The sequence below is a fragment of the Phaseolus vulgaris genome, chromosome 11 (assembly GCF_051622355.1).
Source record: "Phaseolus vulgaris cultivar YP4 chromosome 11, ASM5162235v1, whole genome shotgun sequence".
Taxonomy (NCBI): domain Eukaryota; kingdom Viridiplantae; phylum Streptophyta; class Magnoliopsida; order Fabales; family Fabaceae; genus Phaseolus; species Phaseolus vulgaris.
In genome coordinates, this window is record NC_143508.1 from 28,506,891 (window position 1) to 28,578,979 (window position 72,089).

Below are 72,089 nucleotides of genomic sequence, written 5' to 3' on the forward strand. Positions count from 1 at the left end.
GGTTAAAGGATGTTTGGCTTCATCGTCAGTATCTGTGTTGGTTAATGGGAGCCCTACGGAGGAATTCAAACCTTCTAGGGGGTTGAGACAGGGCGATCCAATGGCTCCATTCCTTTTCTTAGTGGTTGCTGAAGGTTTAGCAGGTTTGGTGCGCTGAGAACGAATGTCCTTAGGGGGCTCAAGGTGGGAAGAAATAATGTTGAGTGCTGTTTGTTACAGTTCGTAGATGACACACTTTTTTTGTGTGAGGATTCCTTTGATAGCATTTTTGCAATTAAGGCTATCCTTCGGTGCTATGAGATTGCATCGGGTGTGAAAGTCAACTTCCATAAGTCCAAGTTGTCCGGTATTAAAGTGGACGGGTTTGCCATGAGCACGTATGCTAAAACTCTGAATTGTAATACGATGAAGCTTCCGTTCCAATATCTGGGGGTTGAGGTGGGTGGTAACCCGAGGAAGATACAGTTCTGGGATCCGGTAGTTAAAAAGGTCGAAGCCAAACTTAGCTCTTGGAAGGGGAGATTTCTTTCAATGGCAGGACGAATCTGTTTATAGAAATCAATGTTCACAGCCATTCCTCTGTTCTATCTCTCCATTTTCAAAGCTCCTGTAGCAGTGTACAATAAAATCAATAGCATTCAGCGGAAGTTCCTATGGGCGTGGAGAAAACAGAGTAAGTCGATATCCTGGGTAAGCTGGGATAATGTGTGTAAGCCTCTAGAGTTAGGAGGCTTGGGGGTGAAGGATATGAAGAACTTTAATGTGGCCCTCCTAGCTAAATGGAGATGGAGGCTCATGAGTAGTGAAGGAGGTAAGTGGAAAGAGATTATATCATCTAAATACGGTACAGGAGCAGAAAATATGAACCTGAGGTCGAAGTACCAATCATGGTGGTGGAAGGATCTCACTAAAATCTGCAGTGAAGGTGTCGAAGACGGTTGGTTCCAAAAGGCCATTGGGTGGAAAGTAGGTAACGGAGCCAGAGTGAGATTCTGGGAGGATGTGTGGCTTGGGAATGAATGTCTTAGATCGGTTTATCCTAGACTTTTTTCCTTGTCTCTTGATCAAGGTAAAAGGGTGGGGGAGGTAGGAGTATGGGAAGAGACTACATGGCAGTGGAATCTGAACTGGAGGAGGGGCAGGTTCCAGTGGGAGACGGATATGGAGGAAGATCTCTTGTCCAGACTTAGTACGGGCGCTGTGTGGAAGGATTCCCTTGACCAACTCCTATAGAAGGGGGACCAGAAGGGTATGTTCTCTGTTAAGTCAGCGTACTCTATGTTGGATAATCACCAATGCTCAGCTGCAAGAGAAGGTGTGTTCAGTCTCCTATGGCAAGCTAAAGCCATGCCCAAGGTACTTACGACAGCCTGGAGAATTCTCATCGATAGGATTCCTAATAGAGTTAATTTGTTGAGAAGAGGTGTGCAGGTGACATCAACTCGTTGTGTTCTTTGCAACCTGTCGGAGGAATCCTCTCAACACCTTTTTCTAGAATGCGGTTTTGCTCAACAAGTGTGGTCTCGATGTTATAGGTGGATTGGTATTCTAGGTGTCCAAAATAAAGATCTCATGAACCACTTTATGAATTTTCATCTAACTCATTTGTCCAGTCAACAGAATCAAGTATGGCTAGGTTTTTGGGTGGCCGTTGTTAGCTGTATTTGGGAGCACAGGAACATAGTGGCTTTTAGACAAGGGGTGCCTGACTCCGATGAGATTTTCCAGAACGCTCAGCTGCAGTCCTGGTGGTGGTTAAAGCACAAAACATCAGATTTTTCGTACGCTTTCTCGGACTGGCTTTTGTATCCGAACCAGTGCCTCCTCTTGGTTCGCTGAGTGGTTGAAGCAAGGGCTGGAACAGGTATGGCGTAGTAAGGAAGTGAGGGTGGTTTTTTAGTAGGTATAAGGTGTTCGCGTCTTTGCTGTTGGTAGTAGCCGGTTTCGGGAGTTTATCCCTGAAAGTGGACATGGAACCCCCCTGGGTCAGGCCTGTGTTGTTCTTGTTTATTTCTAAATGGATCTTTTTTGCTGTGTTTGTTATTGCGGTAGAGTAAATCTGAGAGATAGGTGGGGGTGTGGAAGGAGTGTGTGTTATAATTTTCTGAATTTTGCAGCCTTCAATGGGGATCCATAGTTTTTTGGTGTTCCTTGGAAGAAATATGTCAGAAGCAGAGCTTGTTTAGTATCAGGGCGGTACAGAATGGGGTATTCTTATAGTGTTGACAAAATTCCATGTTCAAAAACCACTAAAGGCAAAAACCCCACAATCTTTGGTGGACCATGCTAAAAAACTCCATGACTTAGTTGGAAATGCAATCACTGAAGGTAATTTCTTTGTTTTGGAAGTGGCCTATTTAATTGTTGTAGTTTATGTCGTGCCTCTCGGTAGATCTGTACTATCACCAGCAATAGAACTAGCTCTATGTTAGAAGTTTAGTTCTGAAGGCAGCTGATTCTCACGGATTAATAAGGCCGTTAGTTAATCCACTTTCATTGAGTTTTGCTTCACCAAGCAATACTGATGGAAAGTTGGCAAAGGGAGCTCTTGGAGCTCGTAGGTCATGCTGGGAGCCGATGTGGACGAGCATCTTCTTAGGTTGTAATAATATATGAAAAGGAGCTGATATATCTCGATACGAACACCATGTGTGTACCGTGGGGTTCAGCTGAGAGCTTTTACGCTTCTAGAAGGTGTTTGTGATGGACATGATGGACAACAGATCTCCTTTTTTGCATCTTTAACTTTGAGGCATCGTTGGAGCAAGGAACCATTCCCATTTTTGCAAGGCTCTCCTTTGTAGAAACTGATTTATCAACACTGAACTATCAGTTAATGCATGGCTGAAGCGGGAGAGAGCAGAAGACAAGAATTGCTATGCAGCCTTTGAAGCAGCGGGCACCAATGGTTGTATAGGAAGTATATATTTTGATGCTAGCCTTTATGTGCGTCTTAATTTGCTTAGATGCTAGGATGAATGCCAGCCCCGGGAAGCCGCTTTTGGCCACACTTCTGCAATGGTGAGTCAATACAGATGAATAGCAAAAACAAGGGATTGACTGGTGGAGATTGCTCAAATAACACAAATCTCTGACTTATGCAGCATTAGCCTATGTTCTCTGTTGCTAGGCTATATAGAATGAGAGGAGGAAGGAGGTGCTGTGGTATGTGGGGATGCATGATGACGTTGTTGCTTCTGTGTGTTCTTGTTTTCTTAGTGTTATTAGAGGTAGGGTGTTGTTTTAATGCTAGCTTTTGCAGTGTTTTATTGCAAACAGTTCAACCTCTTTTTTCTATGAGGGCGTTTTTATGTAAAAGGGTTGAGATACTCCTTTGTATCTCTTCTAATTTTAATTCCATTCTTTGCTGATAAAAAAAAAATATATAAAAAAGACTAATGAAAAATATAATCTTATGTTTAAGTTGTACGATATGAAAAATTCTTCTAAATTTCTACTATGTTGAGACACCTCACAGCACTGCATAATGCACTGTGCAAGTTAATTAACTTCAAGCATAAACATGATTTTTTAATACATATTTTACTGTCACCTAAAATTAATTCAAATTTATATCACAAAACTCCTTTCTTATTAATTACTCATTCTTAATCTCTTAATATCTTTAGTATATGATTAATAATATTATAAAAAAAATTATTAAATTAAAATTAATTTTAGACATAATAAATATAGTTATTAGACTAAATTAGATATTATTTTATAAACTAAAAACTTATTGATATTTAAAGTAATTTTTATTATTAATAAAAAATTATAAATTAATTATAAATTTGTATCGAATTAACTAGGAAGTCTAAGTCTTTAATTATAACTACTCATATATTAAAGTTGATAGCTAAAATTTTGGTAACTAATTAAATATAAATTTAGAAATTAATTTATAAATTTTTATCAATAATAAAAATAATTTTAAATATTAATAATTTTTTAATATATAAAATAATATCTAATTTAGTTAAATAACTAATTTTTTTTTTCTAAAATTATTTTTTATTTAATAATTTTTTAATAATAAAAAAATAATAAAGAAATGTAAAATATTTTGGAAATGTTTCAACTTTATATTATTTTTTTCAGTTGTGTTTGCCTTCATTTAAACTGATAAACCCTCATGGTACAATGGTGAACCACCTTATGTTCTTTTATTATGAAAAAAAGTGTTATTTGGTGGTGAAAAGATGATGATTAAATGAGTATATGATGCAGATAGCAACAGAAGGAGACCCAGTTCAGAGAATGGTGTTTGTAGTAAGGGGGCCACCTTAAAAGCAGCCAAGTTCCAAGGGATGGTGTGAAGAGTTGCTGCATGTTAGGGCCAGGAAACTTCAGTGGTGATGAGCTTCTTTCATGGTGTTTGAGGAGACCCTTCACAGAAAGTCTTCCACCATCTTCATCCACACTCATCACATTGGAAACCACAGAGGCTTTTGGCCTTGAAGCCGAGGATGTGAAGTACGTGACACAACATTTCAGGTACACATTTGTTAAGGAAAAGGTGAAGAGAAGTGCAAGGTATTACTCACCAGGGTGGAGAACTTGGGCTGCAGTGGCCATTCAATTGGCTTGGAGGAGGTACAAGCATAGGTTGACTTTGACCTCTCTGTCCTTTATAAGGCCTAGGAGACCCTTGTCAAGGTCCTCTTCCATGGGAGAAGATAGGCTTCGCCTCTACACTGCTTTGTTGACCTCACCAAAGACTAATCAAGATGATTTTATGTGTGGGTGTGGAGTTTTATTTGTTTTTGTTTGAACTAACTTATATTTTTAATATCATTTCTTTTAGAAATGAATTGTTTTTACCAAATTCAAGTTTAGTTATTAGATTTTACTTTTAATGAGTTTAATGATTTCGAAAATAAACCAATTTTTTCTCAACTAAAAAAATATATTATTTAAATATACATAATAAAGACGTTAAATAAAATTGAATTCTTTTTTTTTATAAAGTTTTGTGTCACGCGCTAATACTGTTGTTAATTGTCTAGATCTTCATTTTATTTGTTGTAGCAAAAATATTATTTTTAATTACAAAAATTTATATAATTATTTTTAATATTTACTTAAATATTTGTGGTTTATGTTTGATTGTCTTGTGTTGCAGAAAGGTAAATTGTGTTGCAGAAAGGTAAATGAAGGTAAAGTTTTCCTCCTTATGCACTTCTACCGTAACCTCCTCAACTGCAAGAGAAAACCTAAATAGAGTCCTCATAATTTTTTTCCAATTTTCCTTTAACATCCTTATTATTGCATTTGAAATAATATTCAGTACTTTTTCAAAAAAAAAAAACATTAAATTCATAAAAGTCATAGTTTAATAAGAATTTTTTTGCATCGTGTAACTTTATAAATATTACACAGATTATATAACTTTATATTTTCACATTATAATAACTCTAAAATAAACTTTTTTTTTTCCATTATGTCTCTAACACTCCTACTTTTCATTTACTAGTGCAAAATACGTAATTAACGACTCCTTATAAAGACGGTTCATAAAGAGAAGTCGTTATGGGTACACATCCTTGTCCACCGAAGGACGATCCTACTTTCCTAGCTTGAGGAGGGGGGGTGATAAAATTATTCTGGGCCCAAATCTTTTTCTTTTTGGCACTGACTGTTTGTTGCATAAGCCCATTTACTACAAGAAAAACGTGAATTATATACGGATTATTACATACGGATCAAAATCCGTATGTAAAATCAACATTACGTACATATTCAATTCCATATGTAAATAGATATACATACGGATTTTTTTCGTATGTAATTACATACGAATACCGAAATTGGATCCGCGATAGCTGGAGACAAGAGGTTTGTATGAGAAAACATAAGTTCTGCTTGAGCTTCTAAAGATAAAAGCACATGAACAACCATTTGATCGCCATCAAAGTCTGCATTGAATCCCTTACAAATTAATGGATGCAAACAAATAGCACGCCCTTCTACTAAAATGGAATGCCTGTATACCTAATCTATGCAGAATAGGTGCTCTATTTAGCAATACGGGATGTCCCTGCATAACTTCTTGAAGTATTTCTCATACAATCGGTTCTTTTTGTCGAATTTTACTCTTAGCAATTCCTATGTTCGAATCAGAATGTTTTCGAATTAGACCACGAATTAGAAATGTCAATCCACATCTATGTAATGAAAGTGATGGACCTACAATAATGACACAACAACCCGAATAATCAACTCGTTTCCCAAGTAGGGTCTCGCGAAATCTTCCCTCTTTACTCTCGATTATATCATTGGCACCACAAAATAAAAATTGCAGTTGATGGAATTCGAAACCAGGTCCATTCAACAACCAAAGAAAATTGAACCACTACACCAGACAAAATCTTTAGTATTATTATGATTATTATTATTATTAATAATATGAGTAATATTAATAATATGAGTAATATAACAATATGAATAATAATAATAATATTAATAATATGAGTAATATAACAATATTAATAATATTAATAATATTAATAATATTAATAATATTAATAATATTAATAATATTAATAATATTAATAATATTAATAATATTAATAATATTAATAATTTTAATAATATGAATAATATTTATAATATGAATAATATTTATAGTATGAATAAATATTAATAATATAAAAATATTAATAATATGAATAATATTAATAATATGAATAATATTAATAATATGAATAATATGAATAATATGAATAATATTAATAATATGAATAATATTAATAATGTGAATAATGTATCGTACGGTCCTCGGGCGTTGACTGGGTTCGGGCATTGACCAAAGTCAACATGATAGGACCCTTGGAAAGCGTAGCCAGTCAGAGAAGTGTCTCCTTATATCACGGGTAGAGGCGACCGTGGAGAAGGCAACACAGAGGTAGGGCGTGGAGGCCTCGGGCCTCGGCACCTCCAACAGAGAAGACAGATAAAGAAAAGTGGTTTCTAAGCCACACCCCAAGTTACTAGTAGGGAGAGACCCAACTCACCAGGGATCTGTGCATGAGGTGTAGGGACGCGACAGTACGTGTCGTCGTTGGGGAGCCACTAGGACAGGGACGACCCATGAGAGGGTCACGTCCCAGAGGTTGAGTCGCATGCACGACACGTGAGGAAGGCGAGAAGTCCCCGGGCGAATGACTCAGAAATTGGGCGCATGAGTTGGCACACAAGTAGTCACCCCCTTGCCACTTGCACTTCGACAGGGCAATCTTACGCACTGAGATGACCCTAAGACTGGGTGACAGTGTCGCTAAGGTATGCTCACAAAATTCTTAAGTCTCAGGATTGACACGTGGACATAAATACCGGAAAGGTATATAAAGCCCTACACTCAACAGAATAAGATACGTTTTCACACACTCTAATACACTTGAATGAAGTGAAGATTTTTAGTTACGATTCAGTTGTTTTTCACAATCCATAGACACAAACACAATTGTTATTAAAAAATCTTCATGTTCCAATAGTTTCCAAAAACCTTATTATTGTGTCAATGTTTTGATAAAGAAAATAATTTTTGTTTTGAGTTTCATTATAATCTTTGCTATGTTAAAAATCAGGAGACAAAGTAGATTTGTTTTAAGAAACTCTTAAAAGATGATTTTACGTTTTTTCAGCATTTTCAGCAACCTACTGTTTTCAATGTTAATAATAATACATCTCTTACTTTTTGTTTTGTCTCTATGACATTCTTGTCTTGGACATGCACATAACAAACTATTAAAAATAATTTATCGAATATCAATATTTAATTTAGTAAAGAAGATCTCATCTTTGATATTTGGTATATTGTTTGTGTTAGAGTCAAGATGCACCAACTATATTTTAAAAACTCTCTTACAGTTTATCAGAGTCCCTTAGAATTTATTTACATTGACATAATTAGTGCAAGAAGAAATCACGGGGGTGCAGAAAGAAATTACCTTCATTTTATTGAGGTTTGGGCTGACGTCCGATTTGGCCCCATATCTGATTTCGGCCGTGTCGATCATACAAGAGATAGGGTTTTAGACTTCCAAAAACCCTTCGCCAATCTCAAACGATTCCGACCACGAAAATGTCATCCGCCGCCGCCAGATTTATATTCCGATCATGCTCCGCCGGCCGCTCGGCGTTTCGAGTCGCGTCAGAAGCCAAAACGGTTCGTTCTCCGTTTCGCATCGCGTCCAATAAACCTCTCTCGCAATCCACTATCAGGTAATAACGAACACGTTCATTTCGCGGAAGCTTCTTTGTCGTTTTACTTTGTTAGTAGCTAATACCATTGTGTTGCGTTTGTGTGATAAGGTTGCCTGTGGAGTTGAGTTCGTGTGTGGAATCGATGATGCCGTACCACACGGCCACTGCTTCTGCGCTCATGAATTCCATGCTTTCAATTTCAAGCCGTACCTGCGGTTGGATCCCTGAAGGTATCATCAATTGCACTAACACTTTTTGAAATGTTCAATGTATTGGTATGAAATTTTGAACGCCTTTGACTTAGTTAGTGACATTGTTGACTCTACACATATTAGAAATGATTCACAACGAGTTATCCTTTATAATTCGGGTCCTATACATGGGAGGTGCACTTTAGAAGAAGAAATTGGAAAATTAGGCTGTTTTGGGTTGTAAGAATTATGGATTACTTCCGGGATGTAGGGGTTGTTACTTGAACCTTGGCTCGAGGCTCGCGTTATTATCCTGAAAAAGCAGTTTGAACAGATAATCATTTATTTGGTGCTGTACATACGTCTGTGTATTTTATTATAATCATGGTGGTTGGTGTTTCTTCTAATCAACGGACATAACTCCGAACAATTTCCTCTAAAATTCACTTTGAAGAGGATCACAATCTCAGGTCATCAATGGGAAAATTAACTGTTAATATTATGTGTACATGCTTTACAAAATTAAGTCTGTGTTTGGATAACTAGCAGAACTGATTCTGACTTCATCACATTTAGAAATTGAAAAAGTGGAGACAACTATTTGTTGCTTTAGCGTTTTAATATATAATCAAAACATGCACTAATAATTTCGAATTTTAAACCTTTTGTTTCTCTATCAATGGCTAACATTACTTTACCCTCTCTTTAGAAGAGCCAAATCCCAAATAATCTTACTATTTTTCAAGCTGTTTGGTATATTCAATGTGTATCAGATATTTAATTTAGAAGGGATTCAGAAGATATGTACATTTTTTCTTTAGGTAAAAAATATTAGAATGAGATAGGGAATATTTGGCTATATGGTCCATCTGTTTAGGTTAACTAGTTTGCATTCATTGTGATTTCCTGACAATTGAATTTTTCTTCTGAATTAGGTAGCTAGCATCTCTAGGATTCCATGATGTTCTTTCTACAATTAATTTTCGGGTATGTTTTCTATCAATTCTTGTACGAGATTTAATATTTGACAAAGCGTGCCAAGATACACGTGTAATCTAATGTCACCCTATTCATTGACACCAGGCATTTTGTCTGTCTGATGCTTGACCATGTGTTGCTATAACTACTAATCTTGTATGTAAGATTGGTGGATTGGTTTCTTCCCTGCTTCATTTGTTTGCCCGCACCCATTTAACTAAATCATTTAGTGAAGCCATACCTACTCCTTTTGGTTGTAGGCCAAAAGCAGACTACTTGAAGATCAGGAAGCGTAGATGGGATTGCGGGGACTTTCTATGATTTGATGTTCAGCTTGAAACAAGATTTTGTTTTTATTAGTAATAAATTCTAGGCATCTATAACTAACTATTTAACATTATTTAGAGCACATTTGTGTGCTTCTGGATTTGCGTGTCGTGTTGGAACACTTTTTTGTTTATGTTGAAGACTTTTGTTACCTTTATCGATGAACCATTTTGAGCATCTTTTACGTCTTTATTCTTATAAAAAATCTCAATGCACGAAAAGTTACTGATGAAAAGATTGAGATAAAGTAAGTCCACACTAGAGATTTTGTAGAAATGAGTGTGTTAGCCCATGCCTTCTACAATTACTTAATCCACACTTGGGAGTATTTTGTATATCTGTCTTATTTGATAGTGCTGCTGCTGACTTTGTTTAATTACCATATGCTACATTTCAATTTCCTCTTTGATTTTCTTGCCTTTTGTGGTCATGCATTGTAGGGACCATGGGTAATTAAGGTATAATATTCTGATCTTTCTTTTTTAATCAGATTGCAATGATGATGTTTGATATCATTCGGGTTAAGAAGATTGAAGCAAGCTTTTGCGTAAAAATTTGCAACGTATGAAATGTGTAGTTGAAAAGAAATATTGGGAAATTTGACTTGGCCATTGTAGGAGAAAGTTGATTCCCGAAAGGGAACTTTAAAACTTAGACCACCTGTACTTTATTTCCTTCCAATTTTTTCAGATGCACTAAAAAGGCTTGCTATATTTTATCCATATGAACTTTAGTGCCTAAAGGCAAAATAAGTTAGAAATGCAGCAAAGTGCCAATAAAGTTTCCTTTTGTTTGTCCATATTAATTAGAATGTTCACTGTGGTGGCATCGAAACTTCTCTAGACTGTTATCTTTCCGCGTATAAGGGGTCAGGATACCCAACATTGTAGTGGTTTCCAAAGTTGGATTCTCTTTGCTACTTCAAAATTTAATGTAATTTGAGCTCTGAATACCTGAACTCTTAAATTCTAGGTTTCTGCCAAAACCCTCTATCCCTCTCTCATTAAAGTTCTGATTCAATGTTTTGCTTGTATAGGTCTGTGAATTCCCCTAAAAGCAAACCTGCCTTGCTGAATCATGCTTGTCACTTTCGTTGCCTTCCATATTAGAAGGGATTTGCCACCAGTTGTCCTCATAATAGTGATTATTTTTCTCATAAAGGTTTTAGTATCTTCACAAGATTACCTGATTAGTATAATTTTACATCGTATTTGATTGTTATATGTATCATGTATGTTAAGCTAATCTTTCGCTTTTCTGTTGTGGTGGCATATAAATTTTAATTTTCAGCCAATATTTTCAATAAATCAGATTAATTTGTATCCTCACAAAATAAGAACATTTTGAACTGTTATCGAAACCACGATTGATTGGTATAGTTAGTGTTTCTTACAAATACTCCGATTTTATAAGATCAATCCGTCAATAAATTGTTCAACTCTATTTTGCAAAATATGTACGTTGGCAGTGCACACATGAATTTCACGGGACAAAGCAAAGTCGAAACTCAGCTTATTTCGTAACATGCTTCCAAAACAAGACTCTTTCTTCCTGCACCTCCATAAGGTGTGGGAATTGCCAAAAACACCTTTCCATGCAATTTTATTGAAAACAACTTCAGATTGAGTAATTCCTAGAGTTTTTGGATTATATAATTTAGAAGTTAAAATTTTGTGTTACATATTGGATTGTATAATTTAGTATTATTTATTTTCAAGGTTATTTAACATTTTTAATTGGGTAATCTAAAATGTATTTTTGAATAATGTATAAAATATTAAATAATATTAAATTATGTAATCCAAATGATACATCAAAATTTTAAACTTTTTTGTGAAATTTAAAATTAAGTTTTTTCAATTTAGAATAGTTAACCAGAAAGTTAATGATCTATTTTGACCAAAACCATACACAGGTACTGACACCAAAGATTGACAGGAATCCAGCATATATCATATAAAAGGTTCCTCTCGGCTGCCTCAAATTTCATTTAGTACAAACACTCACTCCCAATGGCCACACTCAAAATTTTTGGAATGAAAATACTAGTAACAGATTATAAAGCACTCGTTTCTTTTTTATATAGAAAACAAAGTTTCAGGTCGACTAATCTTGAGTTAAAAAAACTTAAATTTTGTACATAATTTTGAAGTTAAAATTTTTGGTGTTACCTTCTTGATTGTAAAATCTGTTATTATTCATTTTGTATTATGTAATCTAAAATGTTAAATAACATTCAAAATAAATAATATCATGCAATCTATAATACATCAAAATCTAGAATACATCAAAAGTTTTAACTTTATATAATCCAAATAACTCAATCTAGAGTTTTTCAACAAAATTGAACAGAGGGATGCTTTTGACATTTCTCATACCTTATGCAGGTGTGGGACGAAACCATGGGGTGCAGGAAGAAAGAGGGGTTCAGAAAAATATTTGCATGGCCCAATTCCAAATGATCTGTAGCAAGACCACTGGATTAATGTTTAATATTGAGTAAATAACAGATGGCGTTGTTTACTTTGCATGTCAGCATGGCTGCTTCTTTTTGGGACTAAGTGATGCGGAACTCATTTCTAACTCCATATTAATATTAATCGTAAGATAACTAAATATTCTGATTAGATAGTTCCAAAGGTTAATTGAGATTTGAAAACAAGTTTGGACTTACTTAATCCAAAATAAAATTACTAATTCTATTAAACTTACAAATTAGATAATCCTAGATACAATGGATAATTCAATCTTTAAATTTTAGGGGGTGCCCGAAGATTACATTGGGCTGCAGGAAGAAGCAGCCGTCAGCATAAGCAAAGCACATCAAAGACTTTTTTATATTTGCAGTCTTGAATATTTTTTTCTGCCATTTTGCCAACAAAATGAAGACTCTTTCTTCCTACACCCCATACTAATTATGAAAATACCATTTTATCCTTTTTATTTCATCTCCTTGAATATATAAATTGTAAAATTTATTATAAAATAGCTTTGAATATATAAAATTTACCATGAACAGTTAAAAGGTATTATAAAGTTATTTTTAACTAAGAAATTTTTAAAAAAATCATAAAAGTTGATTTAGAAATAAAGATAAAAGAAATAGGTGATTGAGATAGTCCAGGTTGATTTTTTTTACTAGTTAGAATAGTAGAGTATAAAATACAATTCAAAAGAGGAAATGTAAATTTATCGAGTGTCACCGAGAGCTTCTTTTTTCTAAATTATAATACAATATTAGATATTTAGTCACAATTTTTTTTTTTTATATTTCGAAAGTGGCACAAGAAAAAAAGTAGTAGTTTCTGTTTAGTTGATAATTCCCATATTTTTGTATTGGAAAAGAGTACTCTAACAAACAGATGCAGGCACAGGTCTAAAGAAAAGCTTCAACCCTATGTCCTTCTCTTACATCTCTATATATACTAAATGCTTCTTCCATTATCTTAGCTTGGGCCAGCAATTCTGCTCTTTGTATACCAGAAGGGTGAGTAGAAAGATAATCCATAAGGGTAGAACCACCAGCAATTTTTTCCAACTTTTCATACACTCTAGGTGCCACCCGGGGATCATAGCCTGCTGATGCAATTAGCAGCAACCCAATGTAATCAGCTTCTATTTCCATCCTAAAAATAGTGAATAAATTAGGCTATATTACAAAATTTGTACTCCAAAAAAACTAGCATTAGAGATATATTTGCACTTTGATCCCTAGATAACAAGCATTGCACCAGAAATGGCTTTTATAATTACACTAATCTTAAAAGCTTTACCCCGATGGGAATCCTATAAGCATGGAATTAATGCATTGAAGAATCGTGTACAAAGTTATGTCACGCTCATCTCCAGCACTCAGACCATTTATCACTCTTTCATTCGCTAAGTCATTCACATGTTTGTTATGCATTGTATATACCAATGGTGAATGGTATTTTTTTTTTCAATTAATCTCCGGACTAGTTGGAGTCATAGCATAGCAATCAACTGGATTTAGAGATACTTTCACGAATACTATGTAGGTTGTTCCAGAAATCAATGGTATGTTCTTATACTCTATTGTGATCAGGAATCTCACTGGAAAGGAAAATTATTGATTGTAGTTGTCCAACAGCAACCAATATCAACAGTGCCATTCAACTTGTATCTGTATCAGCTGATTCATCTTAGCAAGGTACAAAACACTATACATCAGGATACTATTTATTTAAGTTACACTAAAACTAATAGTAAGCATGCAATTTGCATATAGATTCCTAGCAGTAATTAAGCTTGAATTGGTTCTGTTTTTCTGTAACCCTTCTCCTGTCATGTAATAGAATCTTAATCGATTTATAGAAAATTAATTGCTATCAGAAGTTCAAATTATGTTAACATGTAAGAAAAAATTAAGTATAAGGTTCAACAGGCAAATTGTTATAAACTATTAGTTGTGTTTAGTCTAGCAAAACAATTTATTGGAAGGCAAAGAAAGCAGCAGCAGCATTGCTCCACAACTTAACATATATCAACAAACCGTACAGAAAATAATTTGGTTTGAAAGAGAGATTGAACAAAGCATACCTCCTGGAGAAAGGTAGGTGCAAGAAAAGGGATGACAGTATGTTGACAATATCAGGTATGACAAGGTGATAAAGTATCAATTGTAGAATAGCAAACCATAGGTTCTTTGTAATCCCCTCTGCACTGTGTCTTGCCACAGCATGTCCAACCTAATTAACAACAAAATCTGTGTAAACTGACATGTCTGCATATCATATGTGCAAATAACAAATTTGTAAGTTGTACGGTGTAAGGTATAGATTTCCTACGCTAGGCATATTAAACTGCAAAAACAAGGAGTTAAACTTAAACCAAGCACAAGTATAATACCTCGTGCCCAATAATAGTTGCTATCTCCGCATCACTTTTAAAATGCTCAAACAAACCAGAGAACACAACTATCTTCCCGCCAGGTAAGCAGAAGGCATTAACAACTGGCTCATTTACGACCAAAATTTCCCAATTCAATCCATCCAAATGTGATGTAGTAGCTGTTGACCCTCTTTCCTGATCATTTTTCCAGCTTTTTTTCTCATCAAGAATCTTACCCCCCTCGTGCCAACTCCTTTCAACCTTCTCTTCACTCCCAACCAATGCATTCAATGTCTCCCTTCCATCTCCTTCAACCAGCACAGTATGCTCTGATGTATACCCCAAATCATTCAACATCTTATCCTTTCTCAACCCTCTTTGTAATGCATCAATTATTTCCTTAGCTATCATTGTCACCCTCACACTTTCAGGATGTATAGGAGGCAATATCTTACCCTTAAAAGTTGCTTTCATTTGCTCAAACTCGTTCTCCCCCAGCCTCCTCTCCATGGCTTTTGACAACAGAATCAAATGGGTTCGCTTGGTATAAGGAACCATTTCCAAATTCCCAAAATACACAGTGATTAAAACCCCCGAACCAACCATCACAACAAAAACATGTCTGGAATTCTTAAACCAATGCCGTAGCCCCCTTGGCTTGAAATGTTCCACATTATAGGGATCAATATAATAAAATCTCTTAGCCCCCAAAGGAAAGAGATTGTGAAAGTTCCCATTAATTCCAACAACACCTTGTGTCCCCAGTCTCTGAGGAATAGAACACCATGAAGAGAACCCATTAACGCTAGCTCCTTTTGAACCTGAATCAAAATACCAAGATTGGCAACTAAAACTATGCCGAAAAGTTGGATTTTGAGGCATAAATCTTGAAGCCAAGATGCGAAAGTGATCAAGAGCTCCCCTTCTGTACCACCCCATGATTTAGAAAAGAACCAAATCTAAACCAGAAAAAGGGGAAAGGGAGATTCGAAGTTTTAGAGAAATTCAAAATTCAAGGTCTGTGCTGAATCGAAGCCTGACATAGATGAATGAGTGGCAAAACATTTAAAGTTCAAAAAGAAATGAGTACACGGCACTGTTAAGAAAGCAAAGAATCTAGATAGAGAGAATACTGAAACATACGTCACGTGGCCTGTTTAGTGTTTCGGAACTACAACCATGAAAGCAAAACTACACACTCCTAGAATCATGTCGATAAAAACAAAACCTCAAAACTTACACATTCCACTAAATTTTTGAACCAATTACACTATTTTGGATAAAAATGGTCTAATAATAAATCATCCTCTAATTACAATACGATATAACACAGTCAGAAAGCGGCTGTTTTGCCTCTTGATTACACAACAATTGAGTTACCACACGTAAAGGACCAAAGATTCGACAGATCAGCAACTTTGGGTATTCATGGTTTTAAACTGTGGTTCACAATCCCAGTTGCATCATCCACAATCTTCCCGCAAGGTCAACAATCCAGCAAAGCCACAACCGCAATTTAAAACCATGACAGTAGTATAACTAAATCAAACGGTAGAAATTTATTTATTATGTTTTTTTCTAAGAAGAAATGAAAAGCCAATTCATTTTGTGCAGGGACTAACATAAAAAATAGCCCCAACTTCTTGAGTAGCCAATTTTTTATTTTTGACCTAATATATTGGAGAAGATGAAGTTAAAGAAGAAAAAATTAGCTAAAGTTTTGAAGATGATTATCGATTGGGAATGAAGAAAATGCAATGAGTAGAGAAGTACTGCGTTGATCGCTAGCGGTGACTCGAAGGGAGGAGCGATGGATTGAATCGGGACATTGATCTTCACTTCACCTCACCTTACATTAACTTTTTCTTACTTAATTTATTGCATTTTTAATTCATAAAATAATAATTTAAGATTTAATTATAATAATTTAATTTATTATAGTAAGCATATAGTTTGTTTCAATGAATCAATTAAACCTTAAACAACTTCTAATTTTATACGGTAAGTAATCATTTTTTTTAATGTTTTATAATCTCATGACTTTTTTATAATAACAATATTAATTTTTTTTATATTAGTTTAAACACTAAAGTCATGAATAATTGAACTAATAATAGTAATCATAAAATTAGTATAAATTTTATTTATTAACACTATTTTAATGATATTTTTTTTATATGTATTATATATTTATTTATACATGTATCTTTCATGACTCTTGAGATCGGTCTTTTGGCATGGTCAAAGTCATGGTCGATCGTTTTATGGACGTTGTGTCTTTATTGCAATAATTGTTGAGTGACTGGAGCAAATAGATTTTTAGAAGACCTCACTTAGTCTCTGTTTGTTTTCACTTTCAGGCAGATGGAAAGGCGAGTGAACTTTATGTTTGTTTTCGGTGAATGTTGTTGATTTGTGAGCGTGGAACAATGAGTTGGTGTTTTTTTTCTTTCCCCCTCAAGTGTAGAGAAAGCATGGGAAAGTCACGTTGGCACATGTTCATTCTTCATAATGCCTTTTGCTTTGAGATGCAGTGAGATGTTTTGGACAAAAAACGTTTGAAGGAACCAAAACCGATTATCTGTTTAAGATAATTGATGTTCCATTGTCTTTGAATACTCACAACATTGATTATCCATGCATTTTTCAGTGAACATTGATGTTCTTGTACCCATAATTGATGTTGATTTTTTTTTTCACACAAATCGATGTTGTGGTGCCTTTATAGAGGTAGATAATGTGCATTATCCATGTTTTTCTCAATGAACATCTATTTTCTGGTACCCATAATCAATATTTTTTTTTCACTCACATAATTGATGTTGTGATGCATTTATAGAGGTAGATAATTGATTATTCATACTCTTTTAAGTAAAATTGAATAATTTAATTTTATCTATTTCATATTTTTTTAAATAGAAAAATTAAATAATTTAGATTTGTATTTATTTAAAATTTTGTAAAGTTTAGGTATTTTATTTTTCAGATTTTATTTAAATAAAAAATTAAATAATTTAGGGTTGTGTTTATTTAAGATTTTGAATAATTTAGGAATTTTATTTATTTCAATTTTTTTTAAATATGATATTAAATAATTTAAATTGTATTTATTTAAAATTTTGAATAGTTTAAGAATTTTATTTATTTCAATTTTTTTTTAAATAAGACATTAAATAATTTAAGATTTGTATTTATTTTAGACTAATTTAGGAATTTTATTTACTAATTACTTTTATTTAAGTAAAATGATCCTGCCGGTTGACCAGAACGCAAGAGTCTTGTCACGTCAAAGGTATCTTCCTCTGGATCAACTTTGCACCACGCTAGCTTCCGTCCTTCACACCTCGATTCTCCTCAAGAACCTGAAAAAGACAGAGTGGCGCCGCTGCGGCCGATCGCGCTCCGACGCTCAAGTCAGTGACGGAATCACCAAAAATCTAAGAGAGAAAGCTAAAAACTCAAGGAACCGTGCAAAAACTCTCTCAGCGTACTCAAGTATTCTCAAAGCGTAAAGAAGTGTTCTAAACGCGCGTACCTCAGAATCTGTTAAGAGTTCCTTATATACCTATGCATTTTCTCTCTCCTGACGGTTACACCTCTGGACACGTGGCTCGCATCCAGCTGTACACGTGTCACCATCTGGAGCGTCTTCTCCTTGAGTGTCACTTCTACTCTTCAGGCTGTTCGACTAAGTTACTCAGGTGAGGAGCAACTCGGTGCATAGCTGCCTTGGAGCGCGATCTTCTTCTAGTGGCGAGCACGGGGTGTCACCATGCGCACCTTCTCTGTGGTCTCGCCTGCCGCTATCACGATCTGCATTACTTGCCCATCGTGCATGTTCTGGTAAACTGTTCCCTGGCCTCAACCTCTGGCTAGGGAATGATCATCTGATAACTTCATCCTTCGTACTCGTGCCCTTTGAAAGCCTTGAACAAGCTTTCCTGATCTTTCGGCGATGTCCCCCTCTCGGCGATCTCTGATCACTTGGTCGCCTAAGCTCGCATACGGCGACTACAACACAAGCCTGGTGACCGCCAGTTTAGATATGCTAGAGATCGGAGCACGCCAACTTAACGATTGACGACTACACGAACTTCCTGATGTCTTTCCCTTCCGTCAGCCAGGTGTTCCGTTCAACACGCCTATATTACCACTTGCTGCCACGCCATCACTCCCGACTACCTGGTCGGTACATAAAACATTAAATAATTTAAGATTTGTATTTATTTAGAATTTTAAATAATTTAGGAATTTTATTTATTTCCGATTTTTATTCAAATATGACACTAAATAAATTACATTTTGTATTTATTTAGAATTTTGAATAATTTTAAAATTTTATTTATTTAAATATGACATTAAATGATTTAGATTTGTATTTATTTAAATAATATTTTAATTAAAAACAATTATAATCACAAATAAATAAGTCAAATTATTTTTTCAACAACTTTTAAATAAAAAGGAAAATTTGTAAACTTATATTTTTATCAAATAAAAAAATACAATTTCAATCACACCTATCATATAACTCACACAAATTTTCACAAATTTTCTCTACATTCTCCACTCTATTTACTTAATCGAAATAACCTCACTTTCTTCATACTTTTCCTTCAAAAAATCTCAAATTCCTTTCTTCAAATCCACTCCCTAATCCAAACAAAACATTAATTTCAGCGATATTTGCGGAAATAACAACTCACTATTACCGAAATTTTAACAAGATTTATAACTTACTCCCAAAATTCAGCTATTTGCTTTTATTATTACACGAAAATTTTTGGTATCTCCAAAAGGGATTCTAAGCACCAACCAACTATAGATTTTTTTTACAAAAATGTTTATTTTGACACTCATACTCCACCTTACAATCCAATAAATATTAATATTTTAATTATTTATAAAAATTTATAATTTCTTTTAATTTTAAAACATTTTGCATTTTATTTATGTTTTCATTAAAAAGATTTTTTTTAAAATTTTTTTTATTACAAATATTAATATTTATTGTGAAGGTTATCGAACTATATTTACACGAAACTCTTTATCCAGAACAAATTGGTGCCACCGTGAGACTTGATAAATCTGTCCCTGCCCCCACAAAATATATACAATCCTACAAAGGAAAAGTCGATAACAATGAAAAATCCAACACAACATGAGAAACAATCCTAATGAAAGAAAGACAAGGGTCACGTTCCAACCTTGCAAAAAATCCTAGAACCATCCAGGAATTACAACGAGAGAACACAGAGGCCAAGATGCAAGCAGTAGAAGCCCAAGTAGAGCAAGAACGACTATTGGAAGAAGCATGTGTAGAGGGCAAATGACTGCATGAGGAAGTGGAAGAGTCACATCATATAATGGAAGAGAAATTATGGGCACACAAGAAGTTAGAGAAGACCAATGAAGAACTTCAACGGGCTATACATGGATTGGTGTCCCGCAGAGAGCAGGCGAAACCCTGTGCAGTTAACACCCATGCATACCACAACCTTTCACATGGTTTGTCATGGATGAATCATTTCCCCCATTACATGGTTCCTAATGTTGCATCTTTCTCAGGATAAGGTGATCCAAAAGCTCACCTAAAAGCTTTTCGCGCCTAAATGTTGATCTCAGGTAGATCAAATTCTGTTTCATGTAAGATGTTTATTATGAAATAGAACAGAGATGAATAAAAGAGTAAAAGGAAGGTAAAAGATATGAGAATGAATATCTCTTTTTCTTGTTATTCAAATCAAAACAAATGGTCTAAATATATACAAGTAGTATACTCATTCTAGGTTTAACTAAAGAGGGAAATAATCAATAATTAAATACTAGAATCATAACACACAAAGACAAAATAAAGGTTATTCATCTCTATAAAGAGAAACAACTGATAATTAGAAAATACACTAAATTATTCTCTTCTATAAAGAGAAACAACGGATAATTAGAAAAGACACCCAATTAATATTAGGATCCTTCTATAACTCTGGTATCCGTATTCTTTAATACCCCGCCACAAGCTGGGGAGCAAATATTGATGAGACCTAGCTTGGAACAAATATTCTTAAAAGATTGAGGACTTAAAGCTTTGGTATAAATATCAACCACTTGCTATGTGGTGGAAATGGGAAGCAAATGGATGAGACCCTTCTTTAATTTTTCCCGGACCACGTGACAATCTATTTCTATATGTTTTGTACGCTTGTGAAACACTGGATTTGCTGCAATGTATCTTGCTTAGTCATTGTCACAATATAAAAGAGATGGTTGCTCAAAAGGAACTTTGAAATCTTGAAGAAGATAAGTTAGCCATTGAATTTCACATGTAACAGTGGCCATTGCCCTGTATTCAGCTTCACAAGAACTCTTTGATATTGTTCCTTGCTTCTTTGATTTCCAAGATATGAGAGAATTCCCAAGATACACGCTAAAACCAGTCACTGATTGTCTTGAATCACTACAGGTGCCCCAATCACAATCACAAAAGGCTTTGAGATGAACCGAGGTAGTGGAAGAGAAAAGTAGACCAAGACTTGGAGCCCCTTTGATATATATGAGAATTCTAATCGCTACATTATAGTGAGCAATTGTAGGCTTAACAAGAAACTGAGGAAGTTGTTGCACAGAAAATGTTATGTCAGGTCGGGTATTAGTGAGATACATAAGCCTTCCAATCAATCTTCTGTAGGCTTGAATATCTGTGAAAGGAACACTTCCAGTAGAAGAAAATTTCTCATGATTATCAATAGGAGTGGTTTGCAGGCTAAAAGACATGCATCTGTTAATAATTCCAATGCATATTTCCTTTGATTTACCATTATTCCTGTCTTACTTCTTGCTACTTCTAAACCAAGAAAATATCTTAAATTTCCAAGATCTTTAATCTTGAATGTCTGATTCAAGGCTTGTTTGATTCGAGCAATCTCTTCTTTATCATTTCCTGCCAATATTATATCATCCACATATACCAATAATGCTGTAAAAGATCCTTCAGAAGAATTAATGAACAAGGAATGATCATTCATAGATTGAGTATATCCCATAGAAAGCAAAAATGATGACAGTTTGACAAACCATTCTCTGTTGGCTTGCTTAAGGCCATATAAAGCCTTTTTTAGTTTACAAACTTTTCTAGGTGGAACAGAAGTCAATCCAGGAGGAGCAACCATGTATACATCTTCTTTCAAATCTCCATGTAAAAAGGCATTGTTTTTGTCTAATTGTTTCAATTCCCAATTATAAATAGAAGCTAAAGAAAGAAGCAACCTTATGGTGGTCATCTTTGCTACTGGAGAGAAAGTATCAAGGTAGTCAATGCCTTCTGTTTGTAACCTTGCTTTATACCTTTCAATTGTCCCATCAACCTTATATTTTATTTTGAATACCCATTTGCAACCTATGACAGCTTTGTTCTTAGGCAGAAGAGCAGTCTCCCAAGTTTGATTTGACTCTAAAGCAGATATCTAACATTGTATAGCTTTTCTCCAACAGTCATGTTTCATAGCTTCAGAATAAGTGTTTGGCTCAACATGTGAAGAAAGAAACATAACAAAAGATTTGTAAGAAGGTGATAAATTGCTATAAGACAAAACATAATTCAAAGGATATTTAACTCTTGAAGATGTACTGGAAACATTAAGATTACAATGATAATCCTTTAAATACTCAGGTGGTCTTTTTATTCTTGTGCTTATTCGGACATATGGATCTGATTCAGAACTTTGTTCTTGTTCCGGCCGGTTGACCAGGGACGTCTTTGCGCGTGGCCTATTCCCGCGAGCTAGGGCACCTTCGTTCTGCACCGCCTGTGTGTACCTGAAAAAGAAGTGAACAAAGGGGCGCCCTCGCGGCCGTTTGCACTCCGACGATCAAGTCAGCTGGCGAGAAACATCAAAGTGACACACCCCCGTATCGGAGCACCGCGAATGAATGCTCTGAAGGTGGTCTAATCACTGAGTAACTAATGCTTTTTCTCCCTAATTGCCTGTGCGTACAGTGGGTGCGCGAGCAAGCAACTAGAGTGTATCTGTGTGTGTTCTCCCAAAAACTCCCGATCTCTTTCTCCCACGTCTAAAGCCCCCTTTAAACGTCCCTAGCATTTAAAGCGTCTTAAAGCGCATTTAAGGATAAAACGTTCAGCGCCTTTAAGACGTTCAAAACGCTTAAGGTGTTTAAAGTGCTTTAAAGCGTTCGAAACGTAAACTTAATTACTTTGAAATAATCTTAATTACCTCATACCTGACAAACTATCTGGAAAACATTGATGTTTGTGTGTCCTCTTGACTTGACCGTTATTCTACGTGGAGGGCCTCACAGCATTGTAACCCAACTTAGGGATATTTCATCGTGTGAGCCCTCATTCCTTGGAGTGCATCTGGCGCAAGGGGTGACTTTTTGGGTGGCAACTCATGCGCCCCAACCTCTAGTCACTCGCCCTGGGAGTGTATCCACCTTCCTCTCGCACCCTGCACCTGGTTTTCCCTGGGCATGACCTTCTCTTGAGTCGTATCTATCCCAAGGGTCTCCCTGCGGTGGTAGGGATACTTCACGAGTCAGGCTACTCCCTACTGGCGCTAGTACTATGGCCTTGAAGCCACCTTACTCTTCTCTTTATCACTGTTCTGAGCTGTCGAGGCCTGAGGCCTTCCCGTGGTGTCACTCCCTCCATGGTCTTTCCTACCCATGGGTATCGGGGAGTAACACCGTCGACGCCTCGCTTGGCGACACCCTATCTTGGCGACGCCTTGTTTTAGCGACGCCTCATGTAGGCGACGCCTTATCTTGGTGACGCCTTGTTTTGGCGACGCCTGATGCAGTCAATCTGTTAACTTTGGCCTTGACTTTGACTTTGACTTTGACTTTGGTCAACTCCCAGGGACAGGATAATCCTTTAAATACTCAGGTGGTCTTTTTATTCTTGTGCTCATTCGGACATATGGATCTGATTCAGAACTTTGTTCTATATCATGATTTTCATTGAGGTTTTGGTCTATATGGGAACAATCTACGTCTGAAACCTCAATTTGTGACTCCCAATTATTATCACTGCTATTTTCAACATTATCACAAGGTGTATTATCACAAGGTACAAGAATGGCTTGTGATGGCTGACTTAAGACAGATTGATCTTCAACAAACAAAATTTGATCATCAATATCGGGATTGTTAGTTTCATTACTAGTATCTTGAACCCTTTGGTATGGAAAAACATGTTCATAAAAGACAACATCCCTAGACACAAACATTTTTCTTGATTGAATATTCAACAAAATATATCCTTTTGTCCCCCTTGGACAACCAATAAAAACACATTTTGATACTCTTGGATCAAATTTTCTTCTATTTGTCGACAAAGTGCTAACATATAACATAAAGAACCAAACACCTTTAATCCATTAAAATCTGCATCAGTTTTGAAAAGCATTTCATGAGGAGAAGAATAGTTTAAAACAGGTGTGGGAAGCATGTTTATAATATGCGCAACATGTATCATAGAATATGACCAATAAATTTTGGGTAAATGAGATTGTATCATAAGAGCTCTTGCTACATCTAATAAATGACCATGTTTCCTTTCAACTATACTATTTTGTTGTGGAGTATTGACACATGATGTTTGATGTATTATTCCTTTACTGACAAAAAAATTAGTCATGAAAAATTCAGTTCCATTATCACTTCTTAATATCTTTATTGTTGTCTCAAACTGTGTTTGAACAAAAATAACAAAATTTTCCAAAACCTTAACAACTTCAGATTTTTGTTTCAAAAGAAAAATCCATGTGTACCTCGAATAGTCATCAACTATGGTCAAGAAATATTTATGACCATGAATTGATGGTATTGAGTATGGTCCCCAAACATCTACATGAATCAAATCAAAACATTTTTTTGATTTAGATGTACTAATAAGAAAAGAAAGTCTTTTTTGCTTTGCAAAATGACAAACATAACAAACAAAAGATTTGTTATATTTAACAAAAGGAAATTTATTCTTGATAACATCAATACATTTATTTGAAATATGACCTAATCGAAAATGCCAAAGGGTTTCTAGATCACTAGCACTGACATTAACATTATTGATGGTGTGTGTAGATTCAAGGGGTTTAATTTGAAATATTTGGTAAGATGGGATCCTGAGTATATAAAGTCTATCTTGCATCTTAGCATAACCAATTATTTTCAAGGAGTTTTTGTCTTGAATGTGACAACCATTAGAATCAAAGGTAAGAACACAAGATAGTCTATCAATCAATTTTGTTACTGAAAGAAGATTAAAAGTGAAACAAGGAATATACAAAACATTGTTTATGACATGATTTTGATTGAGAAAAACACTTCCAGAATAATTGGCAATGACTTGATTTCCATTTGGTAATTTGATATAAATAGGATCAATTTGATGATATGAAGTGAAGTAGGTTAAAGATGAAAAAATGTGATCAGTAGCACCACTATCAATAATCCAAGAACTATAAGAAGAAATAGAGTTATTACCAGTTTGTGTTGTCATGTTGGAAGGAATAACAGAGACTTGACTAGAAACATTGTCACTGGATTTGACCTGTTGTAAAAGAGCTAACAATGTTTGATACTGCTCAAAAGTAAAACCAATTTGTTGAGACTCCACTTCTGACTTTGAACCTTCATGATTCCACTCATTATTGTTAAAATTTGTATTGTGAAAGGCTGCATGACTCTGATGATGATTTTGATTTTTAAATTTGAAATGAGGTGGAAAACTACGCTTTTTATAGCATGTATCAATGGTATGCCCTATCTTTCCAATATAACTACAAATCTTGGAAATATATTCTCTTCCATAACTTCCTCTTCCATATTCACCACTCATGCCATAAGTCGTAACATTGTTTTTATAACCTCCTTTGCTAGTAGCTCTGATACCATATTATGAAATAGAACAGAGATGAATAAAAGAGTAAAAGGAAGGTAAATGATATGAGAATGAATATCTCATTTTCTTGTTATTCAAATCAAAACAAATGGTCTGAATATATACAAGTAGTACACTCATTCTAGGTTTAACTAAAGAGGGAAAAAATCAACAATTAAATACTAGAATCATAACACACAAAGTCAAAAGAAAGTTATTTATCTCTATAAAGAGAAACAACTGATAATTAGGAAAAACACCAAATTATTCTCTTCTATAAAGAGAAACAACAGATAATTAGAAAAGACACTCAATTAATATTAGGATCCTTTTATAACTCTGATATCTGTATCCTTTAATAATGTTTGTCGGCACATTCAGACTCTTTCCAAACCTCTTCATGAATGTTTGCTGAATAATTCGCGCCAACAACGTCAAGCCTCCCTGGATCGCTAACCATTTTGACATTAAATAGCAGGAGAATGAGTCCTTAAAGAGCTACTCGAATCAATTCCGTGACACCTCATTTCAAATTCAACAGCCCAACGAAGAAATGTTTATTGATGCCTTCGTGAAAGGGCTTCGGGCCAATCATTTTAGCGAGTCATTTACTCTAAATAAATCCTAGTCCAGGGCCAAAATTCGTAGTTGAGCCTTCTCTCATATCGAGGCTGAGGAAGTTATGAGGCACAAGGGAAAGGTGTCAACAACCAACAAATTATAAGGGCAATACCCATGATTAGACGGCGAAACAGGGCAATGAAAGACAACAAGGTAAGAAAACGAACTGGTGATACGTCTTGTATGTGCTCATAAACCACCATGGGAGAAGCAACGACCATAATGTCCAACCTTCACTATGATGCGAAAACAAATCCTTGAAGACGACAGGGTGACTCATTATTTTTGTTTGCAAATAGGATCGGTCACGTCCTCACTCACCTCCGAAAATATCTATGCTCAGCCCGCCCAGCACGCCAAATTGTCAAATGATGGCCTTTTATGGCACTATGAAAAACAGACTTGCCTAGTGAAATTTGTCCCGAGTCCTTACCCACCAATTACTATAGAACACGAGATGTCTATCTTAGGAGATTTCAGTACAATAGCAGAAGGATTTTATGGTGGAGGGATAACTAGCTCAAGTCGAAAAAAACCATGCCTGTGTCATCCTTTCTTTCATGACCGGACAAACTTCCTCAACAGTACTAGTGATTAGCTTCTCTAATGCTAATCTCGTAGACTTTACATCACACAAGGATGACCCTATTGTCCTCTTATCACGATGATGGGCCGCAACATCCATCGTGTGTTGATAGAACAAGGAAGTTTGACATATGTCATGTTTTGGGACACATTCGTGGGAGTTAACGTCCCACAATACCAACTTAAACCTTTTGATGGAGTTTTGGTGGGATTCTCGGGTGAGCAAGTTGAAGTCTAAGGTCATACTGAGCTTCAAACAACTTTCTCGGATGGATCCTTAGCCAGGACTATTATGGTGAAATATGTTGTGGTGAATGTCCCCTCTTCGTATAATTTATTGCTCGGCCTCCTTGATTGATTAGGTGTAGTGCTTTCATGAGCACATTTAAAAATGAAGTTCCCCACCCTTGATGGGAAAGTTATGAGCATCAAGGTATATGGAAAGGTTGTGCAAAAATGTTATGGGGATATTCTATGCAACAAGCGTCGAACCTACTCTATCTCTTTGGCCCTAACAACTCCTAGCAGGGATGCTGACGCTAATTGAGCAACGTAAGCATTCCGAATCACAACTTGAACCAGTCGGTGTTACCAAAGAGGTAGATATAGAAGGGTGAAAACGATTTGAGTAGGAGTGTCTTTGGATCCTCAAGTAGAGAAAGACCTGATGGAGGTATTGTGGAATAATGTGTTGGCCGCCGAGATAATACATATTCATATAAATATGTCATAATTAATATCTTGTGACAATAATTTTAAATGTCACTAAAACTAAGTTCTATTGTGACAAAGATATTTATCACTAATAATTTTATGTAATAGTGACTGTTCCGTCCGGTTGAACGGACGTCTTCGTGCGCGACCTCAACCGTCAGCTAGGGACTCCTTCCCACTGGTTGCCTGTGGATTCCTGCAAAAAAGAGGACAAAAAGGCGCCCTAGCGGCCGTGTGCACTCCGACGCTCAAGTCAGCCAGCAAGAAACACCAAAAACTGTCCACCTACGTGTCTGAGCACCGCGTATGGTACTCTGAAGGTGGTAAAAGAACTGTGTATATGTGCGTGTTGTCTCCTTCAGGCAAAAATATTCCCCAGTCACTTGTACGTAACCTTGAAGCACGAGCAAGCAACTAGAGAGTTCTCTGGTAAATTTGCCGAAAGTTCCAACCCTTTTTCCAACATTCTCCGCGCTATTTAAACTACCCAAGCATTTAAAGCGCCTTAAAGCGCTTTTAATTACAAACGTAACGCACTCATTAAAGCGCTTAATTAGAAAACGTAGCGCATTTAAGACGTTGAAACGCTCGAGAGCCATTATAGCACCTGAATGCTCGAAAGGGAAACTATATTGAATTTTAATTACCTGGCACCTGACTGAAGGGTGTTTCTATTCTGGCATGGCTGTCGTACACGTGGAGGGCCTCACGACGCCATGACCCCATCTGGGGGCGTTTCTGCCCATCTGGGGACGTCTCTACGTGTGAGTCCTCCTGCTTGGGAGTGCTACTGCGCTAGGGGTGACTTTTTGGGTGCCAACTCATGCACCCAAGTATCTAGTCACTTACTTTGAGAGCGTATCTGCCTTCCTTTTGTACTTTGCACCCGGTTGCCCTGGGCGTGACTTTCCTCTTGAGTCGTATCTGCCCCACAGGCGTCTCTGGGGCGGCAGGAGCACTTCACGAGTCAGGCTGCCCTTCACTGGTACTATTACTATGGCCTTGAAGCCACCTTTTCCTTCTCTTTACCGCTGCCCCGTGCTATTGGGACCTGAGGCCTTCCCACGGCGTCGCTCCCTCCATGGTCTTTCCTACCCATGGGTATCGGGGAACCACACCGTGATTGCCTTACTTTAGCACTGTTTGATCTGGCGACGCCCTGGTTGGGCGACGCCTTCACCTAGGCGACGCCTTGCCTTGGCGACGCTTCCTCTTGGCGTCTCTCCACCCAGGCGACGCCTTGCGTTGACTTTGACTCTCCAGCCGTTGACTTTGACCTTGACTTAGTCAACGCCCGGATACGGGACGGTACACAAGCCCCCCAGTCTTAAGCCGAAGACTTGTCTTCAGCGTCAAGACTAACGCCTCGCCCACGCCGTCCACGTGCCATCCGGATGACGTGTCATTCTCTGCTGACTCAGCAATTCTTCGAATTACTGACGTGACATTTTCTGAACCACAGGGGTATTCTTAATGACTGATTGGACATCCCCTGAAATGAGGATGATAATACCTTTTGGGCTACCCTTGATCGCGCGCCACGTGGCCCATCGCGCGGCCATCCTCCAGGGACCTTTGCGTTTCCCTTGGGTAATTGATCCCCTGACGCGTGGCACGATCCCGCGGCCCTAGGTTAGCGCCTCTCGAGTTGCGAAATGTAACATTTAAGTTACTCCAAACCCCGCGCTCACCCTACTGTTACATTCATTCACTCTGCAACTCCGCACCGTTCATCGCCTTCGAAACCCCTTTTCTCTGCAATCGCGATTCTCTCCTTGCTGCGCTCGTCTACTGCCTCCATTCCAATAACAAAGGTACGATCTCGGGTATTCACGACTCTTCCCTTTCGTCGCATTATAGGATTCATTGAACTGCCTGGGACTGTTGTTATTCTCGTATTACTGCATTTCTCCGCTTCTACTTCCTCCTCTGATTTTTCTCGCGTGGGTGACGTTTCCTGGGGCTCTTTCCCCTTCTTGCCATGGCTAAACTTGCTAAACCCTTTTTCCTCTCTTCTTTCTCCAGCTATCTATTTTCATCATGACGCGCGCGAACGCGGAGCCTGATTCTTCTCCCACGACCCCCAAGTCCAACTACAAAGCCTTCTACCCCTGGGCCCCCGACGAGCTCCTGAGTGAATGCACCAGCCTGACTTCCTTCCAGGACCTGGAAGCTCACCGGGGGGATCCCCATTTGTACAACTTTAACGCCTTCTGCCGCACCCACGACGCCCACATATCCGTCCGTCCCGGCAGGCCTGGGGAACCTGTTTGTTTGGACGACAGACCTAGAAAGGGGAAACCCTTCTTCTTCATGTACCAGACCGTGTTCAAGCGCGTAGGAGTGCGTCTCCCATTCACTCCCTTCGAACGGGAGCTTCTCACTGAAATCAACACTGCCCCCGCCCAGCTTCATCCCAACAGCTGGGCATTCGTGCGGGGCTTTCAAATTCTTTGTGGATACCTGGGCATCCCCCCTTCTGTAGATATCTTCCTGCATTTCTTTGAGGTGAAGAAACAGGGGAAAAGCTTCTGGGTAAGCTTTTCCGGGATCGCAGGCAGGATCCTCCTATCCCTCTTCCAGAATTCTTACAAGAACTGGAAAGGGAAATTCTTCAGGGTGTGCAGCGCCAAGCACGATCCCACAGCTTTGGATGGCTTCCCCCTTTACTGGACGGAGCGCCCTAAATTGCTCAGGGCCAAGACCCTGGAAGAGCTATCTCCCGCCGATAGGGAGGTAAGCAAAGCCTTGGCTGGGTTGGGGATCATTTTTGATACCTTGAAGCTGGTCGCTAGCGAGTACAATGCTCACGCCCTGACCACCTACTTTGGTAAGGGGCTCTCCCCTCACCCTTTTGTTGTGAACAGCTTGCTATCAAACATTGGTTCCCCTGGACTCTTATACTCATTTTATAGTGTGCTATGTTGCTTGCATTTCACGCCTCCATGTGTGTTGTAATTTTGCATAGTTACTTTGGTCTTAATTCTTGCTGTTTGGTCAATCTTGATGTAGGATCGGTGATGGGCGCTTCCAAGAGAATGATGCTGGCGAAGGCAATGAAGGAGGCACGGGCCGCCAAGGCGGGCGCCTCCTCCACCCTTGCTGCTGATCCGGTTCCCCCACCGACTCTGTCGCCACCTCCTCCGATCACTGTCGAGGCTATCTCGAGCTCACCTCCGTCGTCTCCTCGCAGCCTTGCAGCACTTCAGACTCCTCGCTCTCTTCTACCCATCGCCGCTGTTCCCCTAGCCGCGACCTCGTCACCGGCTCCAACCCCCCTTGACAAAGGGAAACGGGTTTTGGAGGTTCTGTCGGATGATGAGGACTCAGAAGGCGTGGCTCCCTTCAGAAGAAGAAAATCTGCGCGGGTCCCTCTTTCGGTAGAGGCGTCGCCCTAGGGAGGGAATCCCTTCATGGATAACCCCCCGAGTGCGACCTCACTCCCTCCAATGACACTCCAAGAGGAAAGGGGCGAAGGCGCCGAATCTGCCCCACCTCCGCCGCCGGCAGAAACCATTGCTTCCCCTGCTTCCGTCGCTGCCGCCCCTGACTTCATCGCCATCCCTCCTCCGATTATGCATCTAATGAGGGGCTTCAGCGGCGGGACTCTGCCAGAGGGTACATACAGGAAGGAAGGCATGCCCTTCTACCTGGGGGCCTTTCTGGCGGTGGCCCTTGAATGGCGCGCCCAGGCCAGAAACGCGGTCTTGCAATCTCAAACTCTCCAGGCCTTGGAAACAAAGGCAACTACCCTGGAAGAGGAAATGAGGACCCTGGGACGCCAGAACGAAGCTTATCAAACTTCTCTGAAACAAATACAAGAGTCCAAAGCAGAAACTGAGAGGCAACTGGCAGAGGCATTGGAGCTCCAGGCTGGCTTCTACACTCGGGAAGTTGCTCTTCAAGTCCAGGTAACGGGTCTTCAGGAACTGGTCAAAACAGATGCAGAAACTCGAAAGGACCTGAAGGACCGTTGCTGTGAACAGGCTGCCAAGATGGAGCGGATGGAGGGGGAAATGGCCAAGCAGGCCAAAGCTATGGACCTTCTCCGGGCTGACTACGACAAATTACAGGTCGAGGTCAGTCGACTTCGCGTTTAGAAGGAGGCTCTAGAGAAGCAGGTGGCCTCTGGGGATGCCGCCGTTGAGGAGCTGGAGAAGGAGAAAAAGTCCCTTATCTAGGAGATGGTGGGTACTTTCGAGGAGGGGTTCCAAGAGGCTCTGACCCAGGCGTCCTGTGAGAACCCTGGCATCAATATTTCAAACTGCGACCCCATGCACCATGTCGTCGACGGGAAGGTCGTGCCCATGGACGTGGATGACTGAACCGCTGCCTCTCAACCGCCACCTTCAGCTTCACGCTTAACTGCTTTATACTTTTCCTTCGTCTTTGATTTTATCTGTTAAAATTTGTAATTCTTTGAACTACCCGCACTTTTGTTACTGATTTGGGGCGTGCGCATGATTCCCTTTATGTCTTTGCCATATACGATTCTGCTTGTGTGATCTCATTCCCATCTTTTACCTTCGCGCGCTTCGCTTATTTTATCTGTGTTCTGCCCATTTCTTTCACTTCGTTGGGCGGCTTTGTATGACCGAGAAAGGTCGCGTGCCAACCCTCACGCCCGTGGAGAGGCTCACCTAGTGACGCCGTATCGTCCACGAGGTGTTTCAAACACCGAAACGGTTCTCTCCATGATTCTTAGCCCCCAGCGCCCACGCCTAAGGAGAGGCCTGCTACAGCAGCGCCGTATCGTCCCCGGGTGTCTAAAACGTCGAGTGCTTTGGGGGGGGTTCGTTCCCTCTATGGTCTTTCCTTCCCATAGGTATCGGGGAACGCCCTGCCAGCGATTCGCTGGCGTTTGGCGGTCTTATCTCCCTCCACAGTCTTTCCTACCTGTGGGTATCGGGGAGGCGACGCCAGTGACTAACTTTGCCTTCTTTGATTTCGTCTCCCTCCACAGTCTTTCCTACCTGTGGGTATCGGGGAGGCGATGCCAGTTGGTATTTGGGTTGGCGACGCCCGTGACATCTCACGCTGGTGTCGCCCTTCACGTCCTTCCGGGCGACGCCTCGGGCGTTACCCTTACTTCGACTTTGACTTTGGTTCTTGCCTTGGTCGACGCCTGACGACAGCGAAGAGCTCAAAGTTTTGTCTGTGCCATCCACGTGGCGCTTCTTGTATAGCTGATGGGACGTTCCGTCATTCGACTTGATCCACGTGGCGCTGCTTGTATGGTTGATGGGGCATTCAGTCATTCCATTTTCTGACTCCTGCTGTACCCTGACTCACTTTCGACGGCGCATCGTACCACTGGATATTCTGCTGATACGACGTTTTCTGATTTAAACCAGTGGTGCCAGCGTCATCCTTTCATCTTCTGCCACGTGTATCAATCGTGCGGTGCATCCATTCACGTCGTTTGGCGCTCTAACCGCTTTATTTAACTCTTCAAACTCTGGAACTATCTTCATCATTTTCTCACTCTTCATAACCTACTTGCGTTCTTTCTTCTTGCACCCTTCCTTCTTGCACCCTTTCTTTTCTGTTGAAGGGTTGTTCTAGCCTTCGCTCCCCTCACTCAACTCTTGCATTTCTGGCAGTCCTGATCTTGTTAAAGAATTTCATCTCACGCTGCTTCCTCCAGGGTTCGCCCCAAAGACTTGTACCCTTGGGCTTCGAATGAACTTCTTGACGAGTGTTCATGCTTACTCTCTACCAGGGCCATACGGGAGCACAAAGGGGAGTCATGTTCTTATGACCACCGGGCCTTCGCGAGGAGGCATGATGATGACATCGCTGTGCTCCCTTGCACTCTGGGGGAGCCAGTGTGTGGAGACGAACGGGCCAACGACGGGGTCCCTTTCTTTTACTTTTACCAGGTGGTGTTCAAGACCATCGGGGTGCGCTTACCCTTCTCCTGGTTCGAGAAGGAACTGCTGACGGAGATCAACGTTGCTCCGGCCCAGTTATACCCCAACAGCTGGGCCTTTGTCAAGGCCTTCGATGTTCTCTTTGGGTTTTTGGGTTGTGCACCCTCGGTTGACCTCTTTCTTCACTTCTTTGAGGTGAAGAGGCAGAGACACAACCTCTGGGTAACTCTCAGCAATGTACCCGGAAGAGTTCTCTTCGCACCCTTTCAAAGCTCGTTCACAGGGTGGAAAGGCCGGTTCTTCAAGATCTGTCGTACTGATCTTGTTCCCGACGCTCTGGATGGGTTTCCGCTGTACTGGGTGAGAGAGGAAAAGGTCCTCAAAGCCAAACCCCTCAAGAATCTGGCTCCAAGTGATCAAATAGCTTGCCGGATTCTTGCTGAGGCGGGAGGTTTTGACTCTGCTACGGTGATCAGCCTGGAGTTCAACGCTGGGACTCTTGAGAAGTACATATGTAAGAACCACTGCCTTAGGAAACTCGGCCTTCGTTACTTTCTAACTGTGCCTGTCTTTCTTCATGGTGCCTCTAACACGTCTTTTCCCCTGGTGCAGGTTCGAAACTAAACCAAGAAAAGAGGACACGACTTACTCGAGCGCTGCGGGCTGGAAAAGGGGCTTCGCCTTCCTCCAGTGATGACTCTGATGAGCGCTGAGAAATGGCTTGTTCGTGTTTTTGCATGATTTGTAGCGTTTGTGTCGTTTGTGCTGCTCCCATTGTATTGAACATTGCTTGTAACAACAACTTTTCAATGTCATACTTGATTTTTGTAACGCTACTTCACTTTGCATATGCTTCATGTACTGCACGCTTTCCTTTCGTCTCGTTCTTCCAACGATGCATGTCTTCACTTGGGCGACGCCTGCTCAGGGCAACGCCCTTACCTGGGTGGCGCCTTCTTTCTGGGCGACGCCATGACCTAGGCGACGCCTTCTTTCTTGGCGACGCCATGGCCTAGGCGGCGCATCACATAATCTTCAAACAAGGAGAGATAAAGGCTGAAAACCAAGGCACTTCTTTTTCTCAAACTGGTTTTTCCTTTTATTAGGGTGACCTCATTAAAAAACCCCCGAGAGGGAAAAAGAGCGTCCCCTTCAACTAAATTGTTACATACTGCTTACATAAGTCAACTGAAATAAAATTTTAAGTTGGCTGCATTCCAACTGCGGGGGATGGGCCCTCCATCTAAAGTCTCCAGGTTGTACGAACCGTTGCCCTTAGCCTCAGTAACTCTGAAGGGCCCGGTCCACTTGGGAGACAGCTTATTCTCCAACTCGTATGGGTGAGCTTTCCTCATCACTAGGTCGCCAACCTGAAACTGTCGCGGCTTTACCTTAGAGCTATACTGCCACTCTACTCTTCTCTTCGTCGCTTTAGCTTTTATTCTGGCTTCTTCCCTGGCTTCTTCTAGCAGATCCAAGTTTACCCGCCTCTCTTCATTGGACTCCTCCACCACAAAGTTTTGAAAACGTGGTGAGCTTTCATGTATTTCTACTGGAATCATCGCGTCCGACCCGTACACCAAACTGAAGGGCGTCTCCATAGTAGAGGATTGGGGCGTGGTGTGATATGCCCATACAATCCTTGGCACCTCTTCCGCCCACGCCCCTTTGGCTTTCTCTAACCTTCTTTTTAACCCCCTCAGCAGAACTCTGTTTGCCGACTCTACTTGTCCATTGGTCTGGGGGTGTTCAACCGACGCGAACACTTGTTTGATTCCTACTTCAGCACACAGATTTCTCAACTGCTGACTGGCAAACTGGGTCCCGTTGTCGGATATCAGGCGCCTAGGTACGCCAAAGCGACACACAATGTTTCTCCACACGAAATGCTGTACCTTATGCGCAGTGATCTGTGCCACGGGCTCTGCCTCTATCCACTTAGTGAAGTATTCGATGGCGACGATCAGATACTTCATTTGCCTGATTGCCAGTGGGAAAGGGCCCAGGATGTCAATTCCCCATGTATGGAAAGGCCACGGGCTGTATATGGACCGCAACTCTTCTGGCGGCGCCTTGTGCCAATCGGCGTGCTTTTGGCATTGCCTACACCGCTGGGCGTGCCATGCGCAATCCTCTTTCACTGTTGGCCAGAAGAAACCTGCGCGTACTACCTTGGAGGCTAAGGATCTTCCCCCTACATGGCTTCCGCAGATGCCTTCGTGTAGCTCCGCCATTATCCTGGTGCACTCATCGCCACTGACGCATGTTAGGATAGGGTGAGTGAAGCCGTGCCGGAACAGCACCCCATCCACCAAAGTATATCTTGCGGCATTTCTTTTGACTTTTTTACCCTCTTCAGGGTCCACTGGGAGAGCCCCATCTGCCAGGTATCGCTTATAGGGCGTCATCCAGGTGTCTCCCTTGGACAAAACACATACCTGCATATGCTCTTCCTCAGGCACACCCGCGAACATGCTGATGCGGGGCGCCCTCTGCGTATCTTGGGTCAAAGAGGAATGACTCCTCGGCCTTCCCCTTGATGTATAAATCTGGAGGACATCCACCCTATTGTCTTCCACGAAACGACGCGGAGCTTTGAGAGTCTCCTGGATCACTGTCCTCTGTCTACCCCCCTTGCCTGAGCTGGCCAGCTTTGCGAGCAGGTCAGCTCTGGCATTCTGCTCCCTCGGGACGTGTATCAACTCAAGAGCGTTGAACGCCCCCCTCAACAACTGGACGTATTTTAGATACGCCGCCATCTGTGGGTCCTTCGCCTGGAACTCACCCGACACCTGCCCCGTAATCAACTGAGAGTCGCTCTTCACCAGGAGGTTCTGTGCGCCCATCTCCTTAGCCAAGAGCATTCCTGCTATCAGGGCTTCATATTCTGCCTGATTGTTACTTGCCTTGAAGGCGAAACGCAAGGCCTGCTCGATCAGTATGCCGTCGGGTCCCTCCAAGACTATTCCTGCACCGCTCCCTTGTTGGTTTGAAGAGCCATCAACCGAGAGCAGCCACTGCGAACTTGCTTCCACCTCTTGCTCACCTCCGGGCGAAAGTTCTGCTACAAAATCTGCGTACACCTGCCCTTTGATGGATCCTCTAAGCTCGTACTGGATGTCGAATTCTGACAGTTCCACTGCCCAGCGTACCATTCTTCCTGCCACATCGGGTTTCTGCAGCACTTTCTGTATAGGGAGATTGGTCATCACCACCACCGTAAAACTGTGGAAGTAATGACGGAGCCTCCTAGCAGAGAACACTACCGCCAACGCCGCCTTCTCTAGTGCTTGGTACCTCGTCTCAGCCCCCTGTAAGGCCTTGCTTACGAAGTAGATGGGCTTCTGACTCTGATCCTGCTCTTGGACCAACACAGAACTGATGGCCCGCTCCGTTACAGTAAAATACAACCGGAGGGGCACGCCCGTTACCGGCTTGCAGAGGACCGGTGGCGTCGCCAGGTACTCCTTCAGCTTAATGAAAGCCGCTTCGCATTCCTCAGTCCATGCAAAGCGACTGTTTCTCTTGAGGCACTGGAAGTACGGGTGCCCCTTTTCTCCCCCGGCGGAAACAAACCTCGAGAGCGCTGCCATCCGCCCTGTCAACTGTTGCACCTCCTTTACCGATGTCGGGCTCCGCATGGCGATAATAGCCGCACATTTGTCGGGGTTCGCCTCTATCCCCCTCTCGGTGAGCAAAAAACCCAAGAACTTACCGGCCTCTACCCCGAAAACACACTTCTCGGGATTCAACTTGAGGCGGTACTTGGATATTGTGTGGAACAACTCCTCCAGGTCTGCCATGTGCTGCACCCTATTTTGCGACGCCACCACCATGCCGTCTACATAAGCGTACACATTCCTCCCAAGCATTGGCGCCAGGACCTTGTCCATTAGCCTCTGGTACGTGGCGCCCGCGTTTTTCAGCCCGAAGGGCATCACCTTATAGCAGTAACTGCATGTCTCGATCATGAATGCAGTCTTGCTCTCGTCTCTTGGGTGCATCTTGATTTGGTTGTACCCTGAAAAGGCGTCCAGGAAACTTAGCACCTTGCTGTCGGACGCACTGTCTACTAAGGCGTCGATGCTGGGCAGCGGATACGAGTCCTTTGGGCATGCCTTATTCAGGTCCGTGAAGTCAACACACATCCTCCACTTTCCGTTCGCCTTTTTCACCAAGACGACGTTGGCGAGCCACTCAGGGTACTGAATCTCCCTGATGTGGCCAGCGCTCAGCAGCTTCTGCGTTTCGTCTTTCACCACCTGTTGTCGTTCTTCATTGAACTTTCTCCTTCTCTGACGCACGGGGCGGACCGTGGCGTCCATGCTGAGGTGGTGACACAGGAAATCGGGGTCGATGCCTGGCATGTCCGAAGCGGACCATGCGAAGGCGTCCAGGTGGCGCGAAATCACTTCTGCCACCCCCTCCTGTTCTTCTGGGCTTAGCGAACTTCCTAACTTGAAAGTCTTACCGCCAATCTCCCTTTCCACGGCGCTAGCCGCAGGCTGCCCCCTGGTATTATCTTCGACAGACGCCGCCTCTTCCACAAGCGTCGCCTCTTCCCCGGGCGCCGTGTTGTCAGGGCCTCCCTCCGTTTGCACATCTGCTTCGGGCATCGCCCTCTCCGCTATGACCTCTTCAGGCATCAGCCCAGCGGGCGTCGCCTCCATCATCGTCGCGTCCACGCTTGGCAGACGTTCATACACCATGAATATGCCTCTCTTCGTTTTCAGGCTGTTTTCATAGCATTTCCTCGCCTCCTCCTGGTCTGACCTGATGACTATCACCCGGCCACTGAGGTCCGGCAGTTTCATCTTCATGTGACAGGTGGAGGACACCGCGCTCAGACGGTTTAACGCCGGTCTGCCCAGCAAAATATTGTAGGCAGAATTAGCGTTCACGACGAGGTACCGGATGCTCTCGGTACGGGAGGCCTCTCCGTTTGTGAACGTAGTCCTCAACTCCAGGTACCCCCGGACTTCTACCTGGTTATCCCCGAACCCATACAAACATCCCGTATAGGGACTCAGCAGATCGGGAGACAACCGTAACTTATTAAAGGTCGACAGAAACATGACGTCTGCCGAGCTTCCTTGATCAACAAGCACTCTGTGGACCTTCCTTCCAGCTGTGACGACTGAAATGACAACGGGATCGTTGTCGTGGGGTACCACATCTCGGAGGTCTCTTCTTGTGAACACAATATCTGACTCCCAAGGCTCCCCCGAGAGCCTCTCTTCGATTGAATTCACCCCCCTCGCGTATTTCTTCCGCTGGGAGGCGGTGGGTCCTCCGCCGGAAAAACCTCCAGCAATGGTGTGGACCTCGCCAAGCACTGGCATCTCGTGTGCTGGCTCATCTGCCGGCGGCGGCAAGGTGGCGGTCGTTGTGGAATCTGCGACATAATCTTTCAAAAACCCAGTTCTCACCAGCTCATCTAGCTGGTAGCCCAACGACAGGCAATTATCAATTTGGTGCCCGAAAGCCTCGTGGAATTCGCACCAAGAGTCTTTACGGGGCCCTAACACCTTGTCGGTCTTCGCCGGTCGCCTCAGCCTCTCAACTATGTTGGGCACGGCGATCAAATCCTTCAACTCAACCACGAAGTTGTACCTCGCCGGTCTTGCTCTTTCTCTGGCGGGGCGTTCGCCTCCTGCTAGGCCCCGGGGCTGGGGCTTTCTGGCCTCGTAGGGGCGTCTCGCCTCTGGCTTCTTTTTCCCCGTCGTGGTCTCATTGACTCTGACGGGTTGAACTCGCGCCGGTCCCCTCGGGCGTGAGGGCACGGCGCTGGTGCGCTTCACACATACCTCCCCTTCCGAAGCAATATGCTCTACCGCCCTGCGCCGTAATTCAGCGAAAGTCCTAGGGCGATTGCGGATAATGGATTCTCCGAAGGGGCCGGGGCACACGCCTTTCACAAACGCGTACACGATCATAGGCTCCTCTGTTGTGCCAACCTTCACGACCTGGGCCCCGAAGCGATTGATATACTCCTTCAGGGTCTCCCCCTGATACTGCTTCACGTCGAACAGGTCATAGGAGACCGGCGGCGGGGCCTTGTTGGCTAAGTACTGTTCTCGGAACAATCGCGACAATTGGCGGAAAGATGTGATATGACCTTCTGGGAGGCTAATGAACCAGTCCATAGCCATCCCGGTCAGGGTGCTCATGAAGAGCTTGCACTTGGCAGCATCAGAACCGCCTATCAGGACCATCTGCGTGTGAAATGCAGCCAGGTGCATCTCCGGGTCCTCCATCCCGGTGAAGATCACCTTGGGTCCCGCGAACGTGTTCGGGATCGCTGCGTCTAGGATCTCCTGTGAGAAAGGAGTGGAAAACTCCCTTGGTGGGGAATGGTTCTCCATCTCGTCATGCCCAGGCCGCCTCCTATCGTTTCTTGGGCCCTGGCGCAACTCCTCATTCACACGGTGGAGCTCTTCGTTCCGCTCATGCGAGGCGTCAAGGTCTGCCTGCATGCGTTCCTGCTCCATTTTCGAATCCGCCATGTCCTGCTGCAACCCCCTCATTATTTCCAGGACCTGCTGCATGGATAGGTCTGCTGGGGCTGCGCGTGCTGCTCTTCGTCTGGTGGGGGCCATTGTCACTCTAGCCTCCTTCAGCGCTACTGTAACCTGGTAGATTTTCTCGAACTTGTGATGGGACTGATGTTTTATATCGGCCCCACGGTGGGCGCCAAATGTTCCGTCCGGTTGACTGGGACGTCTCCGTGCGCGACCTCAACCGTCAGCTAGGGACTCCTTCCCACTGGTTGCCTGTGGATTCCTGCAAAAAAGAGGACAAAAAGGCGCCCTAGCGGCCGTGTGCACTCCGACGCTCAAGTCAGCCAGCAAGAAAAACCAAAAATTGTCCACCTACGTGTCTGAGCACCGCGTATGGTACTCTGAAGGTGGTAAAAGAACTGTGTATATGTGCGTGTTGTCTCCTTCAGGCAAAAATATTCCCCAGTCACTTGTACGTAACCTTGAAGCACGAGCAAGCAACTAGAGAGTTCTCTGGTAAATTTGCCGAAAGTTCCAACCCTTTTTCCAACATTCTCCGCACTATTTAAACTACCCAAGCATTTAAAGCGCCTTAAAGCGCTTTTAATTACAAACGTAACGCACTCATTAAAGCGCTTAATTAGAAAACGTAGCGCATTTAAGACGTTGAAACGCTCGGGAGCCATTATAGCACCTGAATGCTCGAAAGGGAAACTATATTGAATTTTAATTACCTGGCACCTGACTGAAGGGTGTTTCTATTCTGGCATGGCTGTCGTACACGTGGAGGGCCTCACGACGCCATGACCCCATCTGGGGGCGTTTCTGCCCATCTGGGGACGTCTCTACGTGTGAGCCCTCCTGCTTGGGAGTGCTACTGCGCTAGGGGTGACTTTTTGGGTGCCAACTCATGCACCCAAGTATCTAGTCACTTACTTTGAGAGCGTATCTGCCTTCCTTTTGTACTCTGCACCCGGTTGCCCTGGGCGTGACTTTCCTTTTGAGTCGTATCTGCCCCACAGGCGTCTCTGGGGCGGCAGGAGCACTTCACGAGTCAGGCTGCCCTTCACTGGTACTATTACTATGGCCTTGAAGCCACCTTTTCCTTCTCTTTACCGCTGCCCCGTGCTATTGGGACCTGAGGCCTTCCCACGGCGTCGCTCCCTCCATGGTCTTTCCTACCCATGGGTATCGGGGAACCACACCGTGATTGCCTTACTTTAGCACTGTTTGATTTGGCGACGCCCTGGTTGGGCGACGCCTTCACCTAGGCGATGCCTTGCCTTGGCGACGCTTCCTCTTGGCGTCTCTCCACGCAGGCGACGCCTTGCGTTGACTTTGACTCTCCAGCCGTTGACTTTGACCTTGACTTAGTCATCGCCCGGATACGGGACGGTACAGTGACAATAATACAATATCACAAATAAATAAGACAATAGTAATAATTTTATCTTTATCACTAATTTTAATATACTTAATTGTGATATTTTTTAGTTTTATCACTATTATAAACAATATTAGTGACAAGAAAAAAAATAGTCACAAATAATATATAAATAGTGACAAATCTTATATTTATCACTAACCTTTTGTCACTAAAACTAATTTTTCTTGTAGTGAATTGACCGTGATTTCTTAAGTCATTGCCTAAGCATGGATCCAAAAGTGAAGCAGAAGCGACAAAAGTTTGGTGACGAAAAGCGTAAGGCAGTGCAAGAGGAATTTGGGAAATTTTTGTAGGCCGATCATGTTCGAGAAATTCAGTATCCAAAATGGTTGGCGAACATCATAATGGTACCCAAGGCGAACGAGAAGTGGAGGACGTTTTTGATTTCACGAATGTGAATAATGCCTACTTAAAGAACCCTTATCCTTTTCGTAATATAGATGCGTTTGTGGACAGCACATCAGGTACAAAATCCTTAGTTTCATGGATGCCTACTCTAGGTACCACCAGATAAGGATGCACCCTATGAATGAGGGAAAAATGGCTTTCATGGCCAAAATGACAAATTATTGTTACAAAGTGATGCCTTTTTGTTTGAAAAATGCTAGGACAACCTACCAACATTTGATGGAAAAGATATTGTATTTGATGATTGAAAGAAATATACAAGCTTATGTTGATGATATGGTAGTTACCTCAGTATCCTTAGAAAGCCACCGATCGAACTTGGAAGAAATCTTCACAACTATAGTAACTATAAACTTAAACTCAGCCTAGAGAAATGTGTATTTAGTGTAAAGGCAGGAAAAGTTTTGGATTTCTTACTCACTGAACGAGAAATTGAGACCAACCCGAATAAGTGTTCAACCTAATTAATATGAGAAACCCTAAAAACATGAAAAAGTACAAAGATTGATAGGTCAAATGGTCGTCTTGTTTCCTATGGAAGACAGGTGATAAGGGTTTCCCTTATTTTTAGTGTCTTCGACGTAATGATTACTTTATATGGACTGAACAATGTTAAGAAGCCTTCTTGGAGCTGAAAGAATACTTGTCCAATCCCCCGATGTTGAGCAAAGCAATACTGAATACTTTTCTCCAATTATACCTTACAATAACAAACCAAGTTATCATCTTGACACTAGAATAGGAACACGAGGGTATCCAAATGCCAATCTACTTTGTCAGTAAGGTTCTCCAAGGTGCTTAGTCCTGTTACCATAAACTAGAAAAAGAGGCACTAGCTGTGGTGATCACTGTCAAACGACTTAAACATTATTTTCATAGCCACATAGCCATAATAAAGATCGATCTCCTAATCAAAAGGAGCTTCGAAAACCTGACAATGTGAGAATGATGGTTAAATGATCAATTGAGTTGTCAAAGTTCAATTTGAAGTACAAGCTGTGGGGGCATATCAAGGGTTAAGTGCTTCCTGACTTTGTGGCCGAACTTACCTCTCCCACCGACACCAAGAGTGATGAAAATAATTGGATCTTGTCCGTAGATGGGGTGACATACCTGAAAGGCAGTGGAGTAGGCATCATTTTAGAGAGTCTGAATGGGGTCTTCATAGAAAAGTCACTTCTTTTCTCTTTTAAAGCAAACAACAACCAGATTGAGTATAAAGCATTGATAGTAGAATGCTTCTAACAAAGGATATGGGAGTTTTAAAGTTAGTAGCCAATAGTGACTTAGTTGATTATAGGTTAGGTTTTCAGCGAGTTTCAAGCTAAAGATCCTCACCTAGTCTGATACTTCGCATACGATCAAACCTTGGCTGAAGTCTTCAATTCTTTCGAGGCTTGTTCACATATCGAGGGACCAAAATTCATTAGTAGATTTGTTATACAAACTTGCAAGTTTGGGTAAGCCAGGCAATAACTGCTCAGTCATTCAGACGTTAAAAACTCCAAGGATATCTGTTAGCGATGAAGGAGGCAAACAAGTGCTTGTCTTGCAAACCCCAACAGACAACACTTGAATGACACCTCATATAAGGTACTTGGCTAATAGGGTCATGCCTGGTGATTTGAGAAAGGCAAAGGAATTGAAAAAGAATTTGTGTTACGTCACCATGTGTGATGAATATCTCTTTTGATATGGTTATTATCAACCTATGCTCAAATGCATCACCCTCCATAGGTCAATCGAGTGATGAAAGAATTACATGGGAGAGTTTGTGGAAGCCACATTGGCGAGCGCGCCTTATCCAAAAAGGTGGTTAGAGTGAGATATTTGTTAGAATAGGTGGCTTTGTTCCGGCTAGGGAGATGAGACCTAGAGAACTATTGAAGTCTTCGTCTTCCTCCTTCCTTCGGGAAGGTTGCTAGGGCTTCACTAGGATCCTTCTCACCTTCGTGCTACTCCTTCGGCTCTTGGTCTCGGGTGAATGCCAAATGGGGGAGGTACCTGCAGAAGGCACTCTGACGCTCAAGTTAGTAAAGGGTGTTCGACACTCGGGTAGGAGTACAGTAATAATGACGTACCTTGTTCCTTGAAATGTGTGCTATTTATATTATTTTAATGGACTTACCTTATTGGGCCTGATTAGTGGAATGGATCACATTTATGGTTGCATTACCTAATTCTTAATGGTAATTTAGCTTTACTGACCTTTATTTGAGCATTAATGGTTATATGTGTCGGTCAGTCAGGCCGTCCGTGGGTGTCTCGATCAGCTCGGTTAGGGAGACCGAGCCACGTCAGCGTGTCGGTCGGCCATACCGGTACACTTGAAACAAGAGGGGGGGATGAATTATGTTTTGTAAGATTTTCGTAAATACTGGTGTTAGATTGAAAACTTCAATTAAATCAATTGATTGATTTACTTGTTCAACTGATTATAAATGCATAACAGTTATATTACCAAAATATGAACCAGTTGTTTTAAGAATTCAATTGATTGATTTATACGCAGAACTCTTAAAACAATAATATCATAGTAAGGGAGAGAGATAATGCACGCAAGAATTATACTAGTTCACTCTTAACCAAGAGATACATCCAATCCTCAAAACAACACTGAGAATTCGCTAAAGAAATCAAACAAGATTACAAACAGTAAAAAATGTAGATCTTGAACCCTTCAAAAACACACAACACTCTTAACCACACACAAATTTCAGAAACCCTATCTGAATCTGTTTACAACACAATACAATAAAAAAGAAGGAAGTTCAAAACACCTGGGTTTGATACAAATGAACAATAACATGAATAATAACCTAGAACCTACTTCACATCACAACAATGATCCAAGATTGAAATGTAATCTGCAAGAATGATTTTAAAACCTTTTGTTTTTCTCTCTTAAAAAAGTGTTACGTTAAATGATCAGAAAAAATCTTTATATAGACTAAGTAAAATTATTAAAACAATTTGATCATTTAATGAAATCAATTTAAATAAATTAAAAATAGTTTGATAAACATAATAGTATTATGTTAAAATCATTTAATTGCTTTTTGAACCTAATTGATTGTTTTCTTTAACTGATGAAATCACCAGATAAAAAATCAGTTCATTTATCGAAATAACTGGTTGATTTCACTTAATAGAAAAAAATAAAATAAAACCTTAACTGTTTTCAACTGGTTGATATGATAAATCAATTTTTTAAAATTCTTTCTATAGTCAACATACTTGTATAGAAGTAATTTCAAATGATTAACGAATCAACTAATTTAAATAAACATAAATTTGGAAATCAAAACATTTAAAGAAGATTTCAAATCATGTTTACTTGGATCATAATTAGATGTAAATTTACAAAATAAAATCTACCTAACTAGACACACAAAATAGTAGGTCTTCATGACATATTTGGAAATCATCAAAGCTTCCTTGTTCAACAATCTCTCCCTATTCGACGAAGACAAATTCCTGGTGTTGTGTTGTAGACTTTTACGGAAGGAGATCCTGCAAAATAGAAGGATAGACCAAACAATCCATAAAATACAAGCATAACAAGATAATCATACAGATTATGCAAAACCATAGTTTCTGCAAACAAAAACCATACAATACAACAACAAAAATTATGCAAAATTTTAAAACAATTTAAAACAAAATTAAAAATATTACAAACCAACATCCAATATTTCTCCCCATTTTTTCTTCAACAGACAAAGAAGTAGAGTGCAATATAAAAATTGATAAAAACAAAAACACACATAAAATTGCAGAATATAAATTGTTCAGATATAAACAAGATAAGCATTATGATGCAACTTTTTAAAATCTCCCTTCCATACTGGAAATATGTAAGTTGAGTTTGAACAACCTCAATCTGCTCATCCAGATGTTGGAACCTTGCTGCACATAATTCATAATGTTCTTTTTTTATCACTTGTCATTGTGTCCACACGGTTTATCATTAACCTATCGAATTCAGACATAAGAATTCCATGGTTAACTAGAGGTTCATAAGCAACAAGTTCTTGGATGTTGTAGTCCTCATGAGCACAAACACTAGGTGATGAAAATAAAAAATACATGAAGATGACCAAGGATGCTATATTTGAAGGGTCATCTCAACAAGCATTTAAAGATGCCATCAATAGAAGGAATGGTCATGGATCACAACACCTGAAGTTCTTCCTATTAGTGTTCTTAATATAGGAGTAGCCTTAGGAAAATGCTAAAAGAGGAAAACCAAAAGATACCTCTCATTGTAAGGCATTACAGGTGCATTTTTTAGGAAAAGTTGGAAGAAGTGACTCTTCCTACTCCTTTCTCTCTTAGGCGCTAGAAGGAGCTAGAAGAGTGACTTTTCCAACTCCTTTTCCCTTGTAAATGACCGACCCTCTCCATTGTAAATAGGGGTGCTTGGTACCTTGAATAATAAGTTGAATTTTTGAGTAAAGAAGCTATACCAAATTGGTGAGACTTGTGTGAGACTTGTTCTCTTCTCTTCTTCCTAGTCTTATCTTGGGAGGTTCTTGGGACTCTCAAGTGGCAGCATCCACTAATCTTGAAGCTTCTCTACCCTTCAAGTGGCGTGGACATTCCAAGGGACATCAACCACATAATTTTCTTCTACCTTTTCATATTCTTCTTCCATTTCCATGTCAATCAAAACTATAAACACATGTGTCTTTTTTGTTCTTGTTGTTTCAATCGATAGAAATGTGTTAGATTCTATTTTTAATCGGTTCATTGTAATTACTTGCTGTTCTATTTGGTTTATATGTGCTTAATTGATATTTCAATCGGTGCATTTGTCTCCTTTTCACAAATCAATCGGTTCATGTTCTTCTTATGGGTTTCTATGCGATTTTGGCTTGGTTTTTTGTGTTCCTGATGAGTTCTTGAATGGTTATAGAATCCTGATCCAATTTTTGAAAGTGTCTTTTCATATACCAACTCACATCATGTGGTATCATGAGTCTTAGGTGCGTTCTTGTGTGTTTGAGTTGATTTTGGCACTTTTAATTCAAGAACTTTACATTCTTGTTCTTTAATTTAATATACCTTGCCTTTATTGTCATTAGCATTCTGCTTTGTCTTATTTTGAGTACTTTCTTGCTGTTTTAATTGTTGCAATTCATTGTGTTTGTGTCATTTTGATTTTTGAATCTCTATAACTTTTGTCAAAGTCATGTTTCTCCTATAATGTCATAAATTCTAAGTAGTACTTTTCTTGTTAATTTTTGGTTGCTTGTTTTTTTTTTTTCTTGAATACAATTTTATATGGCTGCTTTTTTGATCCTTTGGTGCCTTTTATTTTTAGTTTTGAGTTCATGCTTGTGTCTTAGATCCATTCAAGTTCTTAAACATCACTTCCATTGAGTTTTTGACGTTTCTAAATTCTGTTTTTCATTCCAAATTAGGTTTCCTCTGTTTTTCTTGAATACGTGCTGACTGTTTGGTTTATAAAAATTTCTGTGGTTATTGAAAGTATCTGAAATTATGGATTTAAGTATTTTGAAGTGTATTAAAAGAGTTAAAAAAAGAAGTGTATCAAAATTCAAAGTAAAAAAAAATGATAAATCAAATACGTACAGAGTGCAATTTTGGTGCGAAAAAAACAGTGAGTGGCAGTGATTTTAGAAAATTTATCACAATTAATTTGTATACTGTTTTTGTGTGATTCCAGTTCCTAAATTGAGATAAGATCTTGAAGTTTCAGTGGTTTAATGTTGAACTTCCAGTTTGCATACCATAAATCTGTAAAGTCACGCACATTTTATACAAATTTCCAGTAGTGTTGTTTTTTTGGTTTTCTTCATCTTATTCTAGTGCTTTTCTCTAGGTTCCTTTTGTGTGCTATCTTTCAATTGAGTACCTTATTTTCTTGATTGTATTTTCATTCAATATTTTTTGTGTTTGTCATATATCTTGTATTCCTTTTGCTATAGCCTTTTCTTGTTTACACCTTTTCTTGATTGTCTTTTATTGTTCTTTAAAGTTTTGTGGTGTTTTGGCTTTGAGAAAGAGTGGGTTGCTTTGACATCTTTCATTTGAGAATTACCCAAACCCCAAAAGAAGCTTGGTTGAGGAAAGAATTATTTCTTGGAGTGCTTTGAGTGCCTTTTACTTTCCATTACCGCAACATAATTGTTCAATTTTCTAACCTTGTTTTCTTGAAATTGTTTGTTCATTGTGTTTGTTGTTTTCATTTTGGAAATGGCTACCTATTCAAGTGGTGAATCTTCCAAACCACACTCTCCACAAAGAGAATTTATTCTTGGTGAATTGAAGGAGGCAAAACGCTCCCTTGCACAAAAAGATGAAGCCATAAGACAATTGGAGGAAAGATTACAAAGACTTGAATTGACTCATGATAGGTCCACCATTCCAACCATGGAATCCACCATTCTCATAGACATTCTTCAAGAAGTTCTTCCAATTCTCACGGCCATGAAGAAGAAAGTGGATGGCGGAGGCATCATCATCATCATGAAGATAGGCGCCAAAATGTGGCAAAGCCATATTTTTCATTTGTAAAATTACCTAGTTTTAGTGGAGATGGTGATCCTAATGTATATTTGGGTTGGGAGGCAAAGGTTGAGCAAATTTTTCATGTACATGAGGTCCTAGAAGCCCAAAGGGTTAGACTAGCTTCTCTAGAATTTTTAGACTATGCCATGCAATGGTGACATAAACTTGTAATGGACATTGGGCTATGTACCGTCCCGTATCCGGGCATTGACTAAGTCAAGGTCAAAGTCAACGACTGGAGAGTCAAAGTCAACGCAAGGCGTCGCCTAGGTGGAAGAGACGCCGAGTGCCAGCATCGCCAAGAGGAAGCGTCGCCAAGGCAAGGCGTCGCCTAGGTGAAGGCGTCGCCCAACCAGGGCGTCGCCAGCTCAAACAGTACTAAAGCGAGGCGATCACGGTGTGGTTCCCTGATACCCATGGGTAGGAAAGACCATGGAGGGAGCAACGCCGTGGGAAGGCCCCAAACCCTGGATAACCAGGGAACCGTAATAAAGAGGAGAGAAAGGTGGCTTCAAGGCCATAGTGATGACACCAGTGTAGGGCAGCCTGACTCGTGAAGTACCCCTTCCGCCCCAGAGATGCCTTTGGGACAGATACGACTCAAGAGGAAGGTCACGCCCAAGGTAGCCGGGTGCAGAGTACGAGAGGAAGGCAGATACGCTCTCAAAGTAAGTGACTAGATAATTGGGGGCATGAGTTGGCACCCAAAAAGTCACCCCTAGCGCAGTAGCACTCCCAAGCAGGAGGACCCACACGTAGAAACGTCCCCAGATGGGCAGAAACGCCCCCAGGCGGGGTCACGTGTACGACAGCCGTGTCAGAATAGAAACACCCTCTAGTCAGGTGCCAGGTAATTAAAGTCATTCAACACAGTTTCTGTTTCGAACATTCAGGTACTATAATGGCTCCCAAGCGTTTCAACGTCTTAAATGCACTACGTTTTCTAATTAGATACGCTGATTGAATGCGTTACATTTTGTGATTAAAGGCGCTTTAAGGCGCTTTAAATGCTTGGGCAGTTTAAATAGCGCTGAGAATGTTGGAAACAGGGTTCGAACTTTTGGCAAATTTACCAGAACTCTCTAGTTGCTTGCTCGTGCTTCAAGGTTACGTACAAGGGACTGGGGAATATCTTTGCCTGAGGGAGAAAACACACACACATATACACAGTTCTTTTTACCACCTTCAGAGTGCCATACGCGGTGCTTAGAGACGTAGGTGAACAGTTTTGGTGTTTCTTGCTGGCTGACTTGAGCGTCGGAGTGCAAACGGCCGCTAGGGCGCCTCTTTGTCCTCTTTTTTGCAGGAATCCACAGGTAACCAGTGGGAAGGAGTCCCTAGCTGACGGTTGAGGTCGCGCACGAAGACGTCCTGGTCAACCGGACGGAACAGGCTAAACAAGAGACCACCCGTGGTTTCTTGGTATGATTTAAAGGCATTTATGCGCGTGAGGTTTGTTCCTCCTCCTTATAGGAAGGAACACTTGTTGAAGTTTCAAAGGCTTCATCAAGGACATAGGACGGTAGATGACTACTTTAAATATTTTGAAACAACCTTGGCTAGAATTCCTATGCATGATAATGAAGAATCCAAGATAGCTAAGTTTGTAAGTGGTTTGAGAAGAGATATTAGAGATTTTGTAGAATTGAATGAGTACTTTCTTTAAAGAAAGTGGTTCACCTAGCCATCAAGGTGGAATCACACCTTTTGAAAACAAATTTCAAACATACTCATGATGATGGTTTTTACAACTCTTCTAGGATGGATGCAAACAAAATTTCTACTCAAATTTCTCCTTCCAATTTTTTCCAAACAAACCACTTCTCCAAAAAATGTTTCTACCCAAAATCCTTCTACCCCTAAGTCACCCACCAAAACTTAAAAAAAAAAAATGTTTTAAATGTTTAAGTTTTGGGCACATTGCTGCCAATTTTCTACTTAAAGGAAACACATTGTTAAATGAGGTAAAACAAGACCACCATAAAACAAAATCCAAAAGAGAAAATGAAAGAGAAAAAGAAGGCCAAGATATAATGGGTCTCATTCCTTCACCTCCAAGGTGTTTTGCTTCCTTATCTTTTTCATTTCCCTAAACATTCTAAGTATTTGACATTTTTGTTTAAGAAGTTTAGGGATGCTATTCCAAACCCTCCTAAAGGTTCTCACCTTTTAAAAGGTTTTTTCACTAAATATTTCATCCCACAATCTTCTTTCCAAACATGTCTTGTAGCTAGAATTCAACCATATCACCTCCCTAAACTTAAAAACAATAAGTTTGCTTCACCCATACATTCTCCAACTAAAGTGCACAAACTTACTCTGTTATTTGCAGACATAATAAATTCGTGGATGAATTCTTTTGTGCCTAGGGAGCATGATGAGAATAAAAAATACATGAAGATGACCAAGAATGCTATATTTGAAGGGTCATCTCAACAAGCATTTAAAGATGCCATCAATAGGAGGAATGGTCATGGACCACAACACTTGAAGTTCTTCCTATTAGTGTTCTTAATATAGGAGTAGCCTTAGGAAAATGCCAAAAGGGGAAAACCAAAAGATACCTCTCATTGTAAGGCATTATAGGCGCATTTTTTAGGAAAAGTTGGAAGAAGTGACTCTTCCTACTCCTTTCTCTCTTAGGCGCTAGAAGGAGCTAGAAGAGTGACTTTTCCAACTCCTTTTCCCTTGTACAATGACCGACCCTCTCCATTATAAATAGGGGTGCTTGGTACCTTGAATAATAAGTTGAATTTTTGAGTAAAGAAGCTATACCAAATTGGTGAGAGAGTTGTGTGAGACTTGTTCTATTCTCTTCTTCCTAGTCTTATCTTGGGAGGTTCTTGGGACTCTCAAGTGGCGACATCCAATCATCTTGAAGCTTCTCCACCCTTCAAGTGGCGTGAACATTGCAAGGGTCATCAACCACATAAGTTTCTTCTACCTTTTCATATTCCTCTTCCATTTCCATGTCAATCAAAACTATAAAACATGTGTCTTTGTTGTTCTTGATGTTTCAATCGGTAGAAATGTGTTAGGTTCTGTTTTTAATTGGTTCATTGTAATTACTTGCTGTTCTATTTGGTTTATATGTGCTTAATTTATAGAATATATGGCTTTAAACTAGAGGGGGCTGAATTGTTTAAAGAGAGTTTTCGCAATCTATTGAGCCTTGAATGAAAATACTTCACAAATACCTTGATTTAGAAATCAGTTTTTCAAAACACAAAGCCAAAAGCACAGCACTGGGAAAACAATCGGTAGTTTCGCAGAAACAATCGGTTGTTTATACCAGTTATCAAATAACAAAACTGAATTTAAAGAGCTAGGGATAGAGAGATTGTACACAGATGTTTATACTGGTTCACTCCAAACCCAGAGCTACATCCAGTCTTCTCAGAAACCCTGAGGAAAACCACTAAGCAATCGCAACTTGATCACTTACACAACAACCAAGAGAATGACCTTGAACACCTCAAGAAACACACTCTCCTTGGCCAACACACCAACACCAAGATTGTTGATCTTGATCCCCTCAAGAACACACAACCAATCTTAGCAAACACAGAAACGAAACTTGTTTCACAGAGTACAGGGATTACACTTGTTACAGAAGATAATCTGAAATCAATACAAGCAGAATCCTATTCCACAAAACTTTGATCAATCACAAACTCTTAGCAATCTCAGCTCTTTGAAAAACTCAAAAACTCTTAGTAAAAAACTTGTCAATGATTGATTCTCAAATCTGTTATTCTGAATTTATTCAAAGATGTAGTTTGTTATCAAATCTTAACAAACTCTTAAATTGCATTAAAAGATTGGTCAAAGCATTTAATGACTGGAGCGTAAGCAGTTAAATCATTTAAAGCTCAGTCAAAGATAAAACAGTTTTTGTGTTATGGTCCCAAAACAAACAATCGGTTATTTCCTCGAATCAATCGGTTGTTTTGGTTCTTAACAGTTCAACCATTTGAAAAACAATTTTCAATCTTTTTCTCAAAACACCTAAGTATAAACAATCGGTTGTTTCGACAAAACAATCGGTTGTTTTAACTTAGTTTGAAAACATTTTATTTTAACAAAGATTGAGAATGCCTATGCTTTAGATTTAATCAAAGGGTGGATTACAACACTCAAACTACCCCATAACTAAACTAAACCAGCATAGCAACACCAAGCACAGCCAAGGCTTCAACATCCTTCAAAGGGTTTGGATTCTTCAAAGCTTGAACACGACTTGGTTCAACAATCTCCCCCTATTTGATGAAGAAAAATCCCTGGTGCTTGTGTTTGATCTGATTTTATCTGAAGCAGTACCTGCAAAAATAGCATTTAAACTATCCAATGCTTCTTACAGCAGCAAGTTAGATTTTTACATATTTCAAGCATAAAACATGATAAACAATCGGTTGTTTACACGAAACAATCGGTTTGTTTTTATCAGCAGCAGCATAAAACCTTTTATATAAGAGATTTTAACAGATTATACAGTATCAGATAAAGATATACAAGAACCAATTAATTCTCCCCCTATTTGTCTTCACAAATAGACTTTAGCATATATCAGAAACAGATTTAGGAGAGATTATTAAGATCAAGGATACCTAACTCATTTCTTAAGAAGAAAAACTTCTCTTTTGGTAAAGGCTTTATGAAGATGTTAGCTAGCTGCAGTTTGGTCTTCACAAACTTCACTTCACAGTTCCCATTGTTTACATGATCCCTGATGAAATGATGCCTTATCTCAATATGTTTGGTCCTTGAGTGTTGAATATGATTTTAGGTAAGATTGATGGCACTTGTGTTATTACACATCAAAGGAACCTTGCTGATTTGTAAACCAAAATCTGCAAGTTGTTGCTTGAGCCATAGAATCTGTGCACAGCAGCTACCAGCAACTATATATTCAGCCTCAGCAGTAGAGAGAGCAACACATGCTTGCTTCTTGCTATGCCATGAGATTAGGCTTGAGCCAAGAAGGTGGCAAGTGCCACTTGTGCTCTTTCTATCTAGCTTGCAACCTGCAAAGTCAGAATCTGAATAACCAATTAAATGAATTGGAGAGTGAGAAGGATACCATAATCCTACAGATGATGTTCCTTTGAGATATTTCAGAATTCTTTTTGCAGCTTTGAAGTGTGACTCTTTAGGATTTGCTTGATATCTTGCACATAAACACACCGCAAACATGATGTCCGACCTACTAGTTGTTAGATAAAGCAAAGATCCAATCAATCCTCTGTAGTTTGTTTGATCTACACTCTTTTCAGCAGCATCCGCATCCATGTAGCAGCTTGATGGCATTGGAGTGCTTGCTTCCTTGCAACTTTCCATTTCAAATTTCTTGAGAATCTCCTTGCAATACTTTGATTGACTTAAAAAGATCCCATCCTTTGTTTGCTTAACCTGCAATCCAAGAAAGAAAGACAGTTCTCCCATCATAGACATTTCAAACTCACCTTTCATTGCAGCCACAAATTCTTCACACAAACTATCTAGTGTAGCACCAAAGATGATATCATCAACATAGATTTGCACAAGAATTATTTATGCATTTGATTTCTTGATGAAGAGAGTCTTGTCTATCATTCCTCTTTCATAACCATGAGATAGCAGAAAGTTGCTAAGCCTCTCATACCACTGCCTTGGAACTTGTTTCAGTCCTTACAAAGCTTTCTTCAACTTAAAGACATGGTTGGGATACTTATGATCTTCAAAGCCCGGTGGTTGATCTACATAGACTTCCTCATTGATGTAGCCATTTAAGAAGGCACTCTTGACATCCATTTGGAAGAGCTTAAAACCACTCATACATGCAAAAGCCAGCAACAGCCTCACAGCCTCCAATCTAGCAACAGGAGCAAAGGTTTCACCATAATCTATGCCCTCCTCTTGATTGTAGACTTTTGCAACTAGCCTTGCTTTGTTCCTTGTGATCACACCATCCTCATCTAGCTTGTTCCTGAAAACCCATTTCGAACCAATAATATTCATTTCATTAGTTTTAGGGACAAGAAACCATACCTCATTCCTTGCAAACTGATTCAGCTCTTCATGCATAGCTTCAACCCACTTCTCATCCTTGAGAGCTTCCTCAATTGACTTTGGTTCAATTTGAGAGACAAAAGTTGTGTGCCTGCAGAAGTTTGAGATGGAGCTACGTGTGGAGACACCTTCCTTTATCTGCCCTATGATGTTATCCACTGACAGATCTCTAGTAATCCTCCACTCCTTGGGCAGCTCACTCAGTTGCAGAATTTCAATCGGTTGTTTATGCGAATCAACCGGTTGTTTTTCTACACAGATTTCCAGCTTCTCCAAAATGATGCTCTGTTCATCTTCCTCAGCACTGGTCTTTGGGATTTGATTGACTCTGCGATCTACCTCATCAAAGACAACGTGAACTGATTCTTCTACAGTCATCAACCTCTTGTTGTAGACTCTATATGCATGACTAGTGAGTGAATAACCAATGAAGATACCAAGGTCCGCTTTCTCATCAAACTTTCCCAAGTTTTCCTTTCCATTGTTGAGAATGAAACAGCTGCAGCCAAAGACTTTGAGATGACTGATGTTAGGCTTCATTCCATTGAAGAGTTCATATGGAGTTTTCTTCAAAATAGGCCTTACAAGCACCCTATTCATCACATAACATGAGGTGCTCACTGCATCTGCCCAAAAATACTTAGGAAGTGATGATTCACTAAGCATTGTCCTTGCAAGCTTTTCAAGAGACCTGTTCTTCCTCTCTACCACTCCATTCTGCTGTGGTGTTCTTGGAGCAGAGAAATTGTGCAGAATTCCCAACTTCTCACAGAATTTGCTAAACTTCTTATTCTGAAATTCTCCTCCATGATCACTCCTAATAAAACCTATGTTGCTGTTCTTTGTATTTTGTAGCCTTCTTGCTAGCTTTTTGAATGGAGAAAAGGCATCACTCTTTGATTCCAAGAAAAGAGTCCAAGTGTACCTAGAAATGTCATCAACAATAACAAGAGCATAATAATTTCCACCAAGACTCATAGTTCTTGAGGGTCCAAAGAGATCCATGTGAAGAAGTTCAAGAGGTCTCAAAGATGAAACAACATTTTTAATTTTGAAAGAACTTTTCACTTGTTTCCCTTTTTGGCATGCTTCACAAATGTGATCCCTCTCAAACTTGAGTTTTGGTCACCCAATCACAAGATCTTTTGAAATTAGCTTGTTCAAATGATTCATGTGAATATGAGCAATTCTTCTATGCCAAAGCCAAGATTCATCTTTCTTGGATAGAAGACAACCAATAGAACATGGTGAAGAGATATATAGAAGATACACATTATTAACTCTCTTACCTACCAACATTACCTCTTTGGTGTTTGGTAGACAGATTTCACATGTGTTTGATTTGAACATCACTTGATATCCCTTGTCACATAGTTGGCTAATGCTCAGTAAATTGTGCTTTAGTCCTTCTACATAAAGCACATCATGGATTACCAAGATGTCTTTGTCTCCTATGGATCCTCTCCCAAGAATCCTTCCTTTGTTGTTGTCTCCATAGGTGACATGACCCTCTTGCTTAAAGGAGATACTCAGGAACTTTGTTTTGTCCCCTGTCATGTGCTTGGAGCATCCACTATCCAAGTACCACAGTTGCTTGCTCTCCTCCAAGATTTCCTACAAAAGAGATTTTCAAGTACAAAGATTTGGTCCCCTTATGAATGTGGGTCCACTTGGTTTATACTCATCAATCAAAGCTTTATTTCCCTTAGGAATCCACTTTATAAGACCTTTAGGAACAACAAATTTTTTGATTTTACAGAACCTCACAGAATGGCCTCTTTTCATGCAATAGAAGCATGTAACAATCGTTTGTTTCGATGGTCCAATCGATTGTTTTTCTGGCATTTTCGAAAATGATTTTGAAAATCTATCTTGTTTGTTTTGTGGATTAAAACCCAATCCAGCTTTTCCAAAAACACAGTTTTGAGATGCTAGAACACTCTCAAAGTTGGATTGGCCTTTAGAAAGCTTATCCACTGTTTTAACAAGATAGTGGACCTTTTTTTCAAGATTTTCGCAATTTTCACAAACTACAGTATCACACTTGCACGAGGAGTTTTTGTAAATGATTTCTAGATTTTCAAAATCTGTTTTTGAATTTTCTAATTCCTCTTCCAGTGCCTTTACTCTGTTTTCAAGCCAGTTGTTCTTTTCTTTTAACCGATTGTTCAAGAAAGCCAATCAGTTGGCTTCTTCATGTGTTTCTTGAAAGGCTTGAAGCAATTGACCATAATTTTCAGAGTTTGAGGAGTTTGATGAACTTACACTACTTGAGTCATCCTCCCTTCTGGCCATGAAGCAAAGCTTGAGGCTTTTCTTATTTTGCCTTCTTTTCCTTCTAGCTTGACTCTTTGTCATTGCTTCCTTTGGTTCATGAGCAGCCTTGAGTGTGTCCCACATATCCTTAGCAGTTTTGCATTGTGATATCCTGAAAAACTCATTAGTATCTAGTGCAGAAGCTATTATGTTTTGAGCAGTACAATCAAGCTTGGCCAACTTACATTCATCATTGGTCCATTGAGACCAAGGTTTTGTAATGAAAGAACCATTCTTTTTAAACTTTGGAATGTAAGGACCATTCTCAATTGAATCCCAAATTCCTTGATCAATAGAATCCATAAAGATTTTCATTCTTGCTTCTCAATATTTGTAATTCAATCCATAAAATAAAGGTGATTTGTAGATTGAGGCACCTTCCTCAAAAGATAGTTTTCCAGCCATAGAAAAAGATTTTTGGATCAACTTGAATAACTTTCAAGAACCAAGCTCTTGATGCCAATTGTTAGAATATATGGCTTTAAACTAGAGGGGGGGGTGAATTGTTTAAAGAGAGTTTTTGCAATCTATTGAGTCTTGAATGAAAATACTTCACAAATACCTTGATTTAGAAATCAGTTTTTCAAAACACAAAGCCAAAAGCACAGCACTGGGAAAACAATCGGTTGTTTATACCAGTTATCAAATAACAAAACTGAATTTAAAGAGATAGGGATAGAGAGATTGTACACAGATGTTTATACTGGTTCACTCCAAACCCAGAGCTACATCCAGTCTTCTCAGAAACCCTGAGGAAAACCACTAAGCAATCGCAACTTGATCACTTCCACAACAACCAAGAAAATGATCTTGAACACCTCAAGAAACACACTCTCCTTGGCCAACACACCAACACCAAGATTGCTGATCTTGATCCCCTCAAGAACACACAACCAATCTTAGCAAACACAGAAACGAAACTTGTTTCACAGAGTACAAGGATTACACTTGTTACAGAAGATAATCTGAAATCAATACAAGCAGAATCCTATTCCACAAAACTTTGATCAATCACAAACTCTTAGCAATCTCAGCTCTTTGAAAAACTAAAAAACTCTTAGTAAAAAACTTGTCAAAGATTGATTCTCAAATCTGTTATTCTGAATTTATTCAAAGATGTAGTTTGTTATCAAATCTTAACAAACTCTTAAATTGCATTAAAAGATTGGTCAAAGCATTTAATGACTGGAGCGTAAGCAGTTAAATCATTTAAAGCTCAGTCAAAGATAAAACAGTTTTTGTGTTATGGTCCCAAAACAAACAATCGGTTGTTTCCTCGAATCAATCGGTTGTTTTGGTTCTTAACAGTTCAACCATTTGAAAAACAATTTTCAATCTTTTTCTCAAAACACCTAAGTATAAACAATCGGTTGTTTCGACAAAACAATCGGTTGTTTTAACTTAGTTTGAAAACATTTTATTTTCACAAAGATTGAGAATGCCTATGCTTTAGATTTAATCAAAGGGTGGATTACAACACTCAAACTACCCCAGAACTAAACTAAACCAACACAGCAACACCAAGCACAGCCAAGGCTTCAACATCCTTCAAAGGGTTTGGATTCTTTAAAGCTTGAACACCACTTGGTTCAACATAATTGATATTTTAATCAATGCATTTTCCTTCTATTCACAAATCAATCGATTCATGTTCTTCTTATATCTATGCGGTTTTGGCTTGGCTTTTGTGTTCTTGATGAGTTCTTGAATGGTTATAGAATCTTGATCCAATTCTTGAAAGTGTCTTTTCATATACCAACTCACATTAGTAGGTCCATCACCATCACTAGGACTTGCAGTTCCACTTGGTCCAGCAGAGGTACCAACAAAGTCATCCTCTTTTCTTACACAAGAGACATTTACCTTTGCAAACCTCATTTTGTTAAAGTTATTATTGTTTATCTCATGGGCTTAACCACCTCTAACAGTTCTTCATCAAGGTTAACTTAAAAATATTGCAAAAATTTCTAAATAAGAATGACATAAGGAAAACAATAGTCACTTAACCTTATAGATTTTAGCATATGCTCCTTGAAAACATATATCTAGTTCACCTTGATATTTGTCATTATGCAGTAAAGTAGTTTCAGATCTTCCTCAGTTAACACAATGTGGTTGCTCCGCTTTGGTGTCAACATCCATGCCATGATAAAGGCAATAACACGCTCATCCAGTTCGAGGGCACCAACATGAAATCTTTTTACCTTTGTGAGTGGATTCCTGAGGCAGCTGATGTAATATTGCATTTTGTTGAAGTCTTCCAAGGCACTGGTGTTTTCTTTGCTCACTTTTGCTCCTGAATACCTCAAACCCGTGAAAGGAGTCCATACGACTAGAGTGATCTCCATGTCAACTCCTTTGACATGAGACGACATTTTCTCCCCCTTAAACATTAGGTTTGTGTAGAACTCCTTCACTAAGTCAGGAAAGATGTTTCCATTCATCTCCAAAAATCATTGTAGTTTTTGGTGTTTTAGTGCTTTTCTCACATCCTTGAGATGTTGTTCTTTAAACCAGTTGAAAGACAAAATTTTGGGAGTAATAATGACTTTTTTGCTTATCTCATGCAAGAACACTTTGATTTCTCATTATCACCCAATACCCACGTCTCTAAGTGACCAACCCTGGTTGAGCTCTTTGTAGCGCTAGGTTTCTTCCTCCAAGGTGAGTGAGATGATGAGGTCACGATACAAATATTTTTTGTGAATGCAGGGAAGAGAGAAATGAAATTGTTTTCATGATACGTGACGGGTATTCACAAGAATATATGCACAAAAGTAGGATGCAATTAACATGGTTAGGTGAGTTTATTTTTCACAAAAAGGAACTAGCTCGGTTTGGGGAAACTACAATTTTTTTAGTTTCAAAATAAAACTGATTTGACTATCCTTTATTGTTTTTAAAGGAAATCAATTAGAGTTTTGTGAAAAACAACTAGATATAATTATTTTTTTTATGCACATCACAAACGTATGTTTGAGTGGTTGATTTTGAATTCAAAATAGAAACTAACTCAAAGCATGCGTTACCAATTTGGGTCTAGTGGTATTAATTGAATATTTAGGTACACCCACTTTACAAGACCTTTAGGTAAATCAAATTTTCTCACCATGCAAAACCTAGCATGTGACCCTTGTTCAAACAATAAAAACAAGTTATGGAAGGTTTAAGTACTTATTTTTTTTGTTTTCAAAGAAACTTGCAAAAGGTCTGTTCTTGGTGCTTGGGTTGTAACCCATACCAACTTTGCCAAAAAAACAGTTTTGAGAGGCAACAACAGTTTCAAAATTTGATTGTCCTCTTAAGAATGTGTCCATAGTTTTCAAAAGATAACAAGACTTCTTTTGGAGGGAGTCACAATTTTCACAGTTTTATAAATGATTCTAAGTTTTTAAAATCAGTTTTTGAATTGTCTAACTCTTTTTCTAAGATTTTGACTTTATTTTCCAACCATTTATTTAAACCTCTTAACCGATTGTTTACCAGGGCCAAAATGTTAGCTTCTTCATAGCTTCTTCATAGGTTTCCAATCAAGCAATTGACTATTGTTCCTGCCGGTTGACTGAAAAGATCTTCGTGCGTTGCTTTGACTCACGAACAAGGACTCCTTCGTCTCCAACTTAGATCTTCACCCTACTCCGCCGTGATCACCTGAAAAGGAGAGAACAAAAGGGCGCCCTCGCGGCCATTTGCACTCCGACGATCAAGTCAGCAAGCAGAAAACACCAAACACCTCCGTATCCGAGCACTGTAACTGAATGCTCTAAAGGTATGTAACTGAATCGTAACTAACTTTCTCTCTCTCTCCAACCACTCGTGCGTACAATGAGTAAGCGAGCAAATGATTAGAGTGTGTGTGTAATCTGTAAAAACGTACCTCATTAAGCTTTCAGAGAAGCTTATATACCTTGGGTTTCAGTGCTTACTGCCACGTGGCCTTTCTGACTTATTCTCAACTCCACGTGGAAGGCCTTACGACGTTGTAACCTAACTTAGGGAATTTCCAGCGTGTAAGTCTTCCCTACTCGAAGTGCATCTGGCGCAAGGGGTGACTACCTGGGTGCCAACTCATGCGCCCCAGCCTCTAGTCACTCGTCCTGGGAGCGTATCAGCCTTCCTCTGGTACCACACACATGGATTACCCCTGGGCGTGGCCCTCTCTTGGGTCGTATCTATCCCAGGGATTCTCCAGAGGTGGCGTGGGTACTCCACGAGTCAGGTTACTCCCTACTAGTAATGGGGATATGGCCTTGAAGCCACCTTTCTCTTTTCCCTTGTTACTGTTCTGCGGTACCGGGGCCCAAGGCCTCCTCGTCCGTACCGTGGCCTCTTGCTGGGACACCCCCTCCACGGTCTTCCCTACCCGTGGGTATCGGAGGGTGTCACCATCTGAGCCGAAACATACTTTTAGAATAACGGGTCGTGCCGCTAGGATGGGAGACGCCCAATCCTGGCGACGCCTAAACCTGGCGACGCCCATACTTGGCGACGCCCAAGGCTGGCAACACCTAAACCTGGCGACACCCAAAGCGGTCAACATGCTGACTTTCCTCCTTAGTGGTCCCCACCATATGTTTGACTTTGACTTTGACTTTGGTCAACACCCGGGGACGGGTCGATACAACTATAGTCATCAAAATTTGCAGAGGAGTTAGAACTTACACTACTTGTGTTGAATCTTCTTTTTCCATCAAGCACATATTTTCTTCCTCATCATCCCTTGATTTTGAGCTTCATGAAGAGTCATCATTGTCTTGCCATGCAATGTGTGCTTTTGGCTTTTCCTCTTTTCTCATATTTCATTTCAGGAGCTTTTTCTTGGCTAACAAAATTTGGACATTCAACTTTGATATGTCCTTCTTTGTCACAATTAAAACAAGTATAATTTGAGGAATTAAAACCAATTATTTTCTTAGAATTATACATTTTTTAGGATTTTGATTTCTCCTTGTTGTTCTTTCTTAAGAACTTGCCAAACTTCCTTGTTAATAGGTGGAGAGTCTCTATATCACTGCAGTCATTGAATTCTTGATCACTTTTGAACTATAGATCTCACTCAAGGCAATCTCTTAGACTTGCTTTTCTGCTCATTTAACCTGTTCATTTCAAGCTCGTGCTCCCTGAGTTTTCCAAACAAAGAAGCAGTGGTTAAGGTTGTCAAGTCTTTTGATTCTGATATGGTAGTGACCTTTGGCTGCCATGATCTGTCCAAGCATGCGAGGATTTTGATGTTCAAATCCTTTCTCTCAAAGATCTCACCAGAGACCGATGAGATGATTTACTATATGAGTAAACCTCTTTTGCACATCTACAATTGTTTCCCCTTTCAGCAATATGAACAACACATATTCTTGAATCAAGGCATTGCTTTTTTCACATTTATTAATCCTTCATGACTTACCTCTAGGATGCCCCATATTTCCTTTGCTGAGGCACATTAAAAAACTCTGAAAAAATCATCAGAACATAAAGTAGAATTTATTATGTTCTTAACAATACAATCATACTAAACTTTCTTTCCCTTAGTCTCGATCCATTGAGACCAAGGTTCCTGATTGACATAACACCTACTAAGTTAGCCCAACCTTCTACGAGGATGACCAGAAGCATGACATAGGACTTAGGGCTATACCAGACACATTCCACAACCAGTGACTCAAAACCCATCATTTCTCAGAAGATCACAGAGGGAAGAGAACCTAAGCATGGGCTAGAATATCAATTGTTCTTTCTTTAAATCTTTCTGTAAGACATGATTTAAATGTAATAAATTTGGCTAACATTGGCTCAAGAAGAATAACCTAGCATAGGCTTCTAGAAACCCTAGCTAGAAGCGCACATGTGGTCACACTTCCCACATTAAGCACATGCTTAAATATGTAAAGTGTAACCCCTTCTAGATACACAATTAGTGGCACCATTTTTTAGGGAGTTAAGTAGGTTTAATTTGAATTTCAAATCTCCCTCCCTTTCTTAATCTCACGACAGCTACACTATAAATAGGTGGCCACCCCTCTTGTATATCACACATTATTTTGAGTAAAGAAACTATGTGTAAGTGACTTTCTAAGTTCCTAAATTCATTTGAGTTTTATCTTGGCTAGATGCTTCAAGTGGCAACTCTCCTCCTCATTTATCTTGGAATTTTTCTCTTCCAAGTGGCATGAAATCCTCCACTACTTCACCTCCATGGAAGTCTTCAACTATATAAGTTCTTCTTTCTTCTTCTCTAAATCCATTTCTTATGTTTTCGTCCTTCTCTTATTCTAGCTTCTATTGAGTTCTTTATTCTCCATTTGCATTCCTTTCATTGTGTGAGTCTTTTTTCTTTGTACTTTAAAGAGAACCTTCACATTTACTTAACCACTTGGTTAAGTTCGTGTTCAATGGAAATCCCCACTTAGTCATCACCATATTTGTTAATCCAAAATCTTAATACAAGTGAAACTAATAATTCAATGAGTTTGTCTCCTAATTCAACTCCATATCATGTGGTATTCAGAGCATGGCTATTTGTAATTTAATTTGTTTTGTTTTTTTCCTATTCGTTAAGCTTCACTTATACACCTTTAAATTCCATTTATGTTAAGCGCTTATTTTAAAACTTTCATAGCCAATTTTCTTGAGTCATATTGTTCTTAGTGTTCCTGGAGTTTTATATTCAACTTACTTGATTTTAATTTGAAAAAAAAAGTTACCTTAATGTGGAGTAGATTTAATTCCAAACATAAGAATGCAAGTGATTACATGACTTAAAATAATAAATTTATGCAAAGTTTTGAAGTGAATCTAAAAAGTGTATGAAATGAAAAATTTTCAATTTGAGTCAAGAAAAATAAAAAAAAGGGTCAAGATGGAAATGTATGCATTCACAATTCAAAATGTATAGTTTAAGAAAAGGATTTTTGATGTGTGGGAAACTATGTTCAACATTTATGGAGTTTGATCCTTCTTTTATTGGTGCATTATATTAATTCATAGTTAAATTTGAGTAAGTTTTCTTGGAGTCTTTAAAAGTGTTTTGTTGCTTGTCGTGCTTTAGTTGTCTTCATCTTAATTCCAAATTTAGTTTAACTTTATTTTCTTTATCCTTTTCTTGCTTGTATTTAAATTTCTTAAGTTTTGTTTGTATCCATCTAAGTGCTTGTATCTAAATTTCTTTAGTTGTGTTCTTTTTCACTTGAGTTAATTCTTTTTAAGATTTGAACTATTGAACTTAGGCATCTCTTGTTTGGTAATTTGTTGAGTGAAGAGTTATCCTTACCTTCTTTCATCTCCTTTTCCTAAAAGACAGAGTGATACACGTGAGAAAAGTGCTTAAATTTTCTTGATCTAATTGTTTTAATTTGTTTGTGAAAGCATGTCTCATAAATCATCTAGGGAATCTTCAAGGCCACCTTCTCCTCATAAAGAAAATTTAATTATTGAACTAGAAGAAACAAAAAGGAATTTGGAACAAAAGGAGGAGAACATGAGGCAATTGATTGAAAAAAGGTTGAAAGATTCTCAAGGTAGACAAGTACAAGGAAGGAGATGGGGACCTGTTCTCACCGGTTGACTCAGCTGTCGTTGACTTCAGAGGCAGATGGTGACTCCTGCTATTTCTGGTGGTTTTTGCTCTCTCCTCAGGTGATTGAGAGTGGCTCTGTTGAAACAGAGGGGGCCCTACCTGTTGATTGCACTTTGATGATCAAGTAAGTACTGGGCTAAGGTCAACTTCCCTATCCCACGAGGATCTTTCCTTAAGTGGAATTAGGGTTACTAGCAAGGTGTCCTGTTGTGTGTTGCATAAGCTTAGTGCAACCGCCACACATGAATTTCCTCTTATGGAGTGCAAAATCTTAACAGTATGGCCGCCAGGGTACCAACTCATGCACCAACGCTGCGGGGCCATCTGTTCTTTTATGTGCCCTAATTATTTACGTGCCATGCATGCAGTATTTCCCTGGAAACCCTAACCCTTATGGGCCTTAGCGCCTCCAGGGAATACTTACTCGTGCTAAACCTGAACGTACTATACACACCACATGCATGAACCCTCCCGTGATTTGGGTCTTTTTTATACCTGGATGATAATTCATTATTATTTATGGGGCCCACTTACGTGGCCCATCAATGCGACCAGACCACTGATGTCCGATGTCAACATCTGATGCCGATCTCTGATGCTGATGTCTGAGGTCTGGCCAGTACACAAGCCCCCCAGAGTCGAGCTGTAACTTGTTTTAGCGTAAAGGCTAAGTGATTGCCCACGACGACCTACGTGGCGAACGAGTGATAGGACGTGCACAGTGCGCTGAGGTCACGTCTAACCATACTTTTTCAACAGCGTACATGTGGCAATATCAACGGTCGAGGCTCGTTGCCGCTTGCGCTTATCTTATACCTTAAACCCCTAAACCCTTACACTCCTTTCACTGTTTCAGTACTCCTCGAAGCACAATCACTCCATGGTATGTCTTTTATTTCATAACTGCCTTTGCTTTATTATTCCAATGCCCTTGACATGCTTTAACTGTTCTGGGACTGTTTGTGTTTTCTGCATTTTAGTAGAAGTACATTTAAGTTCCAAACAAAAGATTTCAAGTGATCAATTATTGTGAATCCTAAACTTTTTGTGATAATTGAAGTTATATGAAAATATGCATGATCAAAACTATGAACATTTCATTTCCATAAACCAAAAACAAGTATAAAGAAAAAGAAAAGAGAAAGAGAAGTTGCACAAGTTTCTTGTTCAAATATTTTTCAAATAGCAACATTTCAAAATAGTGGGTTCATTTTGATTGACAAATTGATTTTAACATTGTGGAATTTTTATCCTTTTGCTTTAACAATTTCTAAAAGAAAGTTTCATTGTTAAAAGTTTAGTAAGTATCTTAGAGTCTTTTTGTGTGCCTTTTTATTGCTTGTCTTTCTTACAAAGTTTTGTCATACATCTTGATGTGATTCCAATAGCAAAGAAGAGAATGATTCTTGACATTCTTAGGAATCAACTTGAGTTGGACAATAGTTAGGCAATTTTTCTTAGAATTGGATCAATGTTCTAAGTCAAGAACTCACCAAAACTAGCACCAAATCCAAACTCATATGGAAGTTCCAATTATAGTCAAATTGAACCGATTAAAATGAAAGAAGAAGCAATTGCACCGAATAGAATTAGCTAAAAACTGAAATGAACCGAACATAAAGGCTGGAAATGAATAAGAACAACAATGAACATCAAGGAAACAAAGGAACCGAACCAAAACACCTAAGAATTGAAAACTGCCAAACAGAAATTCAAGAACAACAAGCTAAACATGAACAATTGAAAGAGAAGGAAGGAAGGAGAGGAGAAAGCTCATGAAGATGGATGTATGGTTGGATGATCACGCCACTAGAAGGATGGAGACTCCTAGATGAGTGTGCAAGCCACCACTTGAGGTAACCATGGAACCATCAAGATAAGACTAGTGAAGAAGGCACAAAGCTCTCCAATGCTCTCTCAAAATTTGAGTATAGTTTCTTTAGTCTCAATTCAAATCCCCAAATGTACAAGGGCAGCACCTATATTTATAGCCTAGAGGTGCTGAAAATCAAACTAAAAGAATTCAAAATTCCTTCCTAAAAGCTACTAGAACCGGCGCCTAAACCAAGCATGAGGAAGGTGTGACCTCTTCTCTCACTTTGGCACCTCCTTATTTACTCCTACACCTATCTACTAACGCACCCCCCTCCTAAGACTCCTAACTAAAGACTAAAAGATGCTTTAACAATAGAGGTTTCTAATGTTTCCCTCTAAGCACCTTCAACCAAAGAAATTACAAAAAGAGTAAATAAACGTCCCCTAACTCCTAAAGCTTTGAACATGCTTCTTGTAAGCTTTTGAGGTGGGCTTTGACCTCCATGGGCGTCCTCCATTTGAGCCTCTACCTCTTCTTGATCTTGGTGATTGGCCTCCATGTCCACTTGAGCTTGATCTCCATCATACTCCCCGAGTTGGAAAGAATTCGACCACGAATTCTGGAGACCTACAGAAAAAGGAGTTAGATCGCTGACATTAAAAGTATGACTACCTAAGAATGTATCAGGCATATCTAACTCATAAGCATTGTCATTAATCCTCTTGAGGATTTGGAAAGGTCCATCCCCTCGAGGCATTAGTTTGGACTTCCTTTGAGTAGGAAAAAGATCCTTTCTCAAGTGAAGCCAAACTCAATCTCCCTCATCAAACAACAATGCTTTTCTCCTTTTATTGGCAAATTCAGCATACTTGCCAACCTTCTTCTCAATTCTCTTCTTGATGTCTTTATGCAAAGTTTTCACAAAAGAAGCTTTTTCATCCCCGTCTTTGCACAAGACATCTCCAAGAAGGGGAATAGGAAGAAGATCAAAAGGTGTTAAGGGGTTAAACCCATAGACAACCTCAAAAGGAGAATGGGAGGTGGTAGAATTTACTACACGATTATATGCAAACTCAACATAGGGTAGTAAATTCTCCCACACTCTAGGATTCCCCGAAATAAAACATCGCAATAGTTGTCCCAAAGTTCTATTTACCACCTCGGTTTGACCATTAGTTTGTGGGTGGCAAGTGGTAGAAAATAAAAGCTTAGTCCCAAGCTTGCCCCACAAGGTCTTCCAAAAGTGACTCAAGAACTTGGAATCTCTAGCTTTCTTGCTTTGAGCTTTTGTTGTTTGTCTTTTGAAATTTCTTTAAGTTTTGTTGTGGTTCCATTGAGATAAAGTGATTAGGGCTTTGACCTTTTTCATTTGAGAGTATTCAACATCAAGATAGGCCTTTGTTGAGAGCATTTCTTTCTTGAGTGAAACACGTGAGGAGTGCTTAAATTGTTTTCACTAATTGTTTGTTTCCTTTGTGCAAAAATTATGGGTCATTTGTCTTTAGGTGAATCTTCAAAACCGCAATCACGTCACAAAGCCCACCTTTTGGGAGAACTTGTGGAGGCCAAGAAGCGTATGGTCCACAAAGACGAGGAAATAAGCCAATTAGTGAAAAGATTGCAAAGACTAGAAGAAGCTTAAGTGAGGCAAACTCAAGAAAAGAGCAACTATACATTCCATGCACTATGAGAGTTAAGAACATGATTGGCGAGTGCACAATTTTGCAAATCGACACCATCAACACCAGCAACAACCACAACATTCTTTTAATTTTGTAAAGTTAGATAGTTTTAGTGGGTACAATGACCCTACTTTGTATTTAGCATGGGAAGCTAAAGTTGAAAAACTCTTTAATGTGTATAAGGTCCCTGAGGACCAAAAGGTTAGGATAACTTTCCTAGTTTTTTTAGATTATGCCTTACAATGGTGGCAACAATCTGTAATGGACATCGGGCTAAACAAGAGGCCAATTGTGGTCTCTTGGTATGATTTGAAAGAATGCATGCGCACGAGGTTTGTTCCTCCCTATTATAGGAAGGAACTCTTGTTGAAGATCCAACGATTTCAACAAGGACCTAGTAGTGTAGATGAGTACTTTAAAGAGCTTGAAACAATTTTAACTAAAATTGACATGCATGAAAGTGAGGAGTCCAAAATTGCTAAATTTGTAAGTGGATTGAGAAGGAAAATCCAAGATGTGGTAGAAATTTATGAGTATTCATCATTAGAAAAATTGGTTCACCTTGCCATCAAGGTTGAATCTCAACTTTCAAAGAAAATTCATTTCAAAAACTCTCATAATGATGGCTACTACCAATCATCTCTGAAAAATAAAAACAAATCTTCTTCCAAAACTTTTCCTTCAGATTTTGAGAAAGATTCTACTTACAATCCTAGACATCCTAAACCTTCCACTTCTACACCTAAGTCACCTACCAAAACCCCCAATACGAAATGTTTTAAATGTTTAGGTTTTGGGCACATCGCTACCAACTGTCCAACTAAAAGCACTAAGTTGGCAACTAAAGAACAAATACAAATAAACACAAAAAGAGAAAATGAAAAAGTTGAGGAAAGTAAAAAGGGTCTCCTCTTGTTAGACCTCACAAAAATAACTGCGCCTTCACGATATACTTCTTCCTTCTCTTTTTCGTTACCAAAGGTTTCTACCTAGTTACCATCTTTCTTAAAGAATTTTAGGGATGATTTTCAAACACCTCCTAAAGGTTTACTTTATGTTAAATTATTATTGATTATGCTTTAACTAATAACTTGTAGGTTTTTGCATGGAGTTTCTATCAATGATGAGAATGAAGATGTGTATGGATTCTTAGATCCCTCATATATTAATCCCACTAGAACAAAGAAAAGTGAAACCCAATCATACATCACTAACACCCTGGAAAAAGAGGGAAAACAAATTTATTTATGCCCTTATATTAATGAGTAAGTTTAATTATAAGTCATCAATTATTACTATTTCATATTTTAAATATTTACTAACTCCTTTTAGGAATGATATAGGGGTCATTGGCAATTATTTGTCTTATCAACGGTTGATAAAACTGTTGTGTGGTTTTGTTCCCTACATAAGAAGCCATCCACACATCTGAATAATATCATTGATAAGTAAGTACATTATAAACTTAACTTCGTATGTTACTAAGTAAGCATCTACTAACGCGGTTTTTTGTATTAACCAAATCATGGTGTGGATATAACATTCTAAAAGGTCGATTCAATTCAAATTATCAAAATTTGAAGTGGATGAGAATAAAGGTTTGTATTTCTTTGTCTTTCTCTTTTCATTGTTTATCAATATTAACTTTTACTTTTTACTGAGTTATAGTGTAATAGACAACCAAGAAACTATGAGTGTGGCTATTACATTATGCAATGGATGGTTACCATTGTAAGACTAGGCCTTAAAAATGATCGGGAGAAAATAACATGATGGTAAATTATTTTTATAATTCTTTAACATATATGTATCTTAACACTAATTTATGTGAACCTTATTTTGTAATGCAGAACTTCCTGAATGAGCGACCAATGTCTTCAGAAGCCATAACATATGTGAGACATTCTTGGTCCACATATTTCCTAAATTTTAATAACTCTATGATAGCTAATGAATAGTGTATAAATTAGATAAATAGGTAGGAATATAAGTAAAGATATATTATTAGTGTTTGTAATACATTTTTTTATCAATATATATAATTTGATTCTCTGAATTTATGTATTTGCTTGGCTGAGTTATAATTGAACAGGTCAATTTATATGGGAATTAACATTTAACAGAATGTAGTAAAAAAAATACCAATATACAACGACGACTATTTACCATAGCCCTATTCTTATATGCAGCGCAAAGATTTATAAGGGTGACTATGGTAAATAGCCGCATTCTTAAATTCAATTTATAAGGGCGGCTATGGTAAATAACCGCATTCTTAAATGCATTACACATCCCTTTTATAAATCATTCTGAAGCATATAAGAATGCGACTAGTTACCATAACCGCCCTTATAAATTGAATTTAAGAATGCGCCTTCTTATCTGTTGGATATAAGACTACGTGTAAATCAAATGTGGCTAGAAAGTCACCGTTTTAAAGTGAAAATGGCCGCCCTCTTTTAACCTTTCTGCACCAGTGTCTTAAAAAGATTAAAATAAAGAATAGTTGGTATCCTGACCCATGTTAAGGTGTTATGCTCTGGATGATCTACTGAGGGATGGTGGGGCCTTGTGTCTTAGCATGAGATGCTTTACCTAGTCTTGAATAGTAATTTTTTTCTTTGTCATCTTCTTGTAAAGTTGGGCTATTTTAGATGGCGATTCTCCTTTCATGGTCACATCATTGTCCGTAGTCTTGCCCTCCTTTTCTTTTTTCGTGCATGTCCTCTCTAGGTGACCCTCTTTCTCCTTCAGAGAAAGGATTTCATCATCCTTCTCTTTGATAAGAGAAGATAGGATCGCCTTCTCCCTTTCTCATTCTTCGAACCTTGCCCAGTAACCCTTATTGGCCCTCATAGAGCATGGTCAGACTTTTCCCGTCCAACATACACACATCATCCTCTAGTAAGTTATGTGATAAATTATGTGCTGAGAAGTTGAAGTTAGGGTCCAAAAAACTCCTTTTTTAGCATCTTCACCTCCGATCCTTGGTTGTTAGACTTTGAATTTGCCGATGGAATAGGAAGCGGGTCGGCAACAACTTTCCTCACCCTTTTTTGGCAAAATGGAGGGCTTGAGGAGTCGCCTCTAGGTCATCAGACTCAACAATGACATTACTAGGGCCAACCCCAACACCAACATTCTCCGTGTTCTTCTGCGTATTCATATCTTTGAAACGACGTGCCATCTCTTTCCAAGATATCGTCATCTAACTATATGCACAAAAAAGTTTGGTCAAGCCAATTACAAAATAAATATAAATATAAAATGGCGAGGGGGAGGTATACAAATATAAGATTTTAAATTCATAGCTCGATATTCAAACTTTAGGGGGATGGTCGAGTCAAACACTGTCTCTAAATTGTAAAGTTTTTCACAATTCTCACGTTTAGTAATATCCTTCTAATTTCTAAGCATCTTGAACGTAAGGGTTATGAGTCCAATATAATGGAAAATTCTCTAAGATGTTTGGTTTGTAGGAACTAATTGAAGGAAATAAGAGAAGACAAAGGGTTGTAGCAACTGATTGAACGTAATTGCACAAAATTGCAAAACTGATCTTATTCATTTTGATTTACTCAATCATATATATAATAAAATTACAATTACTAGAAGCTATAAAATAGTAATACTAACAGGCCTGTAAACTGACCATTAATGAAATATAACGGTAAAATAGTTTAAGGGTAATAAAATCAGAATTAATAATAATAAAATCTGAATTAGTAACCAACATCCTCCCTTAATTCTGATTTGGAACAACCTTTCCAATTTGAGTCATGATATTGTTTTTCTCAATCGCCATCAATTCTCTTCATTCATAGCCTTTTGCCATTTGGGGTGTTGAATGACATCAACAAGTATCACAGGTTCTGATTCTACAAGAAAAGCAAAGTGAACCAAATCTCCACTGTCATCAACTTTATCATCAAGATTTACTTTGCAATCTTGAAGGTGTACAGGTTGTCGCTGCTGCCTTCTTGGTCGCTCCATCATAGTTGCAATTGGAGTTGCAACTTTAGGTTGAATTACAGCTTCAGGTTGAACTACAACTTCAGGTTGAACTGTAGGTGCTTCAAGAGTGACTCCATCTTCCACATCATCGTTCAAAACGTAAATATATCGTTTTTTCAAATCCATTTCAGTTGTTGCATTCCATTGCCATTCCTCATCTTCGGCAAATGTAACATCACGACTAATAATCACGTTCTTTGTCATTGGATTGTACAGTTTGTATCCTCCATGCTTATATCCAATGAAAATGGTCTTCACTGCCTTATCATCCAACTTCAATCTTATTGCCTTGGGAACATAAGCATAAGTAATTGACCCAAATACTTTCAAGTGTTGCACATTGGGTTTGAATCCACTCCATGCCTCAATCGGACTTGTGTTAGGAACACTCTGAGTGGGTGATTTGTTTATCAAATATACCGCACATGTTACTGCCTCAGCCCAAAAATAATTTGGCATACCTTTTGCTTTAAGCATGCTCCTCACCATGTCCATGATTGTTCTATTCT

At 39.5% G+C, this 72,089-nt stretch overlaps 2 protein-coding genes across 11 annotated transcripts; one reads left to right on the plus strand and one right to left on the minus strand.

Moving 5' to 3' along the window:
* The first annotated feature begins 7,937 nt into the window (after positions 1–7,937).
* Positions 7,938–11,037, plus strand: LOC137824509 (protein NUCLEAR FUSION DEFECTIVE 6, mitochondrial). 7 transcript variants are annotated; one of them, XR_011083268.2, is made up of 5 exons: positions 8,028–8,226; positions 8,317–8,438; positions 9,335–9,386; positions 9,483–9,533; positions 9,638–9,881. XR_011083268.2 is itself a non-coding variant. In XM_068630191.2 (4 exons), the coding sequence occupies exons 1-3, from the start codon at positions 8,087–8,089 to the stop codon at positions 9,340–9,342; spliced, it is 270 nt and encodes an 89-aa protein (XP_068486292.1). In that variant the 5' UTR covers positions 7,938–8,086; the 3' UTR covers positions 9,343–9,386; positions 10,741–11,037. The 7 variants fall into 7 exon arrangements, 6 of the variants coding, with proteins under 6 accessions (XP_068486292.1, XP_068486290.1, XP_068486285.1 ...); XM_068630191.2 differs by lacking the exons at positions 9,483–9,533; positions 9,638–9,881 and adding an exon at positions 10,741–11,037 and having other exon boundaries at positions 7,938–8,226; XM_068630200.2 differs by lacking the exons at positions 9,483–9,533; positions 9,638–9,881 and adding an exon at positions 10,195–10,509.
* A 1,911-nt stretch (positions 11,038–12,948) lies between these two features.
* On the minus strand, positions 12,949–16,427 carry LOC137826619 (mitochondrial metalloendopeptidase OMA1). 4 transcript variants are annotated; one of them, XM_090297675.1, is made up of 4 exons: positions 16,329–16,402; positions 14,574–15,376; positions 14,265–14,413; positions 12,949–13,330 (listed from the first exon to the last, which is right to left on the minus strand). In XM_090297675.1, exons 2-4 carry the CDS (start codon positions 15,159–15,161, stop codon positions 13,081–13,083), a joined length of 987 nt encoding a protein of 328 aa, XP_090153801.1. In that variant the 5' UTR covers positions 15,162–15,376; positions 16,329–16,402; the 3' UTR covers positions 12,949–13,080. The 4 variants fall into 4 exon arrangements, with proteins under 4 accessions (XP_090153801.1, XP_068488778.1, XP_068488759.1 ...); XM_068632677.2 differs by having other exon boundaries at positions 14,574–15,514; XM_068632658.2 differs by having other exon boundaries at positions 14,574–16,427.
* Positions 16,428–72,089: the final 55,662 nt, after the last annotated feature.

Bases quoted from the DNA above. Each gene is read 5' to 3' on its own strand.
- LOC137826619 (XM_068632658.2), bottom strand. From the start codon at position 15,494: ATGGGGTGGTACAGAAGGGGAGCTCTTGATCACTTTCGCATCTTGGCT. The intron at 14,414-14,573 runs GTATTATACTTG...GTTGTTAATTAG, and splicing joins CAACTATTATTGGGCACGAG to GTTGGACATGCTGTGGCAAG. The intron at 13,331-14,264 runs GTATGCTTTGTT...CACTATTTTTAG, and splicing joins CACCTACCTTTCTCCAGGAG to GATGGAAATAGAAGCTGATT.
- LOC137824509 (XM_068630184.2), top strand. From the start codon at position 8,087: ATGTCATCCGCCGCCGCCAGATTTATATTCCGATCATGCTCCGCCGGC. The intron at 8,227-8,316 runs GTAATAACGAAC...TTGTGTGATAAG, and splicing joins CTCTCGCAATCCACTATCAG to GTTGCCTGTGGAGTTGAGTT. The intron at 8,439-10,194 runs GTATCATCAATT...TTTTTTAATCAG, and splicing joins CTGCGGTTGGATCCCTGAAG to ATTGCAATGATGATGTTTGA.